General features: G+C 45.6%; 4 protein-coding genes and 1 long non-coding RNA gene across 8 annotated transcripts; 3 read left to right on the forward strand and 2 right to left on the reverse strand.

Moving 5' to 3' along the window:
* Nucleotides 1-17,952: 17,952 nt before the first annotated feature.
* Nucleotides 17,953-22,782, reverse strand: LOC127293550 (uncharacterized). Its single transcript, XM_051323193.2, has 6 exons — nt 22,602-22,782; nt 22,447-22,519; nt 21,697-21,804; nt 21,480-21,578; nt 19,183-19,308; nt 17,953-18,381 (listed from the first exon to the last, which is right to left on the reverse strand). The coding sequence occupies exons 1-6, from the start codon at nt 22,743-22,745 to the stop codon at nt 18,248-18,250; spliced, it is 684 nt and encodes a 227-aa protein (XP_051179153.1). The 5' UTR covers nt 22,746-22,782; the 3' UTR covers nt 17,953-18,247.
* Nucleotides 22,783-25,733: 2,951 nt separating this feature from the next.
* Nucleotides 25,734-26,918, forward strand: LOC127348552 (uncharacterized). The gene is made up of 2 exons (XM_051374540.2): nt 25,734-26,225; nt 26,328-26,918. The coding sequence occupies exons 1-2, from the start codon at nt 26,072-26,074 to the stop codon at nt 26,786-26,788; spliced, it is 615 nt and encodes a 204-aa protein (XP_051230500.1). The 5' UTR covers nt 25,734-26,071; the 3' UTR covers nt 26,789-26,918.
* Nucleotides 26,919-28,350: 1,432 nt separating this feature from the next.
* Nucleotides 28,351-35,244, forward strand: LOC127293553 (uncharacterized). Of its 4 annotated transcripts, none has more exons than XR_007845954.1 (5): nt 28,351-28,796; nt 32,694-33,390; nt 33,674-33,810; nt 34,389-34,834; nt 34,925-35,244. It is a non-coding gene; the product is annotated as an uncharacterized lncRNA (long non-coding RNA). The 4 variants fall into 4 exon arrangements; XR_007845955.1 differs by having other exon boundaries at nt 32,694-32,825; nt 33,251-33,390; nt 34,389-35,244; XR_007845953.1 differs by having other exon boundaries at nt 34,389-35,244.
* On the reverse strand, nt 30,121-30,720 carry LOC127293552 (uncharacterized). The gene has a single exon (XM_051323194.2). The coding sequence runs from the start codon at nt 30,640-30,642 to the stop codon at nt 30,292-30,294; it is 351 nt and encodes a 116-aa protein (XP_051179154.1). The 5' UTR covers nt 30,643-30,720; the 3' UTR covers nt 30,121-30,291.
* A 5,659-nt stretch (nt 35,245-40,903) lies between the features above and the next one.
* Nucleotides 40,904-43,749, forward strand: LOC127293555 (uncharacterized). The gene is made up of 4 exons (XM_051323196.1): nt 40,904-41,165; nt 41,710-41,758; nt 42,659-42,998; nt 43,085-43,749. Exons 3-4 carry the CDS (start codon nt 42,663-42,665, stop codon nt 43,559-43,561), a joined length of 813 nt encoding a protein of 270 aa, XP_051179156.1. The 5' UTR covers nt 40,904-41,165; nt 41,710-41,758; nt 42,659-42,662; the 3' UTR covers nt 43,562-43,749.
* The last annotated feature ends 27,943 nt before the right edge of the window (nt 43,750-71,692 follow it).

The following is a 71,692-nucleotide window of genomic DNA, read 5'->3' on the forward strand; positions in this document are numbered from 1 at the left end:
CCGCGTGCCTCGGTTATTCCTATACCCGAGCTCTTTACTTATGCACTTTACTTTGTGATAGTCATCGTGCTTGAAGTTATATATCTTGCTATCACCTAGTTGCTTATATTGCTTAGCATAAGTTGTTGGTGCACATAGCTCTTTACTTATGCACTTTACTTTGTGATAGCCATCGTGCTTGAAGTTATATATCTTGCTATCACCTAGTTGCTTGTATTGCTTAGCATAAGTTGTTGGTGCAAATAGGTGAACCATTGCTTAGAATAAGTTGTTGGTGCACATAGGTGAACCATAGTATATAGGCTTTGGGCTTGACAAAGTAAATGCTAGTTTTATTCCGCATTTGTTAAGCCCATCTCGTAAAAGTTTTAAATTGCCTATTCACCCCCCCTCTAGGCGACATCCGTGTCCTTTCACCATGTAGTACTTGGCATAGGTTATGATTGTAATCTCTTGTAGATTATGAAGTTAACTATTACTATGATAGTATTGATGTGATCTATTCCCCCTTTCATAGCTATTGTTGACAGTGTGTATGCTATGTTAGTACTCGGTCTAAATTGCAACGGTCTATTATGCACTCTAGAGGTTACTTTAATATGAACTCCGGAAGTTGTGGAGCTTGTTTACTCCGGCTTGAGGTGTGATTTTGTAGCCCTACACAATGAATGGTGTTTGTTATCCAACAAGAGAGTGTAGAAAGTAGCATTTATTTATTCAGTTATGTGATCAATGTTGAGAGTGTCCACTAGTGAAAGTATGATCCCTAGGCCTTGTTTCTAAGCATTGAAACACCGTTTCCAACAAGTTACATGTTTGCTTGCTGCCATATTTATTTCAGATTGCAATTACTACTTACAATCATCCATATTACTTGTATTTCACTATCTCTTCGCCGAACTAGTGCACCTTTACATCTGACAAGTGTATTAGGTGTGTTGGGGACACAAGAGACTTCTTGTATCGTAATTGCAGGGTTGCTTGAGAGGGATATCTTTGACCTCTACCTCCCTGAGTTCGATAAACCTTGGGTGATTCACTAAGGGAAACTTGCTGCTGTTCTACAAACCTCTGCTTTTGGAGGCCCAACACTGTCTACAGGAATAGAAGCGTGTGTAGACATCAGTGGTGTCTTTTCCCGTGAAAGAGAGTGGAGTGGTAGGTGGATGAGTAAGTGGAGGGCCAGGTGGGGCCCTCACAACAGGGTGGCGCGCCCCCCTTGCTGGCCGCGCCGGCACATGGGGTGCAGCCCTGGGGTGCCCCACTGGTCAGCCCTAGGCACTCCCAGGTTGCATTTGAAAAATAGGACCAGTGGTATAATTTTTGTAAATTTTTGAAAACTTCGAAAAATGCACATTTCTAGGTGTTAAAGTAACTATTACGGGGCAGAAAAAGATTTTCAAACTTCTAAACAACTAAAGCATCTTGCAAAACAAATGGTACTACGGAAATTAAACATGTGTGGAGAAAGAAAGAAATGTTGTTTAGCTCTTCCATGCATATAAAATGTACTTGTTAACAAGGTTGATCAAGTCTTGCCACCAAATAAATTTTACATGACATAAGAAGAAATAAACCTCAAATCAATCATGTTACCTTATATTGTATTGATATGGATCCAATCATAATATTTTGATATCCTTGTTTAGGCTCATATATAGGACAATCAATAACTCCCACTTTGATAGTTCTCAAATTAGAAATTGTATTAACTCCATATACTTTATCAATCCTCTTGGGTAAATAAACAATATGCTCCTTGTCATCAACATTGAAAGTAACTTTTCCTTTGTTGCAATCAATAACAGCCCCTGCAGTGTTAAGAAAAGGTCTTCCAAGAATAATAGACATATTATCATCTTCAGGCATTTCCAACACAACAAAATCAGTTAATATTAAGCAATTATTAGTAACTTGAACAGGAACATCCTCACATATACCAACAGGAATAGCAGTAGATTTATCAGCCATTTGCAAAGATATATCAGTTGGTATCAACTTATCTAAATAAAGTCTCTTGTAAAGAGAAAAAGGCATAACACTAACTCCTGCTCCCAAATCACATAGAGCAGTTCTAACATAATTATTCTTGATGGAACAAGGGATAGTCGGTATACCTGGGTCTCCTAGCTTCTTTGGAACCTTGCCATTGAAAGAGTAATTAGCAAGCATAGTGGAAATCTCCTCATTAGAAATCTTCCTTTTATTAGAGACAATATCTTTCATATACTTTGAATAAGGAGGCAATTTAATAGCATCAGTTAAAGGGATTTGCAAGAACAAAGGTTTCATCCAATCAAAAAATTTATTATAGTGTTGTTCCTCCTTTGATTTTAGTTTCTTAACAGAAAAGGCATTTGCTTTTGAACCCAAGGTTCTCTTTCATTACCATGTTTCTTAGCAATGAAATCTTCTTTAGTGTACTTTTTATTTTTAGCATGCTTTTCAGGTTCATCTTCAACCTCTTCTTTATCAGAAGCATCATCATTATCTTTATCATGTTCATTACCACTTTCAGTTTCAGCATCAGAAATAGAAATACTATTAGGATCATTAACAGGTTAAGAAGATTCTACAACAGTTTTATGTTTCTTCTTCTTTTTCTTAGAAGGAGCACTAGTTTCTTTAGTTTCTCGAGAATCTTGTTCAACTCTTTTGGGATGCCCCTCAGTATATAGAGGATCCTGAGTAGAAACACCGCCTCTAGTTGTTACTTCATAAGCATGTTTTTCTTTAGAAGTATTTCTTAACAAGTCATTTTGCACTTCAGTGAGTTGATCAATTTGAGTTTGAACCATATGAAAATGTTTAACAAGCATCTTAACATCATTGGAGGTTCTCTCCACAATATCATGCAATTTACTAATAGCTTGAGAATTTTCCATTAAATGATTCTCTACTCTCATATTAAAGTTATCTTGCTTAACAACATAATTATCAAATTCATCTAAACATTGATCAGGAGGTTTTGAGTAAGGAATATCTTCTTTATCAAAGCGTTGAAGAGAATGTACCTCAATCGTGGATGAAGGGGGAGTTATCTTACATAAATCTTCTATGGGGGGTAAGTTCTTCACATCTTCAGATTTAATACCTTTCTCCTTAAGAGATTTCTTGGCTTCCCTCATATCTTCATCATTTAATTTAATCATACCCCTCTTCTTCAATATTGGTGTTGGGATTGGTTCAGGTGTAGTTCAATCATCATGATTTTGGCTTATTTTAGCCATTAATTCTTCAGCATCGTCTGGAGTTCTTTTCCTGAAAACACAACCAGCACAACTATCGAGGTATGCCCTAGACTCAATGGTTAGTCCACTATAAAATATATCAAGTAAGTCATGCTTCTCCAAATCATGTCCAGGCCAAGCTCTAAGAAGAGAGCAAAACCTTGCCCAAGCTTCTGGCAATTTCTCTCCATCTTCCTGGTCAAAACTATAAATTTTCTGCAAAGCGATATGTTGAGCACTAGCAGGAAAATATTTTCGAAAGAAAACATCAAGCAAACTACTTGGACTATCAATAAAATCAGGTGGCAGACTATTATACCAAGTTTTAGCATCATCCTTTAATGAGAAAGGAAAAAATTTAGCAACAAAATAAGTATGCTTTTTGGTATCATCAGAAAACAAGCTACTCAAAGTAGAAAGCTCAATCATGTGCTATACATCACTTTCTTTTTCAGTACCACAAAAAGATGTTTTCACAACAATAGATATATGAGATAAATCAAGAGAAAAATCATAATCCTTATCCTTAATGTTTACAGGAGATGTGGCAAATTTACGATCAGGAGACAGTTAATATCTAACAGCACGTTGTGCAAGAAGCTTTTTAATGTTACTTTCATCAGTAGTAGCATTACATTTATCAATAAAATCATCATCAAGTTCCACATAATCTTCATCAAGATCATCACTAGAGTATTCAACAGACTCCGGTGAATTAACAGGTGTAACAGTATTTTCATTAGGAATTTCAGTATTTTCAATTTGTCTAGACCTAGCAATTGTAGCATCTAGAAAAGGACCTAATGAGCCATTATCATCAAGCACAGTAGAAGCATCATTAAAATTATAAGAGGAATTTTCAGATTCAGCAGAAGTACCAACATGTGAAGCTTGTGGTGGTGAAACAAGTTGACTTATCACAGATGGTGAATCAAGAGCAGCAGAGGTACTCAGACTTGTACCTTTTCTTGTAGTGGATGGTAATATGGCGACTTTAGCATCGCGAGGTTTACCCATGATGGAGGATTTGCAGCGAACAATATCAATTCAGGTGAACTTGCAAATAAAGCTATGGTCCCCGGCAACGGCGCCAGAAAATAGTCTTGATGACCCACAAGTATAGGGGATCGCAACAGTCTTCGAGGGAAGTAAAACCCAATTTATTGATTTGACACAAGGGGAGCCAAAGAATATTTGTAAGCCTTAACAGCGGAGTTGTCAATTCAGCTGCACCTGGAAACAGACTTCCTCGCAATAGTTTATCAGTAGCAACGGTTTATAGCAGTAGCAGTAGTGAAATATAAGCAGCAGTGTAATAAAGACAACAGTAGTGATTATAGTAAACATCAGGATTAAAATACTGTAGGCATAGGGATGGATGAACGGGCGCTGCATGGATAAGAGAACTCATGTAATAATCAAGGCAGGGCATTTGCAGATAATAATAAAATAGTATCCAAGTACTAAATAACCATAGGCATGTGTTCCGTATATAGTCGTACGTGCTCGCAATGAGAAACTTGCACAACATCTATTGTCCTACCAGCCGGTGGCAGCCGGACCTCTAGGGAAACTACTGGTAATTAAGGTACTCCTTTTAATAGAGTACCGGAGCAAAGCATTAACACTCCGTGAACACATGTGATCCTCATATCACCGCCTTCCCCTCCGGTTGTCCCAATTTCTATCACTTTGGGGTCTCGGGTTCCGGACAGCAATATGTGTATACAACTTGCAGGTAAGATCATAAAACAATGAATATCATCATGAATCAATAATATGTTCAGATCTGAAATCATGGCACTCGGGCCCTAGTGACAAGCATTAAGCATAACAAGTTGCAACAATATCATAAAAGTACCAACTACGGATACTAGGCACTATGCCCTAATAATCTTATGGCTATTACATGAACAATCTCATCCAATCCCTACCATCCCCTTCAGCCTACAGTGGGGGAATTACTCACACATGGATGGGGGAAGCATGGATGGTTGATGGAGAGGCGTCGGTGGTGATGCTGGCGATGATCTCCTCCAATTCCCCGTCCCGGCAGGGTGCCAGAACGGAGTTTCTGATCCCGAGACGGAGTTTCGCGATGGCGGCGGAGTTCTGGATGTCTTCTCGCAAATTTTTTGAACCCCCCGTGTGTTTTTAGGTCAAGGGATTTAAGTAGTCCAGAGGGGAGCGTCGGGGGCTGGCCAAGGCGACGCCACCATAGGGCGGCGCGGCCCAAGGGCCCACCACGCCGCCAGGTGGTGTGGGTGCCTCGTGCCCCCCTCTGTCTCGTCTTCTAGCTCCGTAAGTCTTCTGTGAAAATAGGCCCATTGCAATTATTTCCGGGGACTTTCCTGAAAGTTGATTTTCTGCACAAAAATAAGACACCAGTGCAATTCTGCTGAAAACTGCGTTAGTCCGTGTTAGTTGTATCCAAAATACACAAATTAGAGGCAAAACAATTGCAAAAGTGTTCGAGAAAGTAGATACGTTTTGGACGTATCAGGGGGGCCGATTGTTTAAGCTGCAAGATCCGCGAGGCGATGCCGCACAAAAAGTTCAAACCCACGCCCACCGACGCTGCCAAATACGATGGACAGCAGGAGCCGAGGTCCTGGATAGACGATTACCTACAGACTGTAATCTTACACAAGGGTAATCAGATAGCAGCAATGCAGTGCTTGCAACTTTACCTGAAGGATTCGCCACGAGCTTGGCTGAGAGGCCTGTCGAAAGGTTCCATCAAATCATGGGATGATCTAGTGGACACTTTCGTTGCCAATTTCCAAGCAACATACAAAAGACCCGTCGGGATCGAGGAATTATGACATTGCCAACAGAAGTAGAAGGAGTCGATGCGCGCCTACATCGGGAGATTCACCAAGCTCCTAAACGATGACGAAGATGTCTCTGTCGACAGAGCAATCGATGCTTTCAGCGATGACATCCGACGTGAAACCTACATATAGGAGCTTGGGCGCAAGAAGCCAAAAACTATAACCAAGTTAATGGAAATCACCAACAGCTGGGCTGATGGCGAGGACAACGTACGAAGGCCTCGACAGCGCAGTGACGACGAAGACGACGATCAGCCGAAGCACGACTCGGGTGGATGAAGGGATCGCCGCAAGAAAAGAAAAGACCGCAGTTACGATGACAGTAACCTGGTAGCTGCAGGATACTCCGATCGGCGGGACGATCGATACGACGACAGACGAGACGATCGACAGGACGGCGTTAGAAGCAAGTCTGGAAATCGCGGAAGTTACAAACCACGGCCACAGAGGACTCCCGAGCTACCCTTTGCCGAACAGATAAACGTTCCCTGCTACCTGCACTCGTACGTTGATTCCAAAGACAACAAGACGAAATCAAGTCATCTGCTCAGGGATTGTCGACAGTTCATTGAAATGCAGAAGCTCATCCAGCAGCAACAACAGCCAACACCACCACCACCCCCACCTCAGCACCAGGTCCAGCAGGCTCAGCCTCACAACCCCAACGAGTCGTTTCCACCACCACGTGGGCAGATGAGCATGATCCATAGGACATGTGTTTCGAGAAGGGAAATGAAGAAGCTCACCCGAGAAATTAATTTGGCAGAAAGCATCATGGCCAACATCCCCGAGTATGTCGAGTGGTCATCTCAGAGCATTACGTTCAGCAGAGCAGATCACCCGATGACAATACCGAAACCAGGACACGCTGCCTTAGTAGTTGAGGTGAAAATTGGAGGGTTCAAGATGAGCAAAGTCTTCATGGATGACGGAAGTGGATTAAACCTGATATTCATCGACACAATCAGAAGTATGGGGATCACTATGAGGATGCTAGAAGAGACAGACACCTGTTTTCATAGGATTCTCCCCACTTCACCGGCGTACTCCCTTGGCAAAGTTTACCTGAACGTCGTCTTTGGCAAACCTGACAACTTCAGGAAGGAAAAGATCGAGTTTGAAGTCGTAAACTGGGAATCGCAGTACCACGCTATACTCGGAAGACCAGCTTATGCCAAGTTCATGGTTGTGCCGCATTACGCATACCTCAAGCTGAAAATGTCTGGGAGCAACGGGACAAACATCACAGTCTATGGAAGTTTCTCACGCTCAGACAATTGTGATAGCGACTTTCAGAAGATCGCTACGAAGTTTGGACTAAAACAGGAAATCATCGATCTCCCTTCCAAGTCATCGGCACACGATAACAAGGAAGACGAATGCGTCAGGAAGGCGAAGAAGAAGCCAACCGATCTTGCCCTAGAAGTTTCGACAGTAAAAGCTTTGGCAGTTGATGGCACAACGGTCGTAGAGGAAAGAAAGACACTGGCAATCACCGCCGAGACTCCTGGTGAAATCAACGACGCTCCCAAAATCGCTGACGCGGTGGGCAAGTCGGAAGATAAGAAGAACCCTTTCCTTGCTTAAGCAGATGGATAGTATTTAGTTTTTTCCTTTCTTTTCAACAGGGCCCCCCTCTTCCTTTTTTCTCGCCCCTTAGTTCCGTGCTTACTTTATTAATAAGAACTTAAAGTTTTGATTCCTTGCAAAGCATTGCAGTAATTCGGAGCACCCGAACCATATCATCATAAAACCTCGCTTGCGCCCCTCGACGAATGTTGGTGCGACGGGGTACGCGGCAAAAGATTGTACTCCGAAAAAGCCTCTGAAACTACGAGTGCTAAAGGATGCAATACCAACAAGGACACTGCCCTTCTCCTCTGCTATAGATTCCTCTAAGAGCGTCATAACTAGCAAGAGTTTTGGAATACGTATATCAAACGACCCACGTTCGATACTTCACATATGGAAGCATCAAGGAACGACAGAGTCATCGACAGAGCTAGTGCTACCGATATATTCGGGAGCTGCTGTCAGGACATGCATCGGTTGAAAGCAAAGTTGCACATACAACGGGTTTAGCAAGACCCGCAACACGAGCTGATCACTCAAATAATTTGCTGACCAACGAACACACATACGCTTAAACGAGTAATTAAGATTTGCTCCTCTCAAAATTGCATTAACATGGTAAAAGGTGCATATATACATGCACCTATATGCACCTACCGAAAAAATAGCTTAAACTTCACAATCCGAAACCTCGGATGTAATAGCAGAATTATCTATTTACAATAAGAGCATGATCCTGAATTACTCTTGGAGAGTTTCCTTTTCTTCAGGTGTCTTCGAATCCCCCTCAAGCTTGTCGACAATTATATTGGCGGGCAATACTACCTTAGGGTACAACGGCTCCAAACTACCAACCGCATTAGCAATGCTCAGCAGGTTTGCTGAAGGATAATGCACAAGGACGAGGGCAAGTGTAAACCTGGCTCCTGCAAAAACCTGAGCTCGCACCAAGTCTCGAATCTTCTTGGTGTTGCTAAACTCTGACATTAGAGTCAACAGCGTGGGAGGGACAGTGTTCAAAGGGAACATCGTCCTCCATATCACTCTTAGCCCTTTGTAGCACTTGTCGAAGAAGCGGTGGACTTGCTGGACACGATCTTGGAACTTCGCAACAGCCGAAGCTTTCGAGTGCTCTCTCCAGAAAACCTCATCCGCTGATGATAGCTGGGTCAATGCATTCACACACTCGTGGATCCGTTTGTTCTCTTCAGCATGGTTCAGAGCTATGACTAGCAAATGAATCAAGCGATGTTCAGATGATGCATTTTGAAGAAAAGAACTGGGCCAAAGGATCAGGAAGCTTACAGTTTAAGCTTTCGGTGGCCTTATGCAGTTCAGTAAGAGCATAGCGCTCTACGTCAGCCGCAATCTCGCTTTTCTTTTTTATAATGGCGGCCAAGGCATATGTGTTGCGCAAATCCTTCTCCATTTGCGCGATCTGATCCTTCATACGCTGGAGTCGATCACTTTCAGAAACAGCACCCGAAGAATCATCGACAAACGAAGGCACGGGGAAAACCTGCAAACAGCGTCAAAGGATATGATGGATCGTATCGCTTCAGCATTACAAGCTACCCCCATTGGGAGAATGCAAGTAAAATGTCATAATAAGAGTACACTGGCCACATTGCCAGCATGAAATGTATTACAACCACAAGTCTTACGACATGACACTGTTTCAAATCAAGCTAAAAAGAAGTCTGTTACAAGAATCAAGGGGCTTGGGTCTGGTTCGACAAACTTGGGCCAACTGATGATTTCTTTGCCGAAACCAGCTCAAGGAGTTAGCGTGCACACTTAAGAGCTGAAGTTTTAAAAACGCCCAGGTCGACAAACTGCCCATCTCGCTCTTTCGGCAGCTCCTTAGACATCTCTTCAATATCGGCCTTGAAGCCATGACCCATCATGAGTTGGAAGGCAAAGAGGGCACCATAGGTACGTGAAGTACGTTTGAATACCTCGATAACCTCCTTGGTGTTGATGGCGAAAGCATCGATTAGCTGCCCCAAAGTCTTGTCTTGGCTAATCTTGGGGAAGATCATCGAGTGCATCCGTGTCATGGCTCCTTTGCCCTTCTCGAGGAGGTCCCGAGTAAGCTGGTGTGAAACAAGAGTCATCGACACACTGTTTGCCGGAGAATTGTTCGGAAGCTTATCCAACGCATTGTGAAAAATGAAATGGGGAAAAGATTACTAAATAAAAGGATTGGATTCACAAAATAGTAATCAACAGGAAAGCAGAAAAAGAATTACTGAGCAAAGCCAAGGGAGACTGGCGAACAAGATCATCCTTTTCGGCCGCCCAAGCTTCAGCGGCCAGCCTAGACGTTTCTTCGTCCTTCAGCTTCTCCTTCAGCCCCTTGAGTTCCTCCGTCAGGGATTCGATTTCTCGGCGGGCTTCGGCAGCTATTTTTATTGCACCCTCCAATTTTGAGGAGGAAGACTTAACTTCCTTCTGCAGCCGAGCCTTGTCCGCTTCCAGGGAGGTGAATTGGGAGGCGAAGGTCTCCAAAGAAGATATGACAGTTCGTAGATCCTTGAGAAAAGAAAAAAGAAGATATTTGCCGAAGGATTATTAGTCAAAGCGCCTTCAGGAATTTTTTTGCTGCGACCAAAGAAGACTTACATGTTTCCCTGAAGGAGGAGTTGTGGCGGCAACAGTCGAAGGAATATCTTTCCCCCTGGAAAGGGAGGAAGCAATCGATACTTGGACTGCAGGGGCTGCAGAAGGGGCCGAAGCCTCTGAAGCTGCAACATTCGGCAGAGCGGCGCCAGATTTAGCCTTCTTAGACGGAGGCTCGATGAAACCTTCGTCACTGCAAAGAACAAAATTGATAAGAATTAGGAAAGAAATGCGAATGGCAAAAGCGAAATACAAATTCTAGGGAAAAAGTAAGCACTTACAGTTTGAAGAGATCGTCTTCATCGGCGAAGCCGCCGGCTGATCTCTTCGCAGGCGAAGCTCTGGCCTCCTCCACCGCTGCATTAACAAAAGCATCATGATCAGCTTCGTCATCACGCACTGATCCCGCTGTGTCGCAAGTATCGTTGACTGGGGGAGGAGGATTGGTAAAGGCAGCTTCAGAATTCATCGGATCATCGTGTTCGTCCTTTGGGCTTGTGTTCTCGACGGTATGAAAATTATCAGGGGCTGAGGAATCTCTCCCTTCAGAAGTATCATCCGACAGGTCACGCAAGTCTCCAGAAGCTATCAGGGTCTGCCGAAGAATAATATGTAAGAACAATGATAGTCGTGTTGATCAAGGAGAATAGAGTAATAAGAGTATGAGAAGGAAAATTTACCTCTAGTGGAGGATGATCGGCATCGAAAGGTGGATGAGAAGATATTAGCGGAATTGAGTCTTCTTGGCTGAAGAGAGTAAGGCGTCGAACTTCGTCAAGCAGCTCCTTTTCCGATAGTTCAGCAACGTTTATTATGGTCTCATCCTTCGAACCCGAATATAACCACATCAGATGAACCCTGGCCATGACTGGCTGAACCCGACGTTTTAGGAACACGACAGCTACCTCTGTGCCAATCATGGTCTGGCCATCGGCTTCGTTGATCCGAAGAAATTTGGCAAATAACTCGTCGGATGCTACCTTTTCGTCGGGAGAAAGGATGTTCTTCCAAGAGTGCTTAGGTTTGGCTTCGAGAACGTCGGCAAAGCGGGGAAGCTGGGATTCGGTTGTTGCAGAATCCTTAATGTAGAACCACTTCAGTCTCCATCCTTGCACAGATTCCCTCATTGGAAAGTTGAAGTAATTGACTTCTGAACGGACAACGAATCCCACTCCCCCAATGACAAAGGGTCCATTACTACTGCTGTATCTCTTAACAAAGAAGATTTTCTTCCACAACCCAAAGTGAGGCTCGATGCCCAAAAACGCTTCGCACAGGGTGATGAACACATCAAGATGAAGGATTGAGTTGGGAGTAAGTTGCCACAGTTGGGTTTCATAGGACCGCAGAAGGTGGTGGAGGAACTTGTGAGAAGGAAGCGAGAGACCTCGATACAGGAATGACAAGAACATCACGGTAAAACCAGTAGGAGGATTAGGCCGAGAGATCGCACCTGGGAGAATTACATACCCCTCGTCGGAGGAGACTAGACCAAGGCTTCGGGCCCTCTTTTCATCACGCTTCGTGATGGAGGACGCTAGCCAATCTCCGGGATTGGTCCCGGCCGCGGAGCTTGACGGCGCTAGCGGCGCCGGAGCTGGGGGAGGAGCGTCTGGAGCGCTTCTCCTCGGAAGATTTGAAGGGGCCTTGGCAGCGGCGCCGCCACTCACGGAACTGGCGGCGGCAACAGGGTTTTTCTTCTTCACCATCGTTGGATCTGGAGAGGATCTAAAAATGGCGGTGGCGGCACAGCGGTTATGAGAGAAGAAGGTGGAAGAAGGAAAGGAGGATGCTACGATGATGTGAGAAAATACTAAGGATTTTGCCCTCAGGGATTTTAAGTATGGGGGAACTTAAGGATTGCGTGGGCACGTGTCATTGCTCCCGGTTCGTTAAAAGGACCCTCTTTTCATCATTGATCGCAAAAATCGAGGAGGCGCCTTGGTAACCGTACGAGAAAGGCGGATATTACTTAAAAACAGAACCACACATAGGTAGGATGGGCCCAACGGGTCGTGTCTTGTCAGTCAAAATCAGAATATTAGTAACTTCATCAGTGACGTCGTGAAGACCGCCGGAAGCATTCGAAGAAATATAAAAGGTATCGGATGATGGACTCGAGTCTATGCATTCGAAGATACCCTGTGCGCTGGACCCAATAAAACATGAACTCAAAGAATACCCTTGTGAAGAAATATTTGAAGGAAAAGATGAAATGTTAAGCTCAAGTCTGCACCCGGCCGCAAGCACCCGTGCTCAGACTCGGGGGCTACTCCCATCGGGAGCGCTGGACGCGCACCCGATAAAACTTTTTTGCACTCTAGGATCATGCCCGGGGACTTGATTCTGTGTAGGGTAACGTTGTTTTGCCATCGGCAGTTAACCAGCAAAAGTTGGGCACATTACTCATTATCCCTTACGCGTTGAAACCTTACTAAAGAATACAAGCCCCAGCGCAAATGTGTCGGATGTCCCAAAAAGACTTGAAGAAAGCTTCGGCAGAAAAAGACATCGAGTGGTACAACTTGAGTCTACGCACGGATTGCAAGCATCCGCACCTAGACTCGGGGGCTACTCCCATCGGGAGCGCTGGACGCGCACCCGATAGAAGAAGAAGATGATGTTACAAAATGAACAAAAACAATCAAGGAGAAGATCATTAGGTGGAGGCATGCTTTAGTCTCTACCCGAAATATCTTCGGCTAGACACTCGGGGACTACTGACGTGGGCATTACCCTTCGGGTAACTGATATTGCCCTATCTTGTACGGCCCAACTGGAGGCCCATGAAGATACCCGATGGCAAGGTGGGCCATTAGGACAGTGCTGGAGAAGATTCCTTGAAGAACAAGACAGAGAGGAGCCGAACAAGGAAAGTTTAGAGCTAGGTCTTTTGTAAACCTAGTCGTACCCGGACAGATCTCTTGAGACCCGGCCTCCTATATAAAGGCCAGGAGAGGGGCTGCCGAGGGACAGAATCAATCTTAGCAACTTTAGCCACCAGAAGTCTAGAGCTAGGTCACCGTAGCACTTAGCCTCTCGACGAGATTACAGCCGAAACCTTCGGCACCCCATTGTAACCCAATATTCTCATAATCAAGATCAGACATGCATGACGTAAGGGTTTTACCTCATCGAGGGCCCCGAATCTGGGTAAATCGCTCTCCCCGCTTGTCTGTTCACCGATGTCTCGTGTCAGCCTACAGAATTCCATCAACCCTAAGCCCCAATCGGAGGGCATTGCCGAGGAGTACCCTCGACATCTGTCGTGTTCCAGGTCCGACATATTTGGTTCCCAAGCCCCGCGTAAGATCAGCGGGATCGATGTACGGATTTCCCGTGTTATCGAAGTCCTCTGATGTCTCCTCCTGTGGTCGGCTTGTATCTCCAATTGCATAGATTTGATGATATTTTGAACTTTGTCCTTTGTCGGGATTGGTGACACCGTCGTATAGATCGGCGAAGACCTCTCCAACGGAGGTGGATTTGTCGATGAAGCTGAAGTTGTCGACGCTATCTGAGTCGCTGCTTATATTGGAGTCCGCAAACGACTCAAAGGACATGTTGCCGAAGATCTTGGCGAGCTTTTCTCCTGTCGTAGTTTTGACGAAGCGGCGGCGAAATCTCCTCATCGCCTGTCTCGAACGATGATGATGAGTCCGAAAAATCGGAACCGACCGCCGATGATCCCAACGAAATCGGAACCTCGAAACGATGCGATCCTTTTTCCCGACGCGGAAGTTGAACCTTCCAAACATCATCTCCATAGGCTCCTCCAGATACGCATATGCATCCAAACGGGAGGGCGGGTGAGGAACAAAATCGACTAGATCAGTTTCGATCTGTTTACCTCTGTCCATCGCGTTGCTTGCCACCGAAGAAGTCGACGATCTTGTACGTGCCATCGAGATCAGCTCCTTGTCGCCTCTAATTTCCACAGACGGCGCCAATTGACATGGTATTAACTTGTCAATGCCTACGGATTGTAGACTAGGGTTTAGTTGGAAGTAGAGGGCACGTAGATCTCGAAGGTTCAACCGGAAAAGTACTCGACTGCTAGAAATTTAGGGTTGTGTTGACAATGAAATCGATCCTCTCTTTCTCCTTCGACTCCCCCTTATATAGGAGGTGGAGCCGAAGGTTTCGTGATGTACAAGTTTACAAAGTCCGGGAGACTCTCTGAGTTCGTCCCGTAATAATTACAAGTCGAATATTCCTAATACAACCATCTTTCCAAACTATCTCTTAATTGGGCTTCCGGGCTTCATAAACATCGGGTCGTGGGCCTTCATTAAACCACGGGTACCATTTTCGGCAGGCCCATTGGGGATGCCTATGTCACTGAAAGAACATAGGAAAAAGTTAGAGTATGTCGTGTATGACCTGTTAAAACTAGGTAGGGATACACTGAAGTGGATTAGGGATATTTGTGACAGTGATGGCATGTAATGTACCATAATTAGCTTATGTTTGCACCATGAACCTTGATGTGTTGTTTGATTTGTCAACATTGATCCGATTTAACTTCATGTAGTGATCTGTTTGATGATCCCAACTATTTTGTGTGATTTGTTCAATGCTATGGCCTATGATATGATTTATGAACCAAATTATACCATAATTGATGTTATCCAACTGTGGTTATTATACATTTGAGGCCTTATTGTTTTGTTTGCATCATTCTTGAATCATTTTCTCCTTTGGCCAATGATTAAAATGTGGCACAATCATAGGAAAGGGGCTGGCCGTAAACCTAGTCCTATGTGCAACAACATTGCTTGCACACTAGACTTAGTTTACAGATAGTCCCTTTGCCTATTGTGTTCATAGGTATGAGACCTTCTGTATCCTGTTCTCATTTGGTCTCACAAGCATAGTATCATATGAGGCTGGACCTCCATCTATTTGTGCTCATTAAAATTGTTTCCTCTTTTTGCAGTGCTCCAAGATGATGATAGGTGGAACTGGCATGGTCTTTGGCGAGGGGACTTCCAACACAACAGCTGGAGAGGGCATCTCTGCCAAGAGGCCTAGGGGAAGGCCTCTGAAGGTTGGCCATTTCCATGATGACGTCGGACCAACCCACTTTGCTAAAGTGGTGTTGTATCTAGGGTTGTAAATGTTGCCAATTCCCACATGTTTCCGCCCCTACGTTGGCACCATCCCCAAGATGATCATCCTGAAGACGAACACTGGCTGCTCCTAGATGGTGAAGTTGAGAGACGTCAAAGACACTGTCTGCCTGGATCATGGCTGGCTTGGATTTGCCATTGCCTATCAGGTCAAGATATACTACTTCATGACCTTCAAGGTGCTCAGGAGCGACGTATTCAAGGTCACCATATTCGACTAGCAAAGTGACAAAGCTGGCACAAGCCTCGTTTTTACTAATACGGTAACTGTTGGGCCCAGTTACACGCGAGAGGAAGACACGGAGAAAACCGTTGCGAGCAACTAAGAGCATCTCTAGCAGAGCCCGTAAAAGGGGCCGAAACTGAAAAACTCCGGCGAGAATACGGGTTCGGTTGCCCGAACTCGCGGCCTGGCCCGTATAACGAGTTCGGGCCCCCAAGAAACTGCGCGGCCACCCCGTATTAAAAGGGGCCGCGGAGGGGAGTTCGGTTTCTAAACCCTACTCTCATCCGCCGCTTTCACTCCCGACGTCGCCGCCTGCCTCCTCTCCGGCGATCCATTCCGCCTCCTCTGACGCCGCTCCGCCACTTCCGCCACCACCCATCCGTCCGCAATGGGGCGGTTAAGACGCGTAGGTAGGGGAGGGGGGCGAATCGGCGGCGAAAAGGAACCTCGCCGTCCGCCGGGTGTACGGGCGGAGGCAGACCGCGTGAGGCGATCGCGCTCCGATGGCGCATGGAAGCGGGCGGGCCGAAAGTGGCCGCAAGTTATCGCGCGCCGGTAAGCGCGCGAGGAGGCGACCGAAGAAGGAGAAGGAGAGGCGCCCCCCGCCGGCTCGTGCAGCCCACCATTGCCGGCGGTGCCCCCGCGCGACAACGATGACGCCGACGCCGACGGGCTGCCTCTAGCCTGCGGGAGCACCTCCGAGGAGGCGGACTTTGAGGTGGCGGCGCTCATCATCGCCTAGGAAACGCCAGCGAGCAAAAACCCTCCGCTGCCGACGGGAAGCGCCCCGGTGACAATCTAGTCGATCCGGGGACTAATCTAGTCGTTTTAGGTCTCTAATTACCGAATGTAGGTCGAACTATCATGTATTTTACCTAGATTAATGTAAATTATCGATGAATTCAGCTTGATCGGAGCAAATTGGGTTCAATCGCGAGTTTGATTTTCCCGCGACATCAGTTGGAATTTTGGAAATGACAATGGGTATCTTTATTACATTAACTAAAGTTTATTTATTTCTCTTAATTTCTATCACAATAAGATGGAATTTACCTAGGATGAGAATGGATCAGTTATTAAATCTTGGATGGAATTTTTTTTTACCTATTTCCTTGGGCAATCTCTTATTAACAACTTCTTCCCAACTTGTTTCACTATAAAGAAAATAATACAATAACAGTAAGAATATTTTCAACACAAAGGCTCTGTCAAACAAGAGAAAGAAACTTATTTTTTTCATAGATATAGAATGAATATGTTCCCCATGTTTTTTCAGTTCGCGAGTTCGGTTTTTAATCTGCGCCGTGACAAAATTCATCTCTTTTCAACAGTTCGGGAGACCGAACTCGACGTTTTCGGTTCCGCAATATACGGGCTCTCTGCTATAGATGCTCTAATCAGACACTTGAGTGACTCAACCGGAGATCCTCAGGGCTGGTAGCGGTTGTTTGTGTGGACGATGCTGCTGATGACATATGGTTCTTGAGGTGTATGTTATCCACCTCCAATGTTCAGGCGGCCGAATACCGCTCTTCTTCGTGGTCTTGGTTTCTCTTCCTTTGGCGGCGGCAGTGCTTGCGTTGTTTGGCATTTGACTATGTGTTCGTCTTTGAGTTTTGTACTATTGTTGCTTCGACGATTGCTAGGGGCTTTGCACCATTTTTTTTAATATCTATATATCTAGTTCTTATCCGGTTATCCCAAATAAAGCGGGCATCTCTATTTTCCTATATGGAAATGCGGAACACCCTGCCCCTTTCAAGTTGTTGTCCAAAAAAAAAAAGGCGTCTTACAACTCAGGGGCGCAAAGCACCACAGCACGCGATGAGAATACCATTCAGCATGTTATGCCAACTCGCATTAAACCATTTTGTGCTCTCTTTGCTTTCGGGATTTGGAAATGAACGCATCTGTCACCACACTTTAGTCACTAGTCATCATTATAGAGAAAAAAAAGAGAAGACATAACTCATCTTGAAAGAGAAAAGGTATCATCCTGTATTTCATCATTAGAGAGGAAAAAACAGACATACTCATCTTGAAAGGGAATCCTGTATTTCATTAGAGAGAAAAAAAGACATACTCATCTTGAAAGGGAAAAGGTTATATCATCCTGCATTTCAGGCTGGCTGCCTAAGTGCCTATCTATCCCATTCGGACCTACACATGCTCGAAACTGCGTAGGTCTTCATGAATTGGCTAAGTTATCCCGACAACAGGTTAAGAAGTTACAAAAAAGCCAAATAATTCCAGTTGAGGCCAGTGGCCTCTTCACGGATGAAGCAGCCTAAGAATATTGAATATTTTGAAGAGCGTTTGATAATCAGGTCAGATGCTGACACAAACATAGAATACTTTAGTGATTATTAACATTATAACCTGATTCAATCACATAACTAATAAATAGCTGCATAGATCCCCATCATACAAAGAAAGCACCCCAAACTTGTTTGGAACAAATGTATCAGACAAAATGGTTTCCAGCGACAAAACCGAGGTGTCAAGCTGGAACACTCAGGGGAAAAAAAGAAGTGCACCGACCTGGCTTTCTTGCCTCAATTAAAGTAAAGGTACCATTAAATTCCAGTCTAGAGGAAACATGTAGATGAATTTACTCAGGGCCCTTGACCATCACGATTTCAGTTGATCAAACGCCTTAAGAAGGCTAGTCTTGCAGGTCTCGATCTCGTTATATTCAGGGGAATTCGGAGTGGAAGTGACGATGGCGTAGGCACCTGCCTTGTCCAAAAACTCCGCAGCTTTATCTGTTTATCAGAAGAAATATGTTCAGACTTCAGGGCATCATGAGTCTATAAATGAAACAAAAAAGTCCAAATGCACAAATGCCCAAACACAACAAACAACGTTCGTAGCTTGGATCAGGGAAACAGTTCTGCTGCAACCCGTAAACCGACGTACACAGTTTCTTGAACTACCGCTGCAGTTGACAGCACTTACAATGAGGGAACCTGAACTAGATATCTATTGCCAGTTTCGGTCGCGTTGAACCCAACCTATATGAACACCCTTAGCTTGGACACAAGCCATGACGTAGCTAGCAGGTAACACACAAGTGTGAGATTACTTCACGGTCTAATGTTATCAATTATGGGTCTAAGAGAAACACCCCTCTTTCAGCATGCCATGGCTTTCACATAATAAGTTAGCAGAAACTACAGTTGAAAAGTTAAACAGATGCATGCCAATGTTCTTGGAAGCTTGATACATATGAACCAACTAACATATGCTCACTCCCTTATTGGTGGTGTGTATCTCTAGAACCAACTAACATATGAAACTTAAAACAATTGGATTAAACCTGCTGATATGGAAAACACTGCCACCTTGATGCAAGGGCAATCTAGTTTGTCACTACAGGAATCCCCTTAGTACCGAAAAAACATATAACACAACATGATATCAATCGTGGGTTCGTGGGAATAGACAAGACAAAAAATGCAGCTCAGAATAATTGAGAACTACTACTTCACATACCAGAATGATAAAGGGAACTAAAATCAAGTAGACACAAAAATAAAAAGGAAAACCTTAGTATTTTAACTCACCTGACTTCGAAAGTGCCACAAGAGCTTTCAGGGCTTCTTTGCGTGTTTTATCATCTTTAGCACCTTCTAACACTTCAAGAATTCCTTGAGCTCCCCCCATCTCTACCACCTTCATTCTCCTTTCATCTGTGCCGCCCAAAAGAAATTAGTAAGAACATTCAATAGAAATAGAAAATGAATATAATTAACCGTCAAAGAAGAGAAACATAAATGGACTGAAGTTAACTGTAATATACTCATGCTATAGGAGTAGAATGGAACCATAGCTAGTGCAACATTTTTTTTATATGTTTATAGACAGGGTTGGCATTCAGATTAATTCTGTAGCTATTGACCATCAGCTTAAAACCTTTAAGGTTGTGGGATACGACCTATATCCAAACACCTAAATCCCTCACCAGATGATAACAATAAGCAATAGCACATGTCATAGGCTAGTAGCAATCTTCAAGAATAAAATATTTTCATTAAGTGATAAGTGATAACAATTACTGAAAGAAGCATATCATCCCACAGGTCTGACATTTTGTTGAAATGCAAGTAACTGGTCAAGTGGTAATGTGCATTCTCATGCAGGGGAAACGTGTGGATGATAACTTGTTGCAAAATACTAATTTCAGAACAGTTCATTATCAATAGTTGTGCTGGTGATGAATATGCCATATTAATAATAACCAGCAAATAAGCAACTCCTGTAACTAAGCCAAGTAACACCTCAAAATACACGACAACTGCTGCAGAGTTTGCATGCTATTTCGCTTTCACAATGGTTCACAATGCTAAGTACGAGAAGAACCCACTCTGTTTTACAATGAACTTAGCTTCACTCTGCCAAAAACTTCAGAAACCCTACAGACACCATCACCCTTCCTCTTGTTAGCAATTCTATTCCCAATTGCAGTCCCACGGTGTTGATGCAGTATAAACCACCTGATCATATTATGGGCTAATCCAGTTATTACCTCCAAATTTTAACTACAGATATCGTTCATACAAAGCTTCGACGGGGAGCAAAGAAAACAATAATGTTCTGTTCGCGAACATTTCGAGTCTTGTTCCTTAAACTTTGGTTCGCTTAGAACATCTTGTCTGGGTATCCTGAACAACATTTGTCTAGACCATTTCCTCCTAAAATAATTACTTCAATTAAAAACTATTGTTACACCCAGGAAATAATATGTAAATGGAAGAAGCAATATAGGCACAGCTTCAAATCGAAACTGAAAGCGGTAACTCAAAATGTTAACTCTTTGCTAGTTACAACTTACAAGTACAGAGCAAGCAACAGACCATAATAGCATATTCAGTTATGCTACGGTGCTACCGAAAAATGGTTTCTCTTGTTACTCTTGTGTATCCTGGACATACCCTAGGGGAATCTATTACAAGTCCAAAGGGAAAAGAGAAAAATGCACCTTCAAGGAGTTCTCAGTTGCTTGCTTTTGGCCTCTTGGGTCGCAAGGCAAGTTTGATGACAAGGCCTGCACCAAGCTCGAAAAGTTTTTCCAGGGCCATTTGGCGATGCAATCCATCCAGGAAATCGACGCCCTCATAATGAACATGAGAAGGTGAACAAGAGGTGTGGAAAGGGGAAAGAAAGGAGGCACTCAGGTGGTAGATGATTGCTCATCTTCAGTTGGTATGAGGCCTCATGCCCTAGGCCAGTGTTTGGTGGAGGGGACAAGCTAATGAGATCCACTCGGTCGTCCATGTGCTCCCTTTGAGTGTTGTGGCTAGCCACGCAGTGACGATGTATCACGTCTCTGATGCTTGCAGTAAGCCAATGTGGAATGGCAAGTAAACGGCTGCTCACCTGTTGTTTTATTTTAGGATGGCCTTCATGGCTTTTGGTGGTTTTTCATTTTTCTATTTTTTTTGAATTTTATGCCCATATATTTGAATCTTGGTCAAATCCTAGGTTTGACCAGGATTTAAACAAGTTTAAAACATGAAAATGAAAAGGTATGCCTGGATCCTTCTTAGTCACTCTAAAATACGGTTTTTGGTCTGGTTTCCCTCATAAATGGGGTCATTCCTCTTCTACTTAAGGTATTGCACGAACCCCTGCGTCTTGATAAGGTTTGTAAAAGAGAAGAGTTCATGAGAAAAAAATGTCATGCACGATTGGTTCAGCTGAATTTCAGCGGGCAAACGACTTAACTATATAACAGTTTCCCTCTACATGATGCTGCAAACTGTAAACAAGTAGCTCACAAATGTTGTAGAGCCAAAATATTGCATGAGATAAATTGCACAAGAAATCTAAAAAATAAATATGCTTATGTAAAATTGATTACCATCAATTGCAAAACGAGCTAATCGGGAAGCTCCCATCCGCTTGAACAAGGGATCTTTGACATGTAAAAGTGTAATGGATTGCTGTAGTAGGTTATCCCCTGAAAACTTGTCAGACAAGACGACATTTTCATCAGCCAAACAACATTGTAAGTTGATAATAAGCCAAGTATTTGTCAACTAGACATTTGTTAGCACATCATAAGGTCGCAACCATACCCATGTAAGGAAAGAATTGCCACCCAACAAGGCCAGCAGTTCCTATGAAGAATATCTTCAACATCCATCCAAATTTCTTTTCAACTTCTTCCTCAAGTGCCCTGTCATCTACGCATAATTTCAAAAGTTAGATAAGTCTATCAGAGTTTCACTGCGGAAGAGTATTCATAGAATTGTAGTATAGCAAAATAAAGAAGTTCAGAAGGTTGTGTTCACCAACTAGGCGACTACTTTCAACGCGAGTTATCACATCATAACTCCATAGTGACGTAGCAGTATGTGGAGACAAAGCATAACCCACAGAAACAGAACTCAGTAATCACGATGTCATAGTGATCAATTCTACAGGTGCTACGACCAGTCTGCCATGGTGAGTTTTCAACCTACAAGAGTTCTCAAAGAAAGCCGCTAACAGTGCAATTAACACGGACCATCAGATCAAACACATAGCAAGCCTATAATTAGACAAAGCGTTCACCACGAGACAGGGAGAAACAATTAGCATTAGGGACGCCTCATCACCAAACTTCCATTCTATTTTCGAGAAGAACCTTACATTCAATGTTTCACAAACATGAAATCCCTACACCAATCATACAATCACTATCCAACAGCGTACAACAGAGCATAATTCCTTGCGAATTTAGATACTCAAAGTAACTAGTACTCCATTTCACCAACGCATCCCATGAACAACAAAACAACATAGATGTGAGGCAGTGAAACGAAGCCCCTGGGCACTGGCCATACCTCTCTCGTTGTAGGTGCAGAACCTACGGCACAAGCGGATCCCTGATCCGCCACTCCAACCAGTCGCCGCAACCTACAGCCCAAAACACACGAATCAGGAAGCTTAGAGCATGGCGTGGAAGGAGCCCAAAACCCATGAGGAACCGGGAGCGTACCCCGGCGCTGCTGCCGAAGCGTAAGATGGGGATTCCTCCTCCGGACCCTGCCTCCGCTGTCACCGGCGCTGCCCAGCGAGCAGCTGCCGCGGCGAACGGCGGCGAGAGGAGGCGGCGGAGTGCCCCCTGCGAGAGCCTCTGCATAGTGAATTGGTGTTGTGCAGGCAGCTTGAGCCCAGTGGGCTTACAAGTCTTAGAAGAGTGTAATTTGGGCTTCGCCAGATGGTTCTTTCCAAATCTCGTTGGGCTGGACATGACCTCAGCCCTTTGCAATGCTACAAAACAGGTTCGAAGCCTGATTTTTTCTCATCGTGTCACGTCCATTTTTTTCTGGAAGCATCGCAGTGTACAGAAAATCAGAGTGGCAGAGCTTCGAGACTGATGAATTCACCACTACTACTCCATCTATGGTCAAACTCAATCTTTACAAAATTTGACCAATTATGTAGCACATTTTTTTTAAAAGAACTAACATCAGGTTGGGTGGTTAGGAGAGTGGTTGTACCCCCAACTCACCAGAGTTCAAACCCCAGGTTTAATATCTATGTGTCTCATAAAGGTGGAATATTCATTCTGTGGGAGACAACGTTTCCGTCAACAGCGAGGCGTCTGTGGTGACTTCGTCAATTTTAAGATCCAATCCGCCGGTGCTCATAGGGGTAGGGTGTGCGTGTGTGCGTTCATAGGGGTGAGTGTATGCGCGTGTATGTGAGCGTCTGCGTTTGTACTGTATTTCTCGAATCTTTAAAAAAAAAAACAGTGGATCGTCACCGCGCCCGGGGAAAAACCCTCGAGATCATCCTCTGTGCAATCCATCCACGGGTGACGTCGTTATAGATCAGTAACGGCCGTCTCCCAGTTATGTCGTCGTTCTGATGTGGTGGCCGGCTGGCCGAAACACCACTTTGACATCGATCATCTACAATTTCTTCAACTCCACCTTCCCTGACGGCATTGCCAAGCTCGGTTTGCTCATCATCTTCTTCTTCGACGCTTAGAGCAACTGCGTCGTTACGAAAAAAACGGTTTCCTCTTCCTCCTGACCCCAGTTGGAGATGGTCTCTGAACCTTTATCCTTCCCGAGTCGGGTTGCTTTGTTCACCAGGAGCAGAACCACACGGTCGTCGGTACCTTGTCTGAGTCGATCCGAGTCCGTCGGGCCGGCAACAACGCCTCGATCGATGGCGATAAATAGTAACGGACGGGATGCAACCACGCGAGAATCGGTGTGGATTGATCGCCCTACGAGTCCTCTGCTCGATCCAGATTTTGCTCGAGACGAGATGGATTCATGGTGGCGCGAGGACTTCGTGGCATTGGAGAAGAAGCTCGTCGAGGCCCTCGGCCGCAAGCAGCAAGGCCAGCAGCCGGTGCCGCTGCCACCTTGCGCGTTCTACGACCTTAACGTGCTCGCCTTCCATCCCCAGCAACTCTGCGGTACGTCCTACTTGCTTTGCATCAAATCAATCTCGTTCCTTCGTAAATTGATTGATCGATCGATTGATTTCACAACCTGCAGACGAATACAAGAATCCCGCGGGGGATGCTGCGCACGTACGTCTACTTCTTCAGCCCAAGGGATTTGCCATCGGACGGCGGAGAGACCAGACCGCCCGGCACTACCGTTACCATGGACGGTGGCACCTGGAGATTCTGCGACCGCGGCCTCGTCACGGCCACGGACGGCCGCATCATCGGCCACAAGACGACCTTCGACTTGTACATCAAAGGCTCCGACACGAGGAGCGAGTGGAGCATGGACGAGTTCAACACCCTAGGGCCTGACGACATCGACCTCTGCCTGCGACGCGTCTACAGACGCGATAATAGATGGAAGGATGAGGAGCGCCGGCGGCAAAACTCGCCGTGGCCGGTCATGAGGGAGAGGCTGCTCTTACAGTTGCGCACTAGTTTTGCAAGTGCACCCGCGCTTCTCGAAAAGAAGGAGCGCGAGCTAGAGGTAGCTTGTTCCAGGTATTGGAACCAATAACGTAGTAATGCTTCCCCTGTATTGGATCAATAAGACCTTTTTTCTTTAATTTTTTAAAATAAACTAGGTCTAGATTCACAACCAAAGTTGCATCGTTGGACGCCTAAGTTGCTCAACCATCCATCAAAATTAATTCGGTGGACACCAAAGTTGCTTCGCTGGATGCCAAAATTGGGCCGTCACAAACCAAATTTACTCTGTCGAGTACCAAAGTTGCTCCGCAGGATACTAAATTTGCTCGATCGAACGATAAAGTTGCTCTACAGGGTTCGAAAACTGCGTCGCCGGGCACCAAAATTGCTCTGCAGGGCACTTAAGTTGCTTCATCACACATTGAAATTGCTCCATGGACACAAAAATTGTTGCCGGGCACCAAAGTTGTGCCTTCGTGTACCAAAAAGTGCACATGTTCGTTGCATACCAAAATTGCTTTGTTCCACACCAAACTTGTTTTTGCACAACAAAATTGCTCTGTCGCGCATTAAAGTTGCTTGTTAAAAAAATTCGTCGAAACATATGAAAATGTGATCTAGTTTTGAAGCTCTCATCGTGGGGATTTTTGAAGTGAAAACGAATTGTAATTTCATCGCACGGTTTAAAAGTGTTTTTTGAAAAACGGCACGTAATATCAGCTAGCCTACCATTTCTTTGACAGCTGAACGTAACAGCTGTCGCCTAGTGCGTGTGCCTGGAACGTCTGTCTGGCACAACCTCCCGCCCGTAAGATTTCACGAAATAATAAAGACGACCGTATGCATCGCTGGGGCATAGCCTCTATTTCAAAAAAAAAAAAAGCTCGCTCCGGTGCCTCGTGAAAGCTGTACATGCAACCGACGGCCTACTGTCAGTCCGAGACTCCGAGTCATGGATCAACAATCTCTGTCCACCTCCTTCGACGTGCACATTGCTCTCATCCGTCCTCGTATCACGCATCCTCCTTGGCGCGACCGCCGTGAACCGCGCGCGCGGGAAAAACCCTCGAGATCATCCTCTGCGCAATCCGTCCACGGGTGCCGTCATGATTCCATCTCGCCAGCTACGGCCTACGGATCATTGCTCTGTCGTTATATAGATCAATAACGGCCGTCTCCCAATTATTGTCTTCGTTCTGGTGTGGTGGCCGGATGGCCGCAGCACCGCTTTGACATCAGCCCAATTTCTTCTTCTTCGACGCGTAGAGCAACTGTATCGTTACGAGAAAAAAACGGGTTCCTCTTCCTCCCCGACACCAGTTGGTGAGGTGATGGTCTCTCACTTACACGTCGTGACCCTGAATCTTTAACCTTTCCGAGTCGGCTAGCTTTGTTCACGAGGAGCAGAGCCACACGGTCGTCGCTCGGTTACCTTGTCGGATTCCGTCCGGTCGGCAACGCTTCGATCGATGGCGATAAATAGTAACGGACGGGACGCAATCACGTGAGAATCGGTGTCGATTAACTGCCCTTGGAGTACCCGATCCAGGTTTTGCTCGAGAATCGAGATGGATTCATGGTGGCGCGAGGACTTCACGGCGTTGGACAAGAAGCTCGTCGAGGCCCTCGGCCGCAAGCAGCAAGGCCAGCAGCCGGCGCCGCTGCCACCTTGCGCCTTCTACGACCTCAACGTGCTGGCGTTCCATCCCCAGCAACTCTGCGGTACATGATCCTACTTGCTCGCATCAAATCGATTTCGTTCCTTCGTCCTGCAGGCCGGCTGCATAAGTAAACTGATTGATCGATTGATTCCCCAACCTACAGACGAATACAAGAATCCCGCGGGGGATGACGCTCACGTCTACTTCTTCAGCCCAAGGAATCCGCCATCGGACGGCGGAGAGACCAGACCGCCCGGCACTACCGTGGACGGTGGCACCTGGAAAATTTGCTACAGCATCCCCGTCACGGCCCCGGCCCCGGCCGGCGGCATCATCGGCCACAAGACGACCTTGGTCTTGTACGCCGAAGGCTCCGACACGGGGAGCGAGTGGGGCATGGACGAGTTCAACACCCTAGAGTCTGCCGACCTCTGCCTGCGACGCGTCTACAAACGCGATAAGAGATGGAAGGATGAGGAGCGCCGGCGGCAAAACTCGCCGTGGCCGGTCATGAGGGAGAGGCTGCTCTTACAGTTGCGCACTAGTTTTGCAAGTGCACCCGCACTTCTTGAAAAGAAGGAGCGCGAGCTAGACGTAGCTTGGGCCAGGTATTGGAACCAATAAAGTAGTACTGCTTCCCCTGTTATACTGGATCATAAGACCTTTTTTCTTTAATTTTTTAAAATGAACTAGATACACATTTGGCAAATTTTATCAAGTTTTGTCAAGTTGGACCGGAAGTATATAAACAATAGCAACAAGAGCAACTCTAGCAGATCCCTTAAATCTTGGCCCGTAAAATCACGATATAGAGAACCGGAAATTCGGTTTTGTTCACGTTTCCAGCCTGCGCAGATCAGATCCCGTAAATACGAACCCATCAACTTGAAATCAAATTTTGCGGGAGAATTAAACTACGAGTTCATCGTCTGTTCGAGTTCGTCGGTGTAATTCAACTATGTACATCATATATTTTACAAAAGCAACACGATAAAACCTAATTGTACACGCCCCTTCTAACCTAGTTTTACCAAAAAAAATTGGCCCCGGGATACCTCACTAGGGCATGTAGGCGCAACGGTGGGCGGACGGCGAGCTCTAGTCATCCTCGAGGATGACACGCTCGATCTTGATGCGGCGGATGGCGGCCTCCTTCTGCGCGGCCTCGAAGGCGCTTACCTGACATGCTATGGCGGCTTCCTCGCGCCTGCACGCAGTGGCAGCCTTCGCCTCGCTGATGATGCGGGCCGCCACGATCGCGGGCACCTCCTCCTCGTTGTTGTCAACGTAGTTGCCGTCGTTGAACCGCTTTGTGGGCGCCTCCTCCTCGTCCGAGGTTGCCTCGTCGTCGGATGTCGAGGGAGAGCGACGACAGCGGCAACCTACGGAGGACGACCCCTCGCCAGAAATGGCGTACGCAAGCTTCCCTGGTGGCACGGGGCACAAGTTGGTCCATTGCCGTGCGCTGCGCTTCCGTGCTGCCTCGGAGTGCACCCATTTCGCGCACTCCTCCGCGCTGCTGAAGACCGGCGGCTCGCTATGCGGCGGGGCGCTTTCGTCCCCAATCTGGTTGCACCTCTATCCGAACTCCTGTTGCTAGGCATTTAGGGCCCGCGGTGGGTGCGGCTGATGCGGTGGAATTTCTTGCCGGAGCGTGGGGGCGCGGATGCGGCGGAGCGGTGAATGCGACGGTGGGAAAGTAGGGTTTCAACCCGTACCTGCCGCATCGGCCTCTATATATACCGGCCGCGCTGACGATTTCAATACGGGAGGTGCATGATTGGTGACCCAAATGAGTGAAACTGTAAAGCTGCTGGAAAGATATGTGTTTGGCCTGTTTTACAAAATCTGCTAGAGTTGCTCTAAAGAGTGTCTAGATACATCTAATTTTAGATAAACTTGCGACATTGGTTTATGAATAAAGGTAGTATAAAATTTGATTTTGACTAAATGGGGGGAGTAGTATGATATTTTGTGTCGACTTTATCAAAATTTGGGTGCATTAGATATATCTAAAAAAAATCAAAGTTGAGACATCTTTTTACAGACGGAGGAAGTAATTTTTTGAATTAGATTCAACCTAGTATATCAATTATGCATAATAATATAAATCATGTATCATTGGAATAAGTTTGGTCAACAATAAATTTCGACAGTCATGGATCGATCGTCTCTGTCCAGTGCCCACCACCCCCTCAATGTGCACATTGCTCTCATCCTACTGTCCTTGCCATCCTCCTTGGCGCGACCACCGTGAACAGCGGGGGAGGAGCCCCGAGATCATCCTCTGGCCTCTACATCATCTGATCCCATCCAATTGCGCAACCCAGTGCGGTGGCAGCAGCAATCCTCCGGTGACTCATTGGCAATGAGTCATTGCGCATTAGCGCTCTCACAATTATTTCCTTCTCCCTTTTTCTCTTGGGCGGATTTCGGCATCCACGAATGCCGTCATGATTCCAGTTCGCCAGCTACAGTTCAATTGCTCGGTACAGATTCGCTGTCGTTTGATCGCTAACGGCCGGGCCGGTTTGAAATGGTGTGACCGCATGGAGGGAGACAGGCTGGGCTTGGGAGGGAGCGGGCGGCATGTACGCCAGGTGCTCGACGGTTTGCGCAGGCAGACGAACAGGTGTGTTTTTTTCTTATGCCGGCATTTCTAGTTTGCAGAGGACCATGTAGCCTAGTGTCTCCCTACCATGTTGAGCTGTCCCTTTCTTAATCACGTTGCGAAAAATCATTGCAAAAATTTGTCCCACAAATGCTCGTGTGGTGCGCAGGTGCGTGTGTGACTGTGTGTTCGTGTCTGAGCTTTGGGATGACATTGCTGCACTACTTTTACCACATGTCTGACGACAACTTCAAATTAACACTCTCTGAAAACTTGGTGTTCATAAACTGCATCTGTATGCCACTTTTTAATTGTGGTACAATGGTCAAAGATGGAATCTCCTCTTTTTTTTTTTGTCTCATGCTTAATGTGTTGACCAAAATTATAAGTTAATAACTATTTAAAGGATTTGCAACTCAAAATAATACTGTAGTATATTTCTTCTCGTTACGAAACTTTACGTCTATGACTGTGAACAGCACCACTAACACACTAATAGGTTGTAAAGTCTCCTTCCATGTCTTTACACATAGGCAAATCTTTTGATAACAGTTCAACGCCTGTTGATCGTGGAGTCGTTGGCAAAATATAGATGGAAGAAAACAAATCCATTCCATGTAATCCGAATATCAGGCCGTAGCTTTATATACTGTCTAATATATGCAGTTTTTGGACCATGAATTGAGCTGATATCACTGTTGCAATTCCACTTAAGCAGTTCTTCACTTTAGCCATTATAATTATCAGCTATGACAAAGTCACAGTTTTCTTTGTAAGCATGGTACAGTACTGTAAACACTGTAAAAACCAACTTGGAAATAGATAGATTCCTTGGTGTTCTATCGCTATTTTAAGGACTGTTGGACCGGTAGATGCAGAGGTTTGAATAAAAAAATTGTGTCTTCAAATAGTCCTCAGTCTGTTCCTAATGTGGCCATACACTCATCTGAAATACGCACAGTACTGCAATATTGATAGCAAAGTGTACCTGCTTTGATCAGTTATCACTATTATGTGAATAACGGAACGACCAAAACAGCATCACTGCTGAGCACAGTGGAGTGATGCAAATACAGCCACCAGCTCTGGGTAATACCGGCTAGATGCCTTGATTCTTGTTGTAGCGTCTCCATCGCAAGTCAAGTCAGACACAGCGAGTATTGTGAAAAATGTTGCTTGCACATGCTAACCTCCTCCCTGTCTTTGTTAGGTTCCAACAAGAAACTAATTAATTCATCTAAGTATACCTTAGCGACCCATGATTGCTTTCTGAACATAAAGAGCAGGCAACACCGTTTGTTATGGAGAAAAAAAAAAGGATAGCAGCACCAGTTGAAGAGGTATATCAAAGCCAAATACCACTAGCATCTATTTTCAAGAAATCTTATGACTTATGTACATTCTGAACTCTTGCCATAATAAGAACATAAGCCAAGACTTACAAATGGAACAAAAGACTTAAGGCTGAGAAGAGCACTAGCCAATCTACAAGCCACAGAATTGGTGTGTTCCTTCATCAATATAATGAAACGGATGATTCATCTCCAACTTGCGCACTACTGTACTTCTTGGAGGTGTCTGGCTTCGACAAGTCGCCGGACCGCCTCCGGAGCATCTGACGCATGCCGTCAGCCACCCGGACGGCGGGGTTGGACTTGAACTTCTTGCAGAACGCCATGTGCGCCCTCACAGCTTCCTCCACTCCTGGATGAGCCTGCTTCTTCCTGCTAGCCTCGTCCCTCACAGCCTCACAGCACAGCCCACACAGCCATTGGCCATAGAAGCTTGCTTTCACACTGGTAATGTAGTCCTGGGTGCAGTCCTCCCTCAGGCCACAACACTCGCACTTGACTGACTCTATCTCCATTGCTGCTGCTTTTGCTCTGTGCTGGCCTTGGTTTCTTGGAGGCTATTTGTAGGGAGGTTATTATGGTTGTGAGGGCAGGGGTGTGGAGAGGGTGTATTTATGATTGGAAGGTATTGGTGCATGTTCTGAGGTGAGAGATTTGAGACAGAGTTAGTTGGGTGTGAGGCCTCATTTGCTGTCCTTTTCCTGGCATTAAAAAACTCTGGCATCAGTTGGTGGCTAGAAAGGGTTGCGGTTGCTGTTGCTGTGGGAATTTGGGGGGCCTCTCCCCTTCCACACAGAAATGCAAAGTTTGTCCCTTCGCTGAGTTTTTTCCCCTGCTGATCAACCCACCCTTGCCAGTATATATGTTTTTCTGGTTAAAAGGATTTGGTCCTTTGTCATGTTTCAGTTTTCTTGAGTTTCCTGTAGGTATGGATTTCTAAAAGGTTTGAGCAAGACAGTTCTGTTTATGATAACATGAGCCAACCAGCTGCCAGATATAGAGAGGACATCTCACCCTGCTACGAGATTAGGTTTTATGCACCAACACAAGTCAGTCCATAAACTCAAGGTGCCGTAGAAACATAACAGATCTCTCTGCCCATAACTCAAAAGGAGAGTATTTGACCTGGATGTTCTTGTCAGTAAATATCGTCCATGTTTTTTCGCCTTTTATAGGGGACAGATTGGTTCACAGTTTGTTCTTAGGATAGTCTGAGGTATCTCCTTGCATAATTATGAGTTTGCATATCATGGAGGATGTACACATACTCCACCCACAAATACAAGTCATTTTTATGTATCATGGCCTCAATGGAATACTTTGGTTATAATATTTTTTCTGGGAAACTATTTTTCTGTCATAATATGCTAGCAAAATGAAATGTAGACCTTGAAAGTATTTTGAATAATAAATTCACAAACATTTGTTTCATGTTGCTAATATGTAAATATATGGCTAGTAATTATTTAATGAATTACCATAGAGGATAGATCCATATTGTTTCCACCAGCGACGTATGATTATTAGAGCTGCAGGGTAGTAATGTAGTATCATGTTATCAAAGCCTTTCTATTAAAAAAAGTTTGTTACCTTAGTCGGTTGACACCTCTTTTCATGAATGATGGCAAATGGCTTCCACGATTTAGACTGGGCCATGGAATCTTTGTTTCGTGGTGATTTTTTTTCCCACAAATTGAATTGCTCATTGCATTATAAAATCATGAATTAGATGATCAAGCATGTTAACTATGATTGCTTGAATTGTTTTGTTGGTAAACAAACTTAAGATAACTAAAAAAAATAGTGAAGGCTCCATTGAAGATTTTAAAAATAAACTCAGTTTATGGAAGTGCGTGCTTATTTGATTATTTCCTTTTAATATCAGTAGATGTTGTCATTTGTTCCCTCTGAAGAAATGTCATCTTTTGTTTCTTGTAAGGTGCCACTATTACTATTAGGATGGGCCATTACATTTCTTATGTATATGGTGCTGTAGCACTAGTCTAGTGTCTTGACACTTTGACAACAGTCTGAGATGTATCTTATGTTGGTACCTGAGCATATCAATAAGATTTGGGAAAGGTATAGGAAAACTCTGTACCTATGCACTTTCGTACTACTAGAAAATAATAACCGCATTCTATGAGACTCATTTTCATTAAATAGACATTAGATTGAAAATTTTATTTATAAGAAGATCTGAAACTATTTTTGAATATTATATATCTACTAGAATTATAAGAATAAATTACAATTTTAAAGACCTCCATAAATCCAATGTATTGCATGAATCCTCCATCAGAACTTGATCAGCTCCTTGAAACCCTACTCTTATGCTCCAGTGTAACATTTTATTTCCAGTTTGAACTATACCTTTTGTTAAAGGGTACCAGCCAGTATGAGAATTTAACTTGGCATAAGAAATGGACATGTATGATGCGAGATAATTTTACCATCTCACTCTCCAAACTCCACTTTCCCTTTTGCTTCCGGGCGCTGTCCTTTGGCGGCGGATGCCATTGTGTGCTGCCTTACATTCTGACTTGCTCACATGTATTTTTCACAGACCATTCCACATTAATAGGCTTCTTCTGTTACTATCGGGAAGAGTCTTTGGCTACTGCCATACCATCTATCTTTTCCTTATCAGCTAAACGGCAATATCGACTGAACAAAAGTATGTGTTTGATCCTCACAGGTACACTTCCTGACTGTTTGATTAAGGGCAAGGCCTATCTCAACATTCATTCTATGTTGGTATTTCCAAAATTTAGCCACATTTGGTTAGTGCATATATACTCCATTATGCTAATTAGGAAGCTATACCAAACATCTGTCACTGTCTTCCATTTAAATATTTTTTGTAAGCACATGGTGCTTCTTCTTTTTGCAAATTGGTTGTCAACTGGATATTAGGTCTGCATTTTATACTGGCCATAGGTAGGCTCATATCCAGACTACGTAATGATTTTGCTCCCTGGCATGATGCTCAGCCTAGACACATAGTGCGGGCAGTATACAAGTTGTTCCACGTCAATTTCAATTTGTGGTGCCATAAATTTCCTAGTCCCTTTCATGCCATATGCTACTCAGGCCCATACACGTGATGCTACTCAATTGCAGGCCATCTTCTATGAAAACGTCACTGTTATTCTGATAGGGTGCGAGCGTAATTGGGTGGAGAGAGTTTGAGTGGAACACGAGTAATTAATGTTTGCATGTTCGTTTCCAAGAAGATTACACAAGTACCCAGAGAAAGTGAGGTGAGATATATCCATACCTAGAGGCATTTGACTACCGATCGAGTTGAAACTTCGTAAAACTTTTTCTTAGGTAGATTCTTGTTTACGTCTCAACTCCAAGATCTACATGTTTGCTCAAACTTTGGTTAATAGATCTGTCGTGTAAACTGTGATGGAGGGAGTAGTAAAAATAACTGAGAGCTACAGAAGGCCAGTTTGCATGTCATGTGCACTAGTGCAGGACTAGTGCAGCTAGTCATACAACATCTTCCATTAACTGAATTGATGTTGTAATTGTATACAGATAAAGGTGAATTTCTGGATTATGGGATAAGTTTTTGAAGTTATAGCCAGAAGTTGAACATAAATCACCGCACATGATGCCGATGTTTGAAAGCTGGACCATAAATCTTAGTTGGTGCTAAAGTGAAGTACTTCTAGGTATTTTTTTTCCACCATGAGCTTCTTCTGCTTCTATAAATTCTAATAGAGAAAAGGAAAACCTAAAATTCAAGAAGAATTAAAGCCAATGAGACAGGCTATTTTTTCTAGTGGGGCTAGCATAACAAGGTCAAAAGCATAAGGTGGCTAAACTCACTGTAATCATCAAATTGTTTGAAACTAAAGGCTAGAAGCCATGTTGGAAATCTAGAGCGTCAGCGCTTCAAAGGTGCACACACTTAAATTTCATCTTTCGTACTAATTAACAAAGAGAGTAAAGGACTAGTGCTTCTTTAATCACTTAAAATTGAAACGAATACTGCTTCTCATCATGCGGAAGAATAAAAAGTATATGCAACGTATACGTCCACCATTAGTTCCAGTCAATGTTGCCACTCCAGTGTCCTTATCCGTTGTCTCATGGGGGAAGTGGAATGACGGAGACAGTGACAGTGAAGCATCAGGGCCATGGCCATTTGGTGGCTGCATTTCACAGTCATCCAAGGCCACGTCTGCGCACATATATTATTATCCTCTTTTCACGGCCACTAATAACTAATTTGGATCCCTGGATTCAGGTACTGTTCCATCCTCTCCACAAGATGAATGGAATGGGGACCTGTGGGCGCCAATGGATGAGAAGAGAAGACAGGATCGGACACTCAGCCATGCATGATGCAGGTCTGCGTCCCGAGACGAGTCATGCACTGCAACATGGCCCCGTCTAGACATGGCTGAGTGTCTAGACAGGAGGGGATGGGGACACTCTGCCGCACTTGATAGGCTGCTGCAAGCCTGCAATCACGCTCTGATTAACTGAATCCATGTGATGTGTGCGAACTGCTGATGTGCCCAACTTGTCCTACGCATCATTTGTACGTGCTAACTCTGGTTCAGGCCACATGTATTTATCCCCATGCCCGCCGCAGGAACAAGAAGATACTGGCACTGGCGACCTGTAGCGGGCACTTCCATGTGATGCGAGCGAGACGACGGGGCGGTTTCTCGGCCAAACTGCGGACGGGTATGGGAGCTACAGCTGCTTTTGTCGTCGTGAGATTCGTGAAGCACTTCATGGACACGGCCTCCTCTTTATGTATGTCCTCTTTTGTAGATACGTTTGATGCTGCTACTGTGGGTGGCACACAGGTCACAAGATTTTTCAGGCTCTTCAGGAAAAAGTGATGCTCGGCTTTGGAAACCAAGTCGTGAATGTGGTGGCCGCGGCTCACATGATAACAGTGATTCTTATCCTTACACAGGCGTACGTGGGACTGCATATTTATGGCCATCGTCTTCTGGCCTTCTGGGGCGGGTTCAAGCTGGCAGCTGCACTTGTGTTGGGGGAAATGTAATAATCTTTTTTTTGGAAAATGATATACTAGGACAAGCCTACCTTGTAATGCACACACTGCTAGCTGTTAGCCTCACAAAGTGACACTGCATTCTCATGATCAGCCATGCCGTGGCTACCGCCTACTGGATTCATTATGTCATGTCAGGGGGTTTAGGCGCCATGATTAATTTGACTTTTGTCTACTAATCACCATCGGAAACAGGAAGTGCAGAACATGCTCTCTGCCCTGCAGATTCTCCGTCTGATCGGGAGATAAGTTTCTTATCATCAGCTCCCCGTTTCTTTCTCTGTCTTTGTTATCAGCTTTCGATCTCTGCATTTGTTTAGTTTGTTCGGCTTAGCCGTATCCATCCGTCCATGGTTCGGCGCACATGCCAATGATAGGGCACATTGTAGCTGCTTAGGCGTAAGGTGCCATAACCATGCAGATCATGATGCTATCTAGTCTGACGGATACTGATATCTTGGTTCGGTACTATGATTAGGAAGATATATGACTTGAACCTCAAAGACTCTCCCCACATGATTTGACATTTTCGCGTTGTAATTGATTTTTTTTTTTGCTACCATAAAGATAAAAACAGCCAGGATAACAAGAGGAGCAACTTGTCGCCTTTTATGTGTTTTTGGAGGTAAAAAGGAAGAAGGGGAGTATGGGAATGCATGAATTTGTGTGATAACCACTTTTCGACAGTCCAAAACAGCAGCTAGAGCTGAAGCTTCTCGGCAAGCAAGTGTTTCCAGAACAGTCGGGTCAGTAATACCCAAACTAACCATCGGTGATGGTCCAAGATAAAGATCATCCTCACTTCTACAAACTGCACTATAAGGGACAATATTTGTCAGCATGGACACTGCCTTATAAACTTTAATTTTTTACATGACCCACCGGCGGAGGGGTCCATATCGAATTTGAAAGATTCCGACTGCTTGCTTGAGATTAAGAATCTGCTGATGGTCTTGTTTCATTTAGCCCGGATATGGAACGCCGCACAAACATATGTGTAGACATGGGAGACAAAAATTCATCCTCATGAATGGCCTTCCCTCGTGCATACCAGACAGCCCACAGAGTGACTATAAAGGATATAAACTCTGCATGATAGATAGAGTTAATCATCGAGAAAAGCCACCTCCGGTTAAGTTGTAAAATTCATATGCTCCATCTCCTCATTAGCCAATGCCCAAACACATCTGGCCATATGACAATCCAATAAGGAGTGCCTCTATGAATCTTCCATTCCACATAACTTGCAAGGACTTGTGGTTGATATATGTTTCTATGATGTATCAGATAATTGGAAGGCAAGGGACTGAGCAAGGCGCCACAAGAAAATTTTAATTTTTGATGGGACCTAAAAAAACCAGATTTTCGTTCAAGTTTTCTCCTCAATATGAGTAATTGATGTGCCTACATTTCCGTCAATTCATGCTTAGTATTGTAGGAAGGCATGGCTTCACAGAAATGCAGGCACATCGAGTACATAGAGGTATAGAGCATATCGCTTGAACCTTCATCGGAAGTAATTATTTTTCTAGCTTTTCACAATCCCATGTCGAAAATGCGTGCCTAGTATCAGCTACTCATGAACCTGACATTGGCCCGGGCCCTAAATCCATATTTCCATGCGTTCAAAAATTCCATGCATTTTTTTTGCATGTAGAGGATGCACGTATATGTTTGTACAATTTTTCATATCAAATTCAAAATTATGTAGCTTAGGCGAAAGTGACAAATTCTGAATAAATAGCTAATTAAAGGAAACTCATAAGGGTCGATACACTATGTAATTTAATGCCAGACTAAGTAATATCGGGGTCAGAGTACCGAAGTCCAGAAAATCCCCTTTAATCCCATGTTTGTTTTTTAATTTTTTTTTCAGAAAATGTTTGTGTTTTAACTGGAAAAGAACTTGTCCAAACGAAGCTATTCAGAATGTTGAAGTGTGTTTGGCCCATGGATGTTTTTTTTTCTTTTGAGTAAACGTGTGGCCCATGACTGATGGCCTATGTAGAGATCTTGGTATCCTGGGCTTCGATGAATAGAGTTAGGAAGGTGGGCTGAACCTAAACTAGCCCTGGTGAACGGAGGAAGTCCTTTTCCATGGTGAACCAGGCGCCGCACACCCCAGACGGATGGTTTGGGCCGGCCCAATATTTCCGTTCTTTATTTTTTCTTTTCTTTTTCTGTCTTTTATTTTTACCTTTTTTAAAAGCTAAAAATATTTATAATGCGAAGTTTTACAAAAAAAAATTAATTTTTTTTTTCGAAAATACGTTCTTTTGTTCTAAATATTTTCAAATTTAGAACATTTTTTCCAAAATTTCAATTTTAATTTTTTATTTCAAAATTTGAACATTTTTGGATACGAACAGAAACTTAATTTGAACATTTTTGAATATGAACAAAAATTTAATTTGAACATTTTTTAATATGAACAAAAAATTAATTTGAACATTTTTTAATATGAACAAAAATTTAATTTGAACATTTTTTAATACGAACGTAAATTTAATACGAACAAAAAATAAATTTGAACAATTTTCACAATTAACTATTTTCGATGTTTGAAAGTTTTTCAAATTTGAACTTTTTTGAATTTGAGCAAAAAAAGAACCAGAAAAGAAAAGGAAAAATAGAAAAACAAACAAAAAGGAAAAAAGCAGAAACGGAAAAATAAAAAAGCAAAAAATGGGCCAGGCCCATACCCGACCCGGGTGTGCGGTGCCTGGTTGGCACCGACCTGGTCGGTGTATAGGAATCCCCCTTTTCCATAGGGAAACACAAGAGCACTTCATGACTTCGGTGTGGGCTGATAAAAAAGACTGTAACTTGCTGCGTCGTGATAGATATCAACTGAGAATTCATTTACCATAGTCCATAAACATGCAGCTTCATGAGCTTGCTACCCATTACTCATACGCAGTGAAACTCTCACCATTTCAAGTCCAGTTTGGCATGTACTGTAGTATTAACAAGATAGCATCCTTGTCCTTTATGTAAATGCGAAGGCAGACTAGGGGAATTGTGCACGAACTCTCTACTGCTAAACGAAGTTCAGAGGATATGCTCTTCGGAAAATAATATTCTAACGCTCTACTGCTAAACAAAGTTCATAGGATATGCTCTCTACTGCATAAAAGGATGCCAAAGCTTGTACTATGATGAGTAGATAGAAGAGTTCAGTGCTGCCTTTGGTACAACAGACACCTTCACAAAGATCATGAAGATAGAGACATGCAAGTGCTCTGAATCCTGGAAAGGGAGCCAAAAGAAAATGGGCGTGACCTTACAAATCCCAATAAATGTAGTGGTTGAAGTGAGGTCATGTAAAGTGACCAATCTTTGTCCTCTTGCTTCTCCTTCATGAGCACCTGTCACCCTCATATTGTCATTCATCTGTTTGTTTACAGTGGTAAAAAGATAACCTTGATGGCTAATCCAAGTTGATATAAACCATAATACAACTTGCGTCTATCCAGTTGATCAATACATGTTTGGGGCCTATGATCATGATGCCATGCACTCTCACAAAGAGATTGCAAGAGAACTAGAGAAGCTTGAGCTATGAAAGTTGAAACTACTAGAACTTTTGCCCACTAGGTTCACTCTGATGCAATGGCTCACGTACAAAACTTTTTTTTCGAAATGGGGCTCACGTACAAAACTATGTTGCACAAACTTCTTCGCATTTGACAAGACACTGTGTCAAACCTGAGGAAGGGAATCTTTCCCCATTTTCCAAAGAGCATCGGTGCTCTGCTGATTGGTAGCATTTTTTGGGCCGTTGATGTGATATCTCTGGTTCAAAGAAAACAAAATGTCACTCAAGTTGCTTCCCATCAGTTTTACTGCAGTGCTCCATTTGTCCATTGGGTGTCGAATGTGATCCTACAGATCTTAGGCTGGTGCCAATGCACCGCCCGCCTCCCGCCCCGCCACGTCAGCTTTTCTCCCACTCTCACCCCACTCTCACCCCACTCTCACCCCACCTTGCCAATGCATGGGCTATAGTCCCCATTCTCACTTCTCTCCTCCACATCACCATTTCTTTTCCACATTAAGTTATTTCACTCGATTTTGTTTAGACATTCAAAATAATGCAAGAAATTATTTTATTTAACTTAAAATGTTACCGATTACATCATAAAATAGTGCCAGCTCTATTTAAATTGTTGTGAAAAAGCCCCTCAAAATTTGGCTCAAAACACCCTAAAATGCCAAAATTTGGCTCAAAACACCCTAAAATGCCAAATCCTACCAATTTTTCCTAAGTCCAGGGGGTTTTCTGCAAAAACCCCTTTGTCTTCTACCTCCCGCCCCGCCTCTCGCCCACCCCGCCATCGCTGCCGCCCCGCTCCCGCCTCCCTCCCGCCTCCCTCTCGCCGCCAACGCGCGCCGCGGGCGGGAGCGGGCGCTAGCGCCGGCGCCCCCGCCGGCGCCCCTCCCTCTCGTCCCGCCCGCCTCCCGCCCCTCTCCCGCCCCGCCCCGGGCGGTACCGCCCCGCCACCCGCCCGCGTTGGCACCAGCCTTACATGCATCTGGGTGACGGTCTGCCTGGGCAAAGACTTCTGCAGAAGCAACTGCATGCATGGTGTATCTGTGTAGCTACTGTTAGCTGATGTACCACACCGTGATACAGGGCTAGCCTGCCTTCTACGGAATCTTACCAGTTACTAGTAATGGTTTCGATTCAATAAACTGGTCCAGTTACATCACTAGTTACTGCACCAGATGGCCAGGCCAAGAGAGCAGAGATGAGGTCAGATTTCTTCTCTGAAGTCTGAATTCAAGCCTCCTGCATACTGAACCATATGTGTTTCAACACCTCCATGGCTCTCCATACATGGATTTATACTGAATTCAGGTTTACTTTCATATAAATCACCATCCTTTCCAACCATGATTTGGACCATGACCTCCTGAGAAGAGGTGGCCAAGGATAGTTTTTGCAACCATTATGCTTGGTTGGGTATCATGTCCACGGGAAGAGGATTTTTATATCCTTCTCATTTTAGCCAACAACAGGGATGGATAGCGATTTGTTAATTTTTCATGGCCTGTGGCTTTGGTTTGGTTGAAGGTATAGCAAAATCTAGCTTCTGCACTGTAGAGACTCCGAGACGTATATGCGTTCATGCCTGGCCAGCGTACCTGATGTGTACAGATGCCGCGCGCTAAAAACCTGATGCTGACACGCATGGCTGCGGGAAGTTGCTTCCTCAGGGTAGAACCTTCCTTTCGTTCGAGAGAGACGAGATATGACAGTTTACATTCATCACCTACGAAGAAAATTCGGGCAAGTTTTGTTAGTGGCCTAATTATTGATAGATGAGGAGTTCCTGCCTCAGCTTGTTTAAGTACTTATTCAGTCAATGAATTAAGTTGGCGAGATATAATTAACTGGTCATCAAATGCCCGCATGCATCTCGTTTTGTTTCCATATAAGTATATCTTGGTCATAATTCAGCTATGAGGTTTCGGTCAGTTAGTACATGAGGTAATTGTAGTCTATATTTTACTTGGTAATTGGACTTTATCCATGGAAAGGAAGTAACAATGGGTAGTCAGACCTCGTTTTTGTCATTTCATATCCGGTGTGATGTAAACAAAGCACAATTGTTTCTCCTCTGGCCCTATTTTTTTTCTGAATCAATGTCAAGTCAGTTCTCTGATACTTTCAGTTGGTTGCCAAAGTCTAACGTCCAATTGTCAATACAGAAAGATAATGCTGTGTTTGGTTGCAAGGAATTGGGCTCTGAATTGGGGAATCTAGAATTGAGGGCCCAATTCCGCTGTTTGGATGTGCTAGGTATTGATCTGTGGAATTGCTGGCCAATTCCAAGCGGTGGCCCGCGCGAGGCAAATTATGTCGTGGCCCAATTCAGAGCTCCCGACCTCTGTATTGCCTCTGAATCGAGCGACGGGCTCTCTCTCTCCCGAAAAAGTACGAGGCGCTCTCCTCCCGTCGCCTTCCTCCGCAGCGCCGACCTCCAGGTACATCGCCGCTCCTCCGCCCTCCTCCCCACTCCGGCCGCCCTCCTCCGCCCCTCTCCGCCCTCCTCCGCCCTCCTCCGCCCTCCTCCGCCCCTCCCCTCCCTCTCCCCGTTGGTCCCCTTCCCCCAGTGCTGCCCAGTCCGAGCCGAACCCTAGGTCCGCCGGTGGTAGAGAGGCGGCGGGCGGCGGACGCGCGGCGGCGGCCCCTCTCGCGGACGAGCGGCGGCCTCCACTCGCGCGCACGTGCGCCGGCCTCCCGTCGCGCGGACGTGCGCCGGCCTCCCGTCGCGCGGACGAGCGCCGCCCTCCCCGAGCGCGGACGCGCGCCGGCTTCCCAGCGCGGACGCGCGCCGGCTTCCCTCGGCGCGGACGCGCGCCGGCCTTCCCTGGCGCGGACGACGCCGGCCTTCCCTGGCGCGGACGAGCGCGGGCCTTCCCTGGCGGCCTCCCCTGCGTGGACGAGCCTGCCCTGTGTTCTGTTCTGGCTGCCCAGTATCTATTGACTCCAATTTTATTGACTCCAATTTTATTTCGATTTTTGCAGAAGTTGTGGAGAACAAGTGCTGAGACCAATTCGTGTTGTTGCTACCAAGGTTCGAAATTCATGTTGAGATATGAACTTGGGCTATGCATATTTGTTGTTCATAATGTTAATGCTTCCATGTTAATATGAATTTGGGCTATGCATATTTAAATTTCAAACTTTGTTTGTGCATTGTAGAATCATCATGTCTCACCAAGAATTGGTTCATTACATTTGTGAAGAGAACAAACGAAGAAAAAGAAAAAGAATAATGCTCACAAAGATGTATTTTGAGGTGTCTATGGTTGCATTAGCATATGCTAGTACTCAAAGGTCACCGAGGGACCTAGGTGCCTTCGATGACTTTGAGAAGAAGGGTGCATATAGAAAGTATGTAGTGGAGAGATGTTTTGGGCTATTGAAGAAAAAATGGGCCATCCTACGTTCTTGTTCTTTCTTTTCCATAGAAGACCAGGTAATACATGTCGGTATGGTTTGTAGATGGTTTGGGTTGTTGAAGAATTGCTAACTATGACATAAATATTTGCAGATTCGAATTATTAATGCTTGTTGTGTGTTACACAACTATGCAAGGGATAGACAACATGTGAGGGATGATCTATTGCTGCAGGAGATTGACGCTGAACTAGCAGCTACGGTCCCTGAACCTGCAGATGATGTCGCACTAATTAGAAGTGTGCAGCTAAGCGAGACATGGACCACGTTTAGGCAGGATTTAGCTGATGAGATGTTTGCTGAGTACCTTGTGACACATGACGAACTAGCAATGGAGTAGTGTTCGAGTAGAAATCTAGCTTATGGTGTCCTTTTTTTGCTAGCTAGATGATGATGCTTTTGCCATTTGTGTGATATTTCCTACATGGAACCTTTGGCTGAATATATATATATATGTTTTAACTATCTACAACTTGCTATTTCTCCTTACTTGTATTATATATGTCACTTGTAGAAGCATGGCTGAACCAAAAAATAAGAAGGCTAGTAGGACTTACCTTGTGTGGACTAATGAGATGGACACTGCATTATTGTCCGTTCTTGTTGACCATCACAACAGAGGTGACCATGCACAAAATGGTTGGAAGCCACATGTGTACAATGCTTGCATAAAGCATGTGAAGGAGACATGTAATATTGTCATCAACAAAGACAAGATAGTAGCAAGAATTAAAACATTTGACAAGCATTATGAAGTCATCAACAAGATGCTTTCCCAGAGTGGCTTTGGATGGGATTGGGATAATAACATGGTGAGTGTTGACAGTGATGAAGTGTGGGCTAGATATGTGGAGGTATGTAACATACTAATTTTTTGCAACTTGACTATGCATTCTTTTGAACTTGAACATCATCTTGAATATATGTGCATATTATGTAGGCAAACAAGGATGCAGCTCCATATAGGCACAAAGAAGTGAAGAATTGGCAAGCTATCTCTACTATATATTCAAAAGACCATGCCACGGGTGCAGGTGCAAGGACAGGAGGTGAGTCTGCTCAAGTTGGATCCTCATCCGTTCCTCAGGTGGTGCTTGAGGATGATGAAGAAACTCCTGAGCTGCCTAAGAAGAAGCAACGCACTGCTGATGCTATCATGAGCATGGTGGGAGAGCTGAGAATGACGTTTGAGGAGGCTTTGAACTCAACCGCCCCACTACCACCACCACCACCACCACCAGCACCAAAGGTTACTCCTTCATCTGAAATCTTGGTTGAACTGAAGAAAATACCAGATTTGGTGGGTAATGAGCTGTTGATAGCTTATGGGAAGGTCACCGCCAACGAGCGCACCTTCGAATCACTCATGGCACTACCCATGGAACTGAGGAAGGCATGGCTCATGACCTTGCCTTGATGATTTGTGAGACGTGCTGTATCCAATTTGTGCTATTTGTGAGACATAATGTATCCAATTTGTGCTATTTGTGAGACATAATGTATCCATTTTGTGCTATTTGTGAGACATAATGTATCCACTTTCTACTATTTGTAAGACAGAATGTATCCACTTTCTACTATTTGTAAGCATAATTGTTCACTTTCTGCTATTTGTGCTATTTTCATTCATATTACATATGTTATATTGTTCAAAGTCAAAAATACTCTCAATTCCACACATGTGACATCCAAACAGGATTTGGTATTCCATTGAAATCTGAATTCTGTAGCTGAATACCACGCGCATCCAAACACTCTTTGTGGTATTCCATTGAATTGGTTGATTTGGTTTTCCATTGTCAATTCAATTCAGAGCTCAATTCATTGCAACCAAACACAGCATAAGGGTATTTGGCAGTGACAAATGGTGACATCTACTGCGTCTATTCAGGTTGCTATCTCATCCAGTGGGTTGCCATGTACACCGATTAGGACACGATTAGCTTATATTTACAAACACTATTACTCACTATATATGACAATTTTAAATATATTAAGCCAGTAAGAATCACTCTTTTCATGGTAAAGGAGTGTGTGTTACCGGGTGCTCAGAGGATCTGTGGGTCAGGTGGTGACATTGTGTCTCCATCTTTGACTTGATGGATTAACACCATGGAGCCCATAGGCCATGCACCTTTACCATCCTTTAACATGGCATGCGGCCATACTAATCTATCCACTCAAAATTAATCATCCTCACAGTAGTGATTCGAGAATTTTTAGCTAGTTTGATGTGTCCAAGGAACTTTTCACCACTGTGCAACATCAGCTTTCTGGTCACATTCGCCTTTCGCGTGGCATCTTAATAGCATGGAATTCACTATTGTGTTAGGTTTGTTCATAGCCTAGCTTGTGGTTGATAGATTGTTCATAGCCTAGTATCACTGTATCTCGTTTATTTTCTCACTTTTAGGTTCATAACTTTAAAACATGCATTGGAGCCATACTAATCTACCCACTCAAAGTTAATCATATTCACAGTGTAGCTAGTTTGATTTGTCCAAGAGACTTTTCAGCGCTTTGCAACAGCACCTTTCTAGTCAAATTCTGTCTTTCTGATGGCATCTTAATAGCACGGAATGCATTGTTGTGTTAGGTTTGCTCATAGCGTAGCTTGTGGTTGATTCGTTCGTTCATAGCCTAGCATCACTATATGTGTGGTTGCCCCTACCACCGGATCGTATGATCTATGTTTTCTTACTTTTAGGTTCCTGACTTTTGTTAGCATTAGACACCAATACTACCAATTGTCCCAATGCTCCTAATCCACTTGACTTGGCCTTTGTCGTTGGGCCTACACTAAAGCAGCAAGCAAAACCACTAGATAAGACAGCACCTGGTGTTAGTCACTGTAGGTATGGTGCCCTATCCTTTCTCCTCCCACTAGAAAATCTTCCATGTTACGGCCAGAGCAGCAGCAAGGTGTACGTGTATGTCATCTTTTCTGTATTTCCTACAAAATTGTTAGGTCTTAGTCTCCACTTTCTGAGTTGTTAACACCATGGTCTACTTTCCATCTCATGACTTTGTCAAACGAAAACGACACTAAATAAATTTCAGGCGTAATTACAAAGCTGTGTCCAGCCAATATGGTGGTACTAGGATTGTTCTCTTGTTCAATAAACATTCTAATCGGTTTTGGTTTAACGCAGATGAGGAAAGAGTGCCGATACGAGAACAGGTCAGAACAGAACAACTGGTAATTGCCATCTTTTCGTCTGAGAAAAAGTTTGTCATCTTTCTTGCTGCACAAAAGCATACGACTTTTCCAATTGGCCAGTGCATTATCTGCACTTAATTTGTTCTACTCGGCCTGCAGGGATATACTACTGTATTGTATATGTTGTGAATTTGTGATAATGTGATAGCAACACTGCTCTAGGCCAACTATGCCAATTGGCCGAAGGATTAAGCCGTTCACGATATAAAGGTTTCTGTCGTACTATAATTAAGCTGCGCTGCCGGATACTCGTCAATAGCAAAATCTCAGTATACTTAAAAAAAATGAGTTTTTATAACAGGGAAATTTTGTTCAAAAAAAAAACAGGGAAAATAGTATCAACTTCAAGTCCACTGACCTGTCAGTGTCATTCTCTGATAGAGAAATAAACTAATAATTGATGCATTGTACCTTGTTACAAATATTAAAATGCAGTCTCCAACAGAAATGTACTGTTGACGCGTTGCTTATATAGGTAGGTAGGCCGTAGGCGTAGCTCTGGTCATTGTTACGGATAAGCAGGCACTCCAGATAATGCACTGAGCCCTTGGAGCATTAATATTCGGGTCTCCAAAATGTCATCTAAAATGATTTGGAGCGTGTCACTCACTTCCCCTAAATCGTTCGGAGAACGGCACCGAATTGAACGTTTGGAGTATATTTTTCATTTGTATCGGTTTGGGGGACGTTGCTCCCCAGCCGCGTCCTCCAAACGTTGCCCCCAAACATTTTTTTTTTGCATTTTTCTTCAATAAACTAATACATAATTGGGAATGTGGTTTACACGAAGACATAGTTTGGAACATGGTTTTCCACAAACTAATACATAGTTTGAACCATGGTTGATAAAAATATAAAACATTGCAAAATAACTAAACCTAACTAGTTCCTGCATCGAAGGTTTCGTGTGTTCGCTGCCAAGAAAGAACACTCGGGGGCACACCCCTGTTGGTTCTTCCGAGGAAGAACAACCAGATATTTTCGTTGCGAAGAAACAACACTCATCAGTCGTCGTCCTCCTCGGCGTTGTCGCCGTGGTAGTGCCGGCGGCAACGCGTCTCGTTGAACACCTTGACGCTCATGTCCATCTCGCCAAAGTAGGAGAACACGAGCACGAAGCCGGCTTCGAGGCGGTGGTAGCGCGCGAACTTCTCCCAGCCGATGTGGAGGTACATCTTGCCGCGTGCGTCGTAGATCACGTCCACGATCCACCGGTTGTAGCCACAGGCATCCTCCCGCAGATGCAGCGAGCCCGGGCGCTCATCGCTGGCGACGAAGTCGGCGGAGGTGTCCGGCAGCCTCTAGATGGCGTGTGGGTCGCCCTTGAGGACGACGACGAACTTGAACAGCACGAGCCCCTTCTCGTCCTGCATTTCCGACGATGAAGACGACGGCATCGCAGGCGACAGCGAGCGTGCAGCTCTGTCGCGACCATGACCACGACCATGGCCGCGAGCTCGGCCTCCGCCTCGCCCAGCCATGGCCTCGACTCTTGAGATGGTGGCGCCTAGGGTTGGGGAGAGAGGCACTAGGGTTTGTGTGTGAGAGGTACGATGAGAGGCTGCCCTTTTTATAGGCCGGATGGAGGCGGGGGAGCGGTGGCGCTCATTAATGCCGGCATGCAGAGCTAGGCGCGATGAGACGCTTCGCTGCGCCTCTGCGGGAACTGCACCGTCGCTGCACGCCAATAACTTCCGTTGCGAGGTAGGCGACGGTTAGGTTAAAATTCAATGTGCCGCTGACGCGTCGATCCCGCCACTCCCTGCCTTCTTTTTGGTGTGCCCGGCGTCCCCGGAGCTTCCCATGTGTAGCGAGCACGGGCTCGGGGCGCTGGACACCGTATCGGGCCGCGCTGGACAAAAAACGGCCGCTCTGGACAAAAAAACGGCTTTGGGGGACGCTGCTGGGAACGTTTTTTTATCCGGCGCGTCCCAAATCCCTTTGGGGGACGGTTTGGGGGACGCGACTGGAGATGCTCTTAGACACTTGATCGCGTTCAAGCCATGCTTCCCATAGACCATTTCGATCTAGCGCGACCCAATAAAGTGTCCGGCACTCTGAGCCCGCCCCGCTACACAGGGGGCGTTGCGGGAGCGTCGAACGCAACACGGAGAGGTGTGGTGAGTGGCTGACGGAGGAGGATACGAAGTACTTCCACGAGACCACGACATCGATTTCTTCGAGTTTGTCGTCTTCTTCACTGAAGACCCTTTCGGCAAAAAGAGGCTCCCGGAGAAGTTCACGTTATTTCTCGACAAGTGGGAGCCAACCAAGGTTCAGCTGCGGAAAAATGGTTGTGGTTTTCACCGGTGGGCCACCGAGGTCCTATTCGAGGGGCAAGGCCAGATGTACCTCCACAATGGTTGGAAGCAGCTCGAGCGTGCCCGCAATCTGTAGGTCGACTGCTTGCTGAACTTCATGTACGAAGGCGTCGACGAGCTTCGCGTGAAGGTGTTCGATGACACGATGTGCCGCATGCACTACCACGTCAGTGACAACATCGGCGAAAGAGACATCAATGACACCGACGATGAGCAGAAGCCTCTAGTTTAGGGTTTAGGACAACGACGAAGGTGTTCGAGGATGGTCGCTACGTTTTACTTCAATTTCCTTCTATGTAAGAGAAGGAATCTTGAAAAAAAAATCGTTGGAAAAAATGTTTGGGGGACATGCCCTAAAAGGGGCGCCACCAAACGGCATCCCCATTAGGGCCGATCCGCCGCTTTTGTTGGATGTCGTTTGGCGGACGCGACTGGAGATGCCCTTAAGTGTCATAACCTAGCTTTCAAATTTATAGGAAACAAGGCTTGATATACTCTAAGACCATCTCGAGTTGTGTCCCCCAGACGACGTCCAGCGAAAGCGCTTGATGAAATGATTAGAGGACTGATACGCGTACAGCACGCGTCCGTTGGGAACCCCAAGAGGAAGGTGTGATGCGTACAGCGGCAAGTTTTCCCTCCGTAAGAAACCAAGGTTTATCGAACCAGTAGGAGCCAAGAAGCACGTTGAAGGTTGATGGCGGCGAGATGTAGTGCGGCGCAACACCAGGGATTCCGGCGCCAACGTGGAACCTGCACAACACAACCAAAGTACTTTGCCCCAACGAAATAATGAGGTTGTCAATCTCACCGGCTTGCTGTAACAAAGGATTAGATGTATAGTGTGGATGATGATTGTTTGCAGAGAACAGTAGAACAAGTATTGCAGTAGATTGTATCGATGTAAAGGAATGGACCGGGGTCCACAGTTCACTAGAGGTGTCTCTCCCATAAGATAAATAGCATGTTGGGTGAACAAATTACAGTTGGGCAATTGACAAATAGAGAGGGCATGACAATGCACATACATGATATGATGAGTATTGTGAGATTTAATTGGGCATTATGACAAAGTACATAGACCGCTATCCAGCATGCATCTATGCCTAAAAAGTCCACCTTCAGGTTATCATCCGAACCCCTTCCAGTATTAAGTTGCAAACAACAGACAATTGCATTAAGTATGGTGCGTAATGTAATCAATAACTACATCCTCGGACATAGCATCAATGTTTTATCCCTAGTGGCAACAAAGACATCCATAACCTTAGGGGTTTCTCACTCCCCTGCATTCACGGAGACATGAACCCACTATCGAGCATAAATACTCCCTCTTGGAGTTACAAGCATCAACTTGGCCAAAGCATCTACTAGTAACGGAGAGCATGCAAGATCATAAACAACACATAGATTGATAATCAACATAACATAGTATTCTCTATCCATCGGATCCCAACAAACACAACATATAGCATTACAGATAGATGATCTTGATCATGTTAGGCAGCTCACAAGATCCGACAATGAAGTATAATGAGGAGAAGACAACCATCTAGCTACTGCTATGGACCCATAGTCCAGGGGTGAACTACTCACTCATCACTCCGGAGGCGACCATGGCGGTGTAGAGTCCTCCGGGAGATGAATCCCCTCTCCGGCAGGGTGCCGGAGGCGATCTCCTGAATCCCCCGAGATGGGATTGGCGGCAGCGGCGTCTCTGTAAGGTTTTCCGTATCGTGGCTCTCGGTACTGGGGGTTTCGCGACGAAGGCTATATGTAGGCGGAAGGGCAGAGTCGGGAGAGTCACGAGGGGCCCACACGCTAGGGCCGCGCGGCCAGCTCCTGGGCCGCGCCGCCCTAGTGTGGCGCCGCCTCGTGGCCCCACTTCGTCTTCTCTTCGGTCTTCTGGAAGCTTCGTGGCAAAATAGGCCCCTGGGCGTTGATTTCGTCCAATTCCGAGAATATTTCCTTACTAGGATTTCTGAAACCAAAAACAGCAGAAACAAAGAATCGGCTCTTCGGCATCTCGTTAATAGGTTAGTGCCGGAAAATGCATAAATATGACATAAAGTATGCATAAAACATGTAGATATCATCAATAATGTGGCATGGAACATAAGAAATTATCGATACGTCGGAGACGTATCAGCATCCCCAAGCTTAGTTTCTGCTCGTCCCGAGCAGGTAAACGATAACAAAGATAATTTCTGGAGTGACATGCCATCATAACCTTGATCATACTATTGTAAGCATATGTAATGAATGCAGCGATCCAAACAATGTAAATGACATGAGTAAACAAATGAATCATATAGCAAAGACTTTTCATGAATAGTACTTCAAGACAAGCATCAATAAGTCTTGCATAAGAGTTAACTCATAAAGCAATAATTCAAAGTAAAGGCACTGAAGCAACACAAAGGAAGATTAAGTTTCAGCGGTTGCTTTCAACTTATAACATGTATATCTCATGGATAGTTGTCAATGTAAAGTAATATAACAAATGCAATATGCAAGTATGTAGGAATCAATGCACAGTTCACACAAGTGTTTGCTTCTTGAGGTGGAGAGAAATAGGTGAACTGACTCAACATAAAGATAAAAGAAAGGTCCTTCAAAGAGGAAAGCATCGATTGCTATATTTGTGCTAGAGCTTTGATTTTGAAAACAAGAAACAATTTTGTCAACGGTAGTAATAAAGCATATGTGTTATGTAAATTATATCTTACAAGTTGCAAGCCTCATGCATAGTATACTAATAGTGCCCGCACCTTGTCCTAATTAGCTCAGATTACCTGGATTATCATCGCAATGCACATGTTTTAACCAAGTGTCACAAAGGGGTACCTCTATGCCGCCTGTACAAAGGTCTAAGGAGAAAGCTCGCATCGGATTTCTCGCTATTGATTATTCTCCACTTAGACATCCATACCGAGACAACATAGACAACAGATAATGGACTCCTCTTTAATGCATAAGCATATAGCAACAATTAATTTTCTCATATGAGATTGATGATTTTTGTCCAAAACTGAAATTTCCACCATGGATCATGGCTTTAGTTAGCGGCCCAATGTTCTTCTCTAACAGTATGCAATGCTCTAACCATTTTAGTGGTAGATCTCCCTTACTTCAGACAAGACGAACATGCATAGCAACTCACATGATATTCAACAAAGAGTAGTTGATGGCGTCCCCAGGAACATGGTTATCGCACAACAAGCAACTTAATAAGAGATAAAGTGCATAAGTACATATTCAATACCACAATAGTTTTTAGGCTATTTGTCCCATGAGCTATATATTGTAAAGGTAGAGGATAGAAATTTTAAAGGTAGCACTCAAGCAATTTACTTTGGAATGGCGGAGAAATACCATGTAGTAGGTATGTATGGTGGACACAAATGGCATAGTGGTTGGCTCAAGGATTTTGGATGCATGAGAAGTATTCCCTCTCGATATAAGGTTTTAGGCTAGCAAGGCTATTTGAAACAAACACAAGGATGAAGCAGTGCAGCAAAACTCACATAAAAGACATATTGTAAACATTATAAGACTCTACACCGTCTTCCTTGTTGTTCAAATTCAATACTAGAAATTATCTAGACCTTAGAGAGACCAATTATGCAAACCAAATTTTAGCAAGCTCTATGTATTGCTTCATTAATGGGTGCAAATTATATGATGCAAGAGCGTAAACATGAGCACAACAATTGCCAAGTATCACATTATCCAAGACATTATAGCAATTACTACATGTATCATTTTCCAATTCCAACCATATAACAATTTAACGAAGAAGAAACTTTCGCCATGAATATTATGAGTAAAGCCTAAGGACATACTTGTCCATATGCAACAGCGGAGTGTGTCTCTCTCCCACACAATGAATGCTAGGATCCATTTTATTCAAACAAAACAAAAATAAAAACAAACCGACGCTCCAAGCAAAGTACATAAGATGTGATGGAATAAAAATATAGTTTCACTAGAGGAACCTGATAATGTTGTCGATGAAGAAGGGGATGCCTTGGGCATCCCCAAGCTTAGACGCTTGAGTCTTCTTGATATATGCAGGGGTGAACCACCGGAGCATCCCCAAGCTTAGAGCTTTCACTCTCCTTGATCATGTTGTATCATCTCCCTCTCTTGATCCTTGAAAACTTCCTCCACACCAAACTCAAAACAACTCATTAGAGGGTTAGTGCACAATTAAAATTTACATGTTCAGAGGTGACATAATCATTCTTAACACTTCTGGACATTGCACAAAGCTACTGAAAGTCAATGGAATCGAAAAATCCATCAAGCATAGCAAAACAGGCAATGCGAAATAAAAGGCAGAATCTATCAAAACAGAACAGTTCGTAAAGACGAATTTCTAACAGGCACCAGACTTGCTCAAATGAAAATGCTCAAATTGAATGAAAGTTGTGTACATATCTGGGGATCACTCACGTAAATTGGCATAATTTTATGAGTTACCTACAGAGAATTTGGCCCAGATTCGTGACAGCAAAGAAATCTGTTTCTGCGCAGTAATCCAAATCTAGTATGAACCTTACTATCAACGACTTTACTTGGCACAATAATGCACAAAACTAAGATAAGGAGAGGTTGCTAAAGTAGTAACAACTTCCAAGACTCAAATATAAAATAAAAGTACTGTAGTAAAAACATGGGTTGTCTCCCATAAGCGCTTTTCTTTAACGCCTTTCAGCTAGGCGCAGAAAGTGTGTATCAAGTGTTATCGAAAGATGATGCGTTGACATTCTTACCAGGGGCGTTGCTCTTACCCTTCTTACTCTTATTCCTACTCTTTGGTCTAGGGAATATATGACCGCATCCGGGTGTAGAGGTAAAATTTAGAGTGCCTTTCCCCACATCTATGATTGCTCCCATGAGTTTCAGCAGGGATCTTCCAAGCGTGATTTGTCCTGTCCCTACACATTCAATAACGAGATAATCAGTGGATACCGTCCTTCCAAGAAAGGTTGTGAAAACACCTTCAGCTATACCCTTAGGGATTATAACAGAGTTATCAGTAAGAGTTATTCCTTCTCCCCCTTCAGTAAGTTCCCAAAGTGTCAAAGATTCATAAATACTTTTAGGCATAAGGCAAAACTCAGACATAATATCACAACGAGCAGGAAAAGTTTCACCACCAATAGCAACTTTAACGGTAGGCACCCACATTGAAGGTTCGAAGCTTAATGGAACATAATCATAGTATTCGCGAATTTGGTTGTACACTTCTTTTAAACAGGATATATTTGTTTCGAGAGTGTTTAATCTATTATGAATGCTAGCATGAGATGGATCAAAATTATTATCGGAGCTAGATAATGTAATCAATTTTCTTATGGCATTAAAAGCTTGATCCCCATCACAATGAAGGAAATCTCCTCCCACTACAGCATCTAAGGCATATCTATAGCGAAGAATAAGCCAAAAGTAAAAGTTACTAAGAAGCAAACTTAGGGTCATTTTAGGTTCAGTTTTACTATAAGAATCAAAAATTCTAGACCAAGCTTCTTTAAAATTCTCTTCACCACCTTGTTTAAAAGTGAAGATTGATTCCTCAGGTGACAGAGTAACAACTACAGGACTAGTCATGATAATAAAAATAAGGTAAATGCAAGTAACTAATTTTTTTGTGTTTTTGATATAGAGTGCAAACAAGACAGTAAATAAAGTAAAGCTAGCAACTAATTTTTTTTGTATTTTTGATTTAATGCAGCAAACAAAGTACTAAATAAAATAAAGCAAGACAAAAACAAAGTAAAGAGATTGGGATGTGGAGACTCCCCTTGCAGCGTGTCTTGATCTCCCTGGCAACGGCGCCAGAGAAAGAGCTTGATACGCGTACAACACGCGTCCGTTGGGAACCCCAAGAGGAAGGTGTGATGCGTACAGCGGCAAGTTTTCCCTCAGTAAGAAACCAAGGTTTATCGAACTAGTAGGAGCCAAGAAGCACGTTGAAGGTTGATGGCGGCGAGATGTAGTGCGACGCAACACCAGGGATTCCGGCGCCAACGTGGAACCTGCACAACACAACCAAAGTACTTTGCCCCAACGAAACAGTGAGGTTGTCAATCTCACCGGCTTGCTGTAACAAAGGATTAGATGTATAGTGTGGATGATGATTGTTTGCAGAGAACAGTAGAACAAGTATTGCAGTAGATTGTATCGATGTAAAGGAATGGACCGGGGTCCACAGTTCACTAGAGGTGTCTCTCCCATAAGATAAATAGCATGTTGGGTGAACAAATTACAGTTGGGCAATTGACAAATAGAGAGGGCATGACAATGCACATACATGATATGATGAGTATTGTGAGATTTAATTGGGCATTACGACAAAGTACATAGACCGCTATCCAGCATGCATCTATGCCTAAAAAGTCCACCTTCAGGTTATCATCCGAACCCCTTCCAGTATTAAGTTGCAAACAACAGACAATTGCATTAAGTATGGTGCGTAATGTAATCAATAACTACATCCTCGGACATAGCATCAATGTTTTATCCCTAGTGGCAACAAAGACATCCATAACCTTAGGGGTTTCTCGTCACTCCCTGCATTCACGGAGACATGAACCCACTATCGAGCATAAATACTCCCTCTTGGAGTTACAAGCATCAACTTGGCCAAAGCATCTACTAGTAACGGAGAGCATGCAAGATCATAAACAACACATAGATTGATAATCAACATAACATAGTATTCTCTATCCATCGGATCCCAACAAACACAACATATAGCATTACAGATAGATGATCTTGATCATGTTAGGCAGCTCACAAGATCCGACAATGAAGCATAATGAGGAGAAGACAACCATCTAGCTACTGCTATGGACCCATAGTCCAGGGGTGAACTACTCACTCATCACTCCGGAGGCGACCATGGCGGTGTAGAGTCCTCCGGGAGATGAATCCCCTCTCCGGCAGGGTGCCGGAGGCGATCTCCTGAATCCCCCGAGATGGGATTGGCGGCGGCGGCGTCTCTGGAAGGTTTTCCGTATCGTGGCTCTCGGTACTGGGGGTTTCGCGACGAAGGCTATATGTAGGCGGAAGGGCAGAGTCGGGAGAGTCACGAGGGGCCCACACGCTAGGGCCGCGCGGCCAGCTCCTGGGCCGCGCCGCCCTAGTGTGGCGCCGCCTCGTGGCCCCACTTCGTCTTCTCTTCGGTCTTCTGGAAGTTTCGTGGCAAAATAGGCCCCTGGGCGTTGATTTCGTCCAATTCCGAGAATATTTCCTTACTAGGATTTCTGAAACCAAAAATAGCGTAAAACAAAGAATCGGCTCTTCGGCATCTCGTTAATAGGTTAGTGCCGGAAAATGCATAAATATGACATAAAGTATGCATAAAACATGTAGATATCATCAATAATGTGGTATGGAACATAAGAAATTATCGATACGTCGGAGACGTATCAAGGACGCCATCATGTGCTTCCGTATTTTGGGCACGTCTGTTCTCAGGCGAGTCCCCCACAAACGTTCGCCCTAATCGGTTTGTTTTTATTTTCTCAATTTGCAGTCCTTATACAAGAAATATCTAATCTTTGAATACACACATAAATCCAAATTTATACAATAGGATTTGTGAATGGAAATGAAACATACAACAAATCCAATAATTTGAATTTCAACTTGATCAAGACGCCGACATACTTCTTGACTGTCCTTTGACGCTCCATAGATGCTCTATGGGATCATTTTGCAGTTACTCTTTAGCATTCAGATCACGGATTTCTTCATGTATGGTGAGAAAAGCAGCAAAATCTGCGTACACATGATGATCAACAACCCAAGAGGACCCTGACACTTATAAGGATATGGATGGACATTTGCTGGAGTCCTGCACTCACTCCCGATGATCATGTTGTGCATGATCACACATGCATTTGTCACATCCCACTTTTGATCTTGAGACAGGGTAAGAGCAGGGCACCGAACAGTAGAAATCGAGCTTGGAGCACATCAAATACCCCTTCGACATCATTTGTGTAACTCTCCTGGAGTGAAGCAAAGTGAGACTTCATCTCACCTAGAGGCTTGAAGATTATCTTGACAATTGTCGCCCATCTAGGGTAGATACCATCAGGTAGGTAATACTCGTTGGTGTCTGTGTGACCATGGATCCCATAGTTGCATGGTGGAGCTTGACCTCCAAGTAGTTTCACAAACACCGGAGCGCGCTGCACCAAGTTGATATCATTGAGCGATCCCCCGCTATGCCAAATAAAGAATGCCAGATCGACATGTCTTGATCTGCCACGGGTTCAAACACCACAATGCAGTATATGCGATGCCTTTTGTACAAATCTTACCAACTAAACAGTCAGTTCTTCCATGACCGGTGCATGCAATGGATGCTTTCAAGCATCCGAGGAAATCCTCTCGTTGCGTTTCGTGCCATGATCCTAGTAGCTTCTGCTTTAGCTGGCCCTCTCAAATAATCTTTTCCATAATTTCTCACAATTTCTCTAAGGATAGGATGGCAATGGGTACCCATGACTCGTGTACCCGTCAAGTAAACCCCATTAGGAGTAAGGGTATGGGACAAAAAAAAAATACTCATGGATACGTAAATAGGAAAATATCATATCTCTCTGGTAGAGCGGGTAACCCATACCCGCCCAAAATTTGACAAGTATGTCGCCGTATAATATTCTAACGTACTTAATTTTCATTCTGATCACACATTAGGCCTAATCTCACGCTTCCCGGTCCCACAACGGGTGAAACGTCAGTGAGGATAAGACCCATATTTAGGACCGCTTTACTTATTACTATCATGTGACTGCACGGTGTATATGTACTATACCCTTTGCGTGATCACATTCAATGTGTTGTTGTTTATGTGAAGGTGTTACAATGTATGAGAATGTGGTGGCGTCTATAATATGCTCTTGTTCTAGTTAGGCGTCAATGTTTATAATGTGTTACTTTTATAAATTATTATGGTTACATATTGTTATTTATAATTTTTTTTGGTCAATTTGTTGCGTTGTAAGCGTGGCTATTTATGACTTTCTTTGGTCAATGTTTGTCTGCGTGCGTTAAGAATTCGGTTATGCAGGTCCAAGGTGTCGTGAAGTGGATATTTTTTCCATGAGAGCAGCAAAGCCGGAGGTAGACGCGGTGCAGGAGAAGGAGGGCATGGACCATGCCATGCCATGCCATGCCATGCGTGTTGTCCATGCATGTCCACGGGAGGGGGGAGAGGGGAGAGGAGAGGCGCGGGCCGGGGCTACGTATGGCTTGACGACGGCCCTGTCTCGGGGACAGGCAGCAGCACGCATTCATTCGCCCTCCCGCTCCCGGACGGGCGCGCATAATTATCCACTGTTGGGTTGCCCTCCACCTCGAACTCCGCTCCCCGGCGTCACCATCCGCTCTCCGGCGCCGAACGGCACACACGGCGCTGCTCCACCAGGTGGAGCCGTTGCCCGCAGCGACGCCTTCCTAGCGGGTGCCTCCGCTGTACGGTATTCGCGTGGCCGCAGCCGCCGCGGGATGGCAAGCGACGACGCCGACGAGCCCGGCGCGTCGGGCGGCGCTCGCGACCCGTGCTACTGACGACAGGGACCAGTCCGGCGCGGGGCCGTGCTATCGGTGGGGGAGAATGGGCGCCTGGGCGCTGGTTGTACTACACTAGTGGGGGACACGCGGCGGTGCTGCGCGCGTGGGGCTCTCTCTCGATCTCTCGCGCGGTGTTGCGAGTACTGGACTACTGGCTAGATTTTTGCAGCCAAGCATGCAGCTCGGCACTGCGCTGCGCGGCGCAGCACTGCACACCCACGACCCGCCGCGAGTACTGGGACTACTGGCTAGCTTCCGCACGCTTCGCGCCCACGCTGTCTCGTTCCCACCCGACATCGCCGGGAGATCGGCCTCACCTCTCCAAAATAAACCGCCACATTCAAACGCGTCCAAAACTCTAGTGGTCTGGTTAAACTAGTTACAGTAGTAAGTATCATGTATATTTATTATTTTTTAAATCTCAATAGTGGGTATTATCATAAAGTAGTATCATAATCATGCTATATTTATTGTTTTTTAAATCTCAATTCAAATTTATATACAAGATTTATTTAGCATTAACTTTTCTCGTTGTTTACGCTGTGATACGGTAAAATCTACTTATGCTACCGTATCTTAATCCTACTAGCTAAGCACCGAGCTGATGTGGGGGCTTAGTTAATGAAGAGAGAGAGCCCAATCGTATCTTCGTGAGGATACGACTCTTGTCACTCCAATCGGAGAAAATTAACTCTAGAACGTTCCCGTGCGGCTCCATCGATCCATTCTCTCCTGAAAAAGTCCTGCCCGGCTCCTCCTTTCCCGGCCGCCTGCTGCTCACTACCAACCGCCTCAACGTTGCTCGCCGGCCGCCGGAGAGCTCAGTAGCGACGGCAAAGTCTCGGCGACGTTGCTCGCCATGCATGAACTGTGGCTGCGGGAGCCCCAACAGATAAATCAACAGTTGCACTTGCAGATCACGAGCTGTACAATGGTCAAGTTATAGTTGTTAAATCTGTACTACTATTTCTTTGCTTTTCGAAGAGTTGTGCTCTTTGACCAGTCTTGTTGCTCTCTAGATAAATAATATTGCAGGCACTAAGCTGACCGTAAACAATATTTGTGCAAATGAAATACTGCTGTTTTATCACAAATAGGCCACAGAGAAGCTGCTAGGATTGATCTCAGAAGATATTAAATAGAACCAATTTTGGATACCAAACTAAGATACGATGCACTGGTATGGTCGTATCTAAAAGTTTAATTAAGGCTTAAGATACAACCTTAATCACCTCTCTTCTCCTTAATTAGCTGCCACATCAGCATTTTTATGGGACCAACTTGCATAATACTAGTAGTTATGATACTAGTACTATGGTTAGCCTTAGGGCATCTCCAACGGGAGGACATAAATCGGACATAGCGGCCGTTCGTGTTTGTTTGTATCGTCTGGCTGGCGAGAAAAATTGTTGTTCTTTACTGGGCGCCCATTTCCATCAGAGGTATCTCTAGCGGGCCAACGCATAAATATTTTTACCTATTTTTTCTCTTTTTATTTAATCATAGATACAAACATTAAACAAACTACTACATAGTTTGGAACATGGTTTCAAAAATATAAATAAAATAAGAAAACCTAACTAGTGCTGCCAGGAAAGAAACACTCACACAGTCGTCTAAACTAGAAAATCCAGCTAGGTTCTCCTATGTTATTACAGGAAGAACATCCAAAAACCTACACTAGTGTCTTTAATTGGTCGGTGACCATTCTCGCTGCAAAGAAAGAACACTCGAACAACATTAGCTGTTAGTGTCCTCGCAGGACTCGTCCGTATGGTAGTGTCTGCGGTAGGATGTCTTGTCGAACATCTTGACGATCATCTCGTCGTCACCTTTGTAGAGGAAGGTGAGCAGGCAGCTGGCCTCAAGGTTGTGGGCGCGGGCAAACTTGTCCCATCCGGTGTGCAGGTACATTTGCACTGCCCGTCGAAAAAAATCTCGACATGCCACGGGCAGAACCCACATCTGACCTCCCGCAGCTGCAACTCGGTCGGCTCGGCTCCATCGACAAACTCGGTGAACTTGTCCGGCAGCCGCTTGATGCCGAGTGGGTCCTCGTTGATGCGGAGGATGAACTCAAAGCACCTCACCTCCTCCGAAGACGACGATGACACACGCAGGCGATGGCGAGCAGCGGGGTGCTGCTGCTCCAACATGGCGGCCCCACCGGGGAGACCGCGCCCGCGGACTAGACCCCCTCGCCGGCCACCTGAACCAGCCATGGATCCCCTCGCGGGCTTGTGGAGAGTGGCGCTACGATGGAGGTTATGTGGCAGCTAGGGTTTGTGTGGAGGTGATGAGATGAGGCAGACGAGTGCGCGCCCCTCTTTAGATGCACCGGAGGCACAGCCGAGGGGCGCAACACACGTGGCATCGTCATTAACTTCGCTTGCAGAGGTGGGCAACGGCCGCTCAGCAGGCAAGGCATCGCCATTAACATGGCGTAGATTGCCGAAGCGATGGCTCGTCGCCAGTATTGACGCTGAGAAGACACATCGAGCCATGGTCGCTACCAGGCGGGCCCGATGAAACGTCCGCCCAGACGGGAGCTGCCATGCGGCGCGACTGCTTAGTGTCCGTGGAGACGCATCCGAGGCGCATATTTGTGTCATGTTTGCATCTCCACGAACAACGCGATCACTATGTGTCAGGCCGCTGGGCCTGATTCCAGACGCATTTTTCGACCACGCGATCGCAAACGGTCGCTCCATGTCTGTTTGTGTCGCCCTGTTGAAGATGGTCTTATATCAAAATTCACATTGGTCTGGCTCGAGCTCCGCCACAGCCATGATGCAACAAAGTAGAGCCATCCCATGGACGGTCATATGATATCTAAGTAATATTAATAAATGTTCGGAAAGTGTCTTTGACACATGGGAAAATTTTAAAATCTCACATTTCTAAGTCTCAAAAAATTATGACGTTAAATATATAGATAGATATGTACAGGTGGGGTGTATGCAAAAAAGTCCCGTTAAAAAATACTTTATATTTTGAACAATATAAAAAAGACAAATTTCTGACAGTTAATGGAAGTAAATTAGTATTACAATAGTTATCCTTTTGTCAGAAATTTGTTTTTTTTGTAATTTTTAAAGTTTAAAGTATTTTTTACCGGGACTTTTTTGCATGCACTTCTCATGAACATATCTATCTACATATTTAACGCCACAATTTTTGAAAACATAAAAAGGTTAAATTTTAAAATTTTCAAAAAACTGAAAGTGGAGGGAGCACTGGCACCCCATATGCACCAAATTCCTATCGATAAATGCTTCACTATTTATCTTTTTGTTCAAGAATGTAGATTACATCATAATGAAGCACAGGAGGCCACCGGAGAAGAAAGGAGAGGAGCGACAGAAGACTCTCGGCTACTGTAGCATCCGAGAGCCGGGAGAATGAGCCTCTCCCGTTTTGTTTTGTTGGTCCTGTGTATGTTGGTCCACACTCCATAGACGGGCAGGCAGCACCATTTTCGAACGCATCTTCGCGCTTGCTCTCGCGTTGAAACTTCAAAGTTTCTCCATCCGTGCTACCGGAATCCAAGCGTAAACGAGGAAAGACGGGCGTACCTGGCCTGCCTCGCCTTCGTACGCGTACGTACAGTACAGATCAGGCCGTGGTAAATGCGATGGCGGATCGATGATGCATCGACGTCCGACGCGAAATGACGCCCTCGCGTACCGAGAGTCCACTGCTGTCGCGCTATTTATGGCCGCGTGACGTGAAATGACCACCAAGAGAAAACGTCACGTAGGCATCTACAATATTTCTTTTTGGTGAAATCGAAACGAAAGTAGAATCCGAGGAAATTGCGGTTTGCACCCACACTTCACTCAAACCTTTTGGTTCTACTACGATTTTCTTATACGATCCCGCATATCAGCGCTCCAAATTTATGCACAAAATTTGCAAAAAAATTCAAACTTATAGAAAAGTAATTATACATTAAAAACATGATTTTTTGTGTGGGTACGGTACAAGTTGTAATAGATCCATCTTATGCCTTGTTTGGTACTAGAAGTTATATGGGGATTATTAGCGATAGTTTTCTAGGGGATTGGCTGGAACCCTTACCTTTACCATATCCATATGCTTTCAGAAATAAGTGGGGATATATTTAAGGTTTTGCAAGATTATCCTACTAATTTCCACAAATTTTTTAATACCAAACAAGGCCTTATATGAACATCACCGTTTACTCGAAATCGGCTTTATGTTTATTTTCGCAAAACAAACAATCATGTCAGGCTAAACAAATCATACAAAAAAAATTGTCTTTCCAAAATCTATGAAATATCTAGGTTGTAATGAACCTATTACTGGTCCAATGTAACCAAAACTAATACAACAAATTGTAGCTAAACCTGACCTAGGATAAATATACCATGTTTTCACATACATTGATACCTGAAAACTAGGAGGACTAACTAAGGTAAGTATTTTATTAATGAACAATTAGTGAAATATGCAGCATATTAGACGTAGTAGTGGTGGAAGCTGTAGAAAAAGTTTGTAGGAGGGGTAACCTTGCAAAAGTTGGAGGTACAGCTAATGGAAACTACTGATGAATCCGATGTGTCCTTAGACAACACTGGAGGATCAGTTCCTCATGAACTAAGAAAAAAGTACGGCGAGAATCATATGCAAAATTACAAGATTATTGAACACAAGAATGTATAGAAATCCTCAGCTGGATAGGCGCAATTATACATAATAATGCACCAATAATACAAAAAAAATAGTGTTGAAAAAAGGTTGGAGTAGTTGTTGTAATTCAAGTGGGGCGTGGGACAATAATGAAGCTATATATAGCGATCCAAATGAAACCAAGGAAACAAAATTAAAACCATACACATACATTTTGAAATTCTACTATTCCTAGACGCCTAGTTCTAATAGCATATTATCCTATCCAATAGTGCCGCAGTAGACCTTTATAAGCCATGTTGTTGCTAATATTTTTATTCTCATATTTTTTATTTTGCCAAATATATGTGGCAGGGTGACGACTAGAACAAATTTGTAGTACTCATGCCACTATATATAGACCATGTTCAAGCACCAATCTAAAGGTATAATAGATGCCCCCATAGGGGGTCTCACAACGATTTGAGCACGTGGACCGTCGGATCTTTTTATCGGTGCATCTCGTCCATTCGTTTTGGGCACTCCTCTCACTAGCTAACCCCATACAATGGCAAATTGTTACCCGCCTCCGACTGCATGTGGGCCCCACCTTTGCCGGCCCCGCATGTCAGCCACTGCGACTAGGATCTCCACCCCGCAGGGGTATTTTCGGTATTTCGCGCGGTCTGGTATAAAAGCGAGCCCCCAGGGCAAAAAAAACCCTAGCTGCCTCGCGCCCCCGCCCCGCGCCCGCCCTCGTCGCCCGCCGCCGCCTCCGGCCGCCGCCCGCCCCGCCCTTGCCCCGTTGTCGTCGCCGGCCGCCGCCTCCAACCGCGGCGCTTCGAGCCGCCTCCATCCCTGCTCCCTCACGTTGGCGTCGGGCAGTGGATCTCCACCCCGTAGGGGTATTTTCGGTATTTCGCGCGGCCTGGTATAAAAGCGAGCCCCTAGGGCAAAAAAACCCTAGCCGCCTCGCGCCCCCGCCCCGCGCCCGCCCTCGTCGCCCGCCGCCTGTTGCGGTCAGAAACCCACCGGCGAGCAGCGACGGGCAACACAGTAGAGCCGGGAACAACTTAGGGCTGCGGCTGGCCCTGGTCCCTCCGAGCGACGGCCCGCAAAGAACTCCGGCACGCACGTCCGATGCTGGTGCAAGGGCGTGCCACCTGACCTATACCTGGTCAGGAAGGTGATGGAGATGCCTCGCTTAGTTTCCTGCATGGCATACACGTAAACATTAAATACGAGCCTCGATCGGCTCTCAGGTTGTCCTGTGAATCGGCTCAAGGAGCCGATCCACCCATGATTCGTACGAGGTGCACGAATATATGGTGGTCCTGCTTGATCAAGATAAAGCTAAAACGATCTACGACGATTTAGGGTTTTCACCGCATAATCGGATCATCCTACTCACGATTGGGCCTCGCGGCCACGCACGGTGATCGTAAGCCGATCCTAGATAGGGCCTAAAAACCAACACGAGGTTGATCCTCGGAACATCCTGTCTAGGACTAGCAAACGACACCCTACGCGCCGCTGGATCCTCCAACCCTTTGTAAGGCCTAACTATTGCAGATATTAAACTAATCCTTGAAGAACAAGGAGCAACCGTAACGGATCGGATCTACTAAATAATGATCAAGCGGGGTGCCGCCCCTACACCTAAGATAGGTGTAAGGGCGGCTAGATGCGTAAGGGTTGCACTACGACAGCATATGATACGAAGAACTATGCTAACCCTAACACATCTAAGATAACTACGTTGCTCGCCATCAAAAAGGCTTCAGTACGAGCAACGCATGAACAACGAAATAAGCTTGTGCTGCCTAGATCGCAAGATGCGATCTAGGCAGCATGATGCTTACCGGAAGAAACCCTCGAGACGAAGGAGTTGGCGATGCGCCGAGATTGATTTGGGGTGAACGTTGGTTGTTGTTTATTTCATAAACCCTAGATACATATTTATAGTCCAAGGGACTTTCTAATTCAGGCGTGCACCTAACCGTGCACGGGTTAAACTCTATCTTTTAATCTAAGATGCGATCTACTATATTACAGATACACGGGCAATCTAACCCAAACTCTTCGTGCAAGGCCGCTTCAGAGATCTTCTACGTGTAATCTTCCAAGCCCATCTCCCTTACGGCCCATCTCCTGATTTGGCCAAAATCTGGTGATAACACATGCCCCCCTGGTTTTGGAATTAATAATTCCAAAATCACTCTGTTTTTCTTCGTCGGGTCATGTCGTGGCAGAGCAGAACCGTCGCAGCATCCTTCATCATGATGCCCTGCCTTCTCACCTATTCCGCGTGATTTGACCGTCGTCTTTGGGCACCGCCTCCTCGGAAACTGCTGTGGCATTGAATCTCTACTATATCCCCCTTATTTAACCGCTCTGAGCAGTTTGCCACTTCATCCCTTTGCTCTGTTCTGGCCATCGGCACCCAAAAAACCCCCAATCTCCCATAGCCATGTCCTCTTCTTCTTCCTCCTCCGCCTCGTCGGTCTTCTCCGACTCTTCCTCATCTCGCGAGCCGACGCCGGAGTGGGGCTCGTTGGCGGCGCACGACATTCTCGCCCCAACGACGTGGGACAAGGAGGAACACGATTCCTTCGTCTGGTCCGAGGATGACAAATCCTTGACCGACGGAGAGGGCGACCTTCAATTCCTCGTCGAAGGGGAAGAGGAGGCGGAGAGCGAGGACGACCGCTTCTCCTGGGACGATTTCACCTCCTCCGAGGAAGAGGCGGAGGAAGACGACGACGACTCCCTCGAAGGTTACCCACCAGCGAAGCGCCTCCGCACCTGGTGGGACGACGACAGCGATGACGACGATGAGGAAGATGAGGCTCCTGTAGAAGGCTACGGGAGTTCCGATGAGGAGCCTATCAGCAGCTGCGCCGGCGGCAGCGACGACGAGGGCAGCAACGGCCCTTAGATTAGGGACTAATAGTAATAGTCGGCTTTTGTCCTCTTCTCCTCCGAGCAATCGGCTCTTTCTTTGTAAGAAATCCCTCTATTAATGAAGAAAATATTCCTCAATTAATTTCGCTTCCTTGTCAACTTTGCCGATCGTCGAACGTAGTCGCCGTATAGAGAGCCGATAGCAGGACATCGGCTCACAGTATAAACGCGATCTGAGGCCGAGCCGTCGCCTAAACACGCGGTCCAACAGGCCTAACTTATGTCCAAACCATCAGATTGAACTCCTCAGCAACCCACCAGGAGATTCATCCCAAATATCATGATTTCTGGTCTGAACCGATTCCGTTAACCTGCTAATTTGAGCTTGTTCCTCTAGAGTCGATAGCAATGTATCGGCTTTATTATTCTGAAGTCGATGTCCGTGCATCGGCTGGACTCGCGTACTGTTGTCTCCGGATGCTTTCTCAAGTCGATGTCTGCGCATCGGCTGTGATTTTTAATTAATTTTTTTTTTACTGGCCGATTTTAAATCGGCCTCCATACCTTACTGCCCATCCTCCCACATGCTTGGGAAATACTTCTTGAGGTGTTGACCATTGACGGCTACTGGGAACTTAACGCCGTCCAATTGTTCCAGCATGTATGCATTGCCCTTCAAGGCCTGGACGACTTTGTACGGACCGTGCCAATTAGGAGACCATTTGCCATATGCCTTGTCCCTAGTTCCTAACGGCAACACAGCTTCCCACACTAGATCACCAACTTGAAACTCTTTTGGCCTAACCTTCTTATTGTAGGCACGAGCTACCCTAGCTTTGTTCTCTTTAATCTTCTCCAACGACCAAAGCCTAAGTTCTGTTGCGTCCTCAATAGTGTCACTCATCAAAGCTGCATATTCTTCAGCTGTTAGATCATTCTGAAACGTGACACGTCTTGATCCAGCCGTAATTTCCCAAGGTAATACGGCTTCCTGTCCATAAACGAGCTGGTATGGCGAAGTTTTTATAGCTCCATGGCACGACATGCGGTAGGCCCACAATGCTTCTGATAACTTTTCATGCCAATCCCTAGGGTTCTCGTCAATTTTTCTCTTGATCAGCTTGATCAAGCTCTGATTGGACGCTTCAGCTTGCCCATTGGCTTGAGCATAGTATGGAGATGATCGGATCAGTTTAATCCCCAAGTCATCGCAGAACTTTCTGAATTCTTTAGAAATAAAGACCGAACCTCCATCGGTCGTGATAGTTTGGGGAATCCCGAACCTATGAATGACGTGTTCTTTCACAAACTTGATCACATCTTCTGATTTCACCTTCTTCATAGGGTCGGCCTCCACCCACTTGGTGAAGTAATCTGTGCTAACCAAAATCCATTCATGTTTTTTACTCGACGCCGGATGGATTTTGCCGATCATATCCATGCCCCACCCTCGGAACGGCCAAGGCTTGATGATAGGGTTCATTGCTGATGCGGGTACCATCTGAATCTTCCCGAACATCTGGCACGCTTGGCACCCCTTGTAGTATTTGAAGCAATCTTCCAACATGGTGGGCCAATAAAACCCTGATCGCCTAATTAGCCATTTCATCTTGTGAGCCGACTGATGAGTTCCACAGGCGCCTTCATGCACCTCATGTAAGAGCCGATTAGACTCAGTTGGTCCCAGGCACTTGAGTAGTAACCCTTCCAACGTCCTGTAGAACATATCGTCTCCTATGAGGACATACTTCATGGCTCTGTATCTTACTCGTTTAGGTGCCCCCCGAGCCGAATCTTTTAAGTAATTGAAGATTTCGGCTCTTCAATCATCCTGTTCCAGAACTGCGTACGAACTTCCGACCCGTCAGATATATCTATATAGCCTGACGCCATTTGTGCGAGATTGTTGGCCTCGGTGTTTTGGGATCTTGGGACCCAATTAAAGTTGATGTACCGAAACTGAGTCATCAACTCACGGCATTCCATCCAATATGGGAAAAGCGATTCACTCTCGCACTTATATTCATCCGTGAGCTGGTTAATCACCAACTTGGAGTCTCCAAAAAGCTCTACTGCTTCTGCCCCGGCTTCCAGTAGCAACTCCATTCCCTTACGTACTGCCTCATATTCTGCGACGTTGTTGGTGCAAGGGGTAGATAATCTGATGGAGAAGGAGTATTCTGCCCCCCGAGGCGACACGAGCAGAATGCCGATGCCACAACCATCGTCGCAAGCTGATCCATCGAAGAACATAGCCCATGCACGTATAGATAGTGCTGCTATATTGGTACTGATCCGTTCAGCTATAAGATCGGCCAACGCTTGCCCCTTGACTGCTTTCGCAGGCTGATACCGGAGATCGAACTCTGACAACGCAAACATCCACTTACCAAGTCGGCCTTTCAAAACAGGGGCCGACAGCATGTGCTTGACAACATCTGACTTGCATATGACGATGATCTCTGCCGTCAAAAGGATGTGATGAAGCTTGGTGCAGGTAAAGAACAGGCAGAGGCAAAGTTTCTCGACCTCAGGATACCTTGTCTCCGCGTCCAACATCCTTCTGCTGAGGTAGAAAATGACCTTTTCAACGCCCTCGTAGAGTTGCACCACTACCGAAGCGATGGATGTGTCAGCTACTGACAAGTAGATGTAGAACGGCCTGTCTTGCTGGGGCGGAACTAGCACAGGCGGCGTCGTCAGATACCGCTTAATCTCATCAAACGCCTGCTGCTGTTCTGCCCCCCAGTGAAATTCGTCATCAGATTTAGTTTTCACCAGTGCCATGAACGGCTCGATTCGTCCTGACAGATTAGAGATGAATCGTCGGACAAAATTGATCTTGCCGATGAGACGTTGGAGCTCCTTCTTCGTGGTGGGCGGTTGCATGGTACGCACCGCCTCTTGACTTTTCAGGCCGATCTCAATTCCCCGTTCATGAACCAGAAAACCTAGGAACTGACCAGCCGTCACCCCAAAAGCACACTTCTTCGGATTCATTCTCAGTCCGAACTTCCGAGTTCGGTCTAGGACGCGCCGTAAATCATCCAAGTGTCCCTCCATGGATACAGATTTGACTACCACGTCGTCGATGTAGATTTCCACCAACTTACCGATCAGATCGTGAAATATATAATTCATGGCTCGTTGGTACGTTGCACCAGCATTCTTCAACCCAAAGGTCATGACTACATATTCAAACAAGCCTACTGCCCCTGGTACTCTGAATGCGGTCTTGTGTATATCTTCCGGAGCCATGAAGATTTGGTTATAGCCGGCGTTGCCATCCATGAAGCTCAACACCTTGTGGCCAGCAGCTGCATTGATCAATGTTTCCGCCACAGGCATCAGATACTCATCTTTTGGAGTGGCTCTGTTGAGATCTCGGAAATCGATGGCCACACGCCATCGGCCGTCCTTCTTCTCTACAGGAACGATACTGGAGATCCACTCAGCATACCTGCATGGCCTGATGAACCCGGCGGCCAACATCTTCTCGATCTATTTCTTGACTTCTTCCAGAATTTCGGCCCTCATCTGACGTGCTCGTTGTTGGAACGGCCGAAATCCTTTCTTAAGGGGGAGCCGGTGTTCAATGATGCTCCTATCCAACCCAGGCATCTCTGTGTAATCCCATGCAAAGCAATCTGGGTATTCTTTTAACAGAGCTATCATCTGACTCCTGAGCTGTGGATCTAACTTCTTGCTTATAAAAGTTGGTCGCGGTTTATCCCCAGGACCGATGTCGACTTCCTCTAGCTCATCAGCCGATGTAAACCCATACCCTAGCTTTCCGTCACCTGTGAGGTCGACGCCACATACTGGGAGAGCAGGTGGTACGGATAGTACGGGCCGATCGCTAGAATCGGCCTTCATCTTGATCGTCACCAGGATCTTTTGGCAGTGTCGGGGCCGATCGCGTGGAACAGCTTCCTCCTTATCTTCGTTATTAGAGCAGCTGCCCTCGTCTCTACCCTTACCAGGGCGGTGCCCAAGTTCTACCATGTTGATGTTGAATGAGTATCTTGGCTGGTACCTCCCAGGGTACATGTCTTCCACCATGTCAACGGCGTATGCCGGTGAATTCGGCACCTCTGGTGCTGCCAATGCGAATGGCGACGGTGGACGGGACTGGAGTGGCACCTCTCCTTGGTAGGTCCCGAGAGCTGGTCCCGACAGAGAGTACTGATGCCTCATGATTTCCTGGATCATCCGAAAAGCGACACGCTCCAAAGTATTCACCAGGCTCTCAGAATGGCGATGCAGCGAGTGAGTCACCATGTAGCTAATCTCCTGACGCAGGGACCTGGTGCGTTCTTCTGACGGGACGGACAGGTCCACTCCATCGAGCGCGCCTTCAGGTGAGAACCCTTTCCACCTGATGCCATGTGAACGGGTTCTGTGAAAAGAGCCGATGAGGTCGGCTTCGAGGATAGCTTTGACCTCGTCATACTTCTTCTTGAGCTCATCGGTCAGATCCTCGTACGTGACTGGGGTGCCGTCCGCCATCTCAGATGTAGATGGCGATGTGGTTGATGTCGAAGCTTGTCCCACCGGGCGTGCCAGAATGTGTTGCGGTCAGAAACCCACCGGCGAGCAGCGACGGGCAACACAGTAGAGCCGGGAACAACTTAGGGCTGCGGCTGGCCCTGGTCCCTCCGAGCGACGGCCCGCAAAGAACTCCGGCACGCACGTCCGATGCTGGTGCAAGGGCGTGCCACCTGACCTATACCTGGTCAGGAAGGTGATGGAGATGCCTCGCTTAGTTTCCTGCATGGCATACACGTAAACATTAAATACGAGCCTCGATCGGCTCTCAGGTTGTCCTGTGAATCGGCTCAAGGAGCCGATCCACCCATGATTCGTACGAGGTGCACGAATATATGGTGGTCCTGCTTGATCAAGATAAAGCTAAAACGATCTACGACGATTTAGGGTTTTCACCGCATAATCGGGTCATCCTACTCACGATTGGGCCTCGCGGCCACGCACGGTGATCGTAAGCCGATCCTAGATAGGGCCTAAAAATCAACACGAGGTTGATCCTCGGAACATCCTGTCTAGGACTAGCAAACGACACCCTACGCGCCGCTGGATCCTCCAACCCTTTGTAAGGCCTAACTATTGCAGATATTAAACTAATCCTTGAAGAACAAGGAGCAACCGTAACGGATCGGATCTACTAAATAATGATCAAGCGGGGTGCCGCCCCTACACCTAAGATAGGTGTAAGGGCGGCTAGATGCGTAAGGGTTGCACTACGACAGCATATGATACGAAGAACTATGCTAACCCTAACACATCTAAGATAACTACGTTGCTCGCCATCAAAAAGGCTTCAGTACGAGCAACGCATGAACAACGAAATAAGCTTGTGCTGCCTAGATCGCAAGATGCGATCTAGGCAGCATGATGCTTATCGGAAGAAACCCTCAAGACGAAGGAGTTGGCGATGCGCCGAGATTGATTTGGGGTGAACGTTGGTTGTTGTTTATTTCATAAACCCTAGATACATATTTATAGTCCAAGGGACTTTCTAATTCAGGCGTGCACCTAACCGTGCACGGGTTAAACTCTATCTTTTAATCTAAGATGCGATCTACTATATTACAGATACACGGGCAATCTAACCCAAACTCTTCGTGCAAGGCCGCTTCAGAGATCTTCTACGTGTAATCTTCCAAGCCCATCTCCCTTACGGCCCATCTCCTGATTTGGCCAAAATCTGGTGATAACACCGCCCCACCCCCGCCCTTGCCCCGTTGTCGTCGCCGGCTGCCGCCTCCAACCACTGTGCTTCGAGCCGCCTCCAGCCCTGCTCCCTCGCTCCCCAGGTCGCCGCCTCGAGCCGTTGGACAGCACGAGCGCCGGCCGCCGCCTCGACCCCCCGCGCGCCAGGCCAGGAAGGCACAGGCGGAAGCAATGGACGACGGCGATGCACGCGGCCTGGAGGAGCAGGCGGTGGCCGCGGCCGAGGCGGCGCGGGAGGCGGCGGTGGCCCTCGCCGTGCGCTGCGCCGCCGACGAGGATGCGCTGCGGCGCACGCGTGTGGCCCGGAGGTGCGGGCGGCCGAGGCGGCGCGGCAGTTGCGGGAGGCGGCGGCGGCCCTCGCTGTGCGCCACGCCGCTGATGAGGATGCGCTGCGGCGCAGCGCGGTCGCGCTGGACGGGGACCTGCGGCGCCTCTAGGGCCATTGCTCCACCGCCGCGCCTCAGTTCTAGGTGATTTCCCCTTCCCCTATTCTCCTCTCTTTCTCCCTCCTCTTTCTCTAATTTGTATCTCCCATCTTTCGTCTTCTCTCTGTTACTATCAAAGCAGCAGGCAACAATGCACAGGCGGCGGATTTCGGATTTCGACAGCCACGAGGATGAGCGGAGCAAGACGCGATATGGAGGTATGCCACTGAAGATGCGACATGGCTTGGTGGTGAGGAAGGGCTTCTTGGGCGCATGGTCACCTCCATCAGCTTTCTTGGCCCATGGTTCTTGGTCAGCAGACCAGAGGTGAGGCACACTTCTTGGTCCCTTTCCTTCTAATCGACTCCATGTCTGAACTTTCTAGCTCTCCGATGTAGAACAAATTGTGCACGCCACTGCTCGATGATATGCTAAAACTGTTTGACGTGGGCATTACCCTTCGGGTAACCAATGTTGCTCTACCCTACGTGGTCCAACAGGAGGCCCATGAAGGAACCCGACGGCAAGATGGGCCACTAGGGCGGTGCGACGGAAGATTACTTGGAGTACAAGACGCGGAGGAAGCCGAACAAGGAAAGATTGGAGATAGATGTACTGTAAACCTACTCGTACTCGATTAGACCTCTCGGGACCTGGCCACCTATATAAAGGCCAGGAGAGGGGTTATCGAGGGACACAAT

This window comes from Lolium perenne, chromosome 4 (assembly GCF_019359855.2).
Source record: "Lolium perenne isolate Kyuss_39 chromosome 4, Kyuss_2.0, whole genome shotgun sequence".
NCBI classification, from domain to species: domain Eukaryota; kingdom Viridiplantae; phylum Streptophyta; class Magnoliopsida; order Poales; family Poaceae; genus Lolium; species Lolium perenne.

Bases quoted from the DNA above. Each gene is read 5' to 3' on its own strand.
- LOC127293550 (XM_051323193.2), bottom strand. From the start codon at position 22,745: ATGCAGAGGCTCTCGCAGGGGGCACTCCGCCGCCTCCTCTCGCCGCCG. The intron at 21,805-22,446 runs GTATGGCCAGTG...AATTATGCGTAG, and splicing joins CTGCACCTACAACGAGAGAG to ATGACAGGGCACTTGAGGAA. The intron at 18,382-19,182 runs GTGAGTTAAAAT...TCTGATAAACAG, and splicing joins TGTGGCACTTTCGAAGTCAG to ATAAAGCTGCGGAGTTTTTG.
- LOC127348552 (XM_051374540.2), top strand. From the start codon at position 26,072: ATGGATTCATGGTGGCGCGAGGACTTCACGGCGTTGGACAAGAAGCTC. The intron at 26,226-26,327 runs GTACATGATCCT...CCCAACCTACAG, and splicing joins CCATCCCCAGCAACTCTGCG to ACGAATACAAGAATCCCGCG.
- LOC127293552 (XM_051323194.2), bottom strand. From the start codon at position 30,642: ATGGAGATAGAGTCAGTCAAGTGCGAGTGTTGTGGCCTGAGGGAGGAC.
- LOC127293555 (XM_051323196.1), top strand. From the start codon at position 42,663: ATGGCTGAACCAAAAAATAAGAAGGCTAGTAGGACTTACCTTGTGTGG. The intron at 42,999-43,084 runs GTATGTAACATA...CATATTATGTAG, and splicing joins TGTGGGCTAGATATGTGGAG to GCAAACAAGGATGCAGCTCC.